The following is a 53,469-nucleotide window of genomic DNA, read 5'->3' on the forward strand; positions in this document are numbered from 1 at the left end:
ATTAAGATATTGAGACCTCTTAATTCTTTTACACTCTTTTCATTACAAAAGCTCAGACCACCACGATGTGTTCACATATATATGACTGGGATGTAATGGATTCAGCAAAGTGATTTTCCATCCTCTCCTTAGACCATTTGATTGTAGACAAGCATAGCGAGTAGAGTGGAACAAGAGTAAGCAAAATAATCATGCTGTGTCAAAAAGATTTCATTACTGGCAGACCAAAGTGCTATACAACAAAGTGGGCACTCAGTATGTATCTTTACAGTATGTATCAGTGTGTATCCAAACACTCTGGAGCCACTGAAGTCCTCAACCACTTCTGCAGCTGACAACAGCAGTGTGTCTTTGGATGGTGTACTCCAAATGGCTCTCTGCAAAACATACTAGATCATCCTTCCTGCATATATCTCCTGCGTTTTCAAGAAAAAAGTGAAAGCAAGTAAATTCAACTACCATTTGTCATAGTTCATTTTAAGCAGTAGTCTCTATTCACTTCAATAGACTCGCACTGCTTAGCTTTAACATACGAAAGGTGCTCTAAGGTATAGCCACTTACAAAAAGGAATGTACTGAGTGTACTGTTTCCTCTCTTTTCCATCAAAACTGAGGATATTTCTGTTACAAGAAACATTAAAAACATTTAATTAGAATTCCAGTGTTACAATTAAAGTGGTGCAGCAAAAACACTGTTGTGTAGCAGTCAGGAGCCTTCGTTCGTATCACATCATTTTGAACCAAATTAAGATCCAGGAGCCATATTCTGTCTCATGTTCTCATCCCGTCAGCGGAGGCTGGTTTGAGGACAGCAGAGCATTATGGGGAGGAGGTTCTGCTCCATTCAGGCCTGCCTCAGCTCTGACTGAGGTCAACAATAATACTATGGCAGAAAGCAGAAGGTCAACTCACAAGGCAGCAGAACAACCCTAACCCCAATATGCTAAGTTCCAAATACATTACACTCCAAAAACACAAAGGCTTTCTAAGAGAATGAAGACAGACTTGAAGAATAATGGAGAAGCCAAACACTGTGAGAAGAGCTAAAGAATGGAGAAGCTTTTTTAATAATCTTTGTTGTTCTCTATATTTTCTCTTTGAGAACAAGTGCTTTTAAACTTACAGCACATGGCTTCTTTGGTTGAGCGTTATGTATAAACCACGAGGCTGTATTCATGTTTTAAACCAGTACAGGTTATGATTTTTGCTTTGGAGAGTTAGCAGATGTGATACAGTCATGACAGAATGAGGTTACTGCAGAAATGACTCATTGTTAAATAATCAAGTGTTTACTCCACCAAAACTGCATGTAACCAGACTGCCACAGTTTTTCCGCTTTATTGTAAGATGTAGCTTTTAAATGTCAGTGCATCAGGAAGAAAGGTAAACTCCTTGGGTGGCTCAGATCTCTTTTCATGCATGTGTTTATAGGCAGACAGTCTTCTGGTTCTCAATGGAGAAAAAAAGCTACTGAGCCCATCAATGGAGACATACATTAATGGCAGAAGGAAGGGAAATTAGCTGAAGAGGAAAACAAAATCCTTTCTTGAAGTGGAATAGAGAAGTTTTTCTGAAGGAGACTAGATGAAGAAAGAACAATTGATGTGAGGTTCTGGTTTGATTGTTTCATACATCCCAATCTAGTATCCCTCCTGAATATAATGTCACCATCTGAGAAATCTTCAGCCAGTCATTGCTCTAGACACAAATCTTTTTTTTTTTTCAAACTATGTTATTTGGCTTTTTTGGTCTTGCTTTTAATGAAGGTAGTTTGAATGTGCTTTTGCTTTCCCTTGCATGAAGAAACACATGCTCAAATGTATCTCGTCTAGCAGGAGGGACCTAAATCAGGTGAGAAGAACTGGCTGGAAGAGCATCTCACTCTTCTGACTACACAGGAGGCCCAAAGGTTATGATCTGTTATGGGTCTAAAGTTCAGGTCAGGATATGAATCCAGAACAAAGAGACTTTGGTCTCTTCGAGGCCTTTCTCCAGTACTCGCTGTGTATATTGGGAGTGAGCCCAGTGCCTTATATGGCTACTGGTTTAGCCCTCTTCCTTGTTTAAAGAGCAGCAGAAGCAGGGTTGAGATCTACATCCTGGATCACACCCAAGTGATCTCTAGCTTCTTTGCAAAGGTCTAGGACCAACAGGTACGATCAAGGTGCTATCATAAAAAAAAAGATTATACATACTCCCACTGAGCGGATAACCTCTCATGGAATAGAGAAAAACCCACTCTGTAAAAGCATGAAAATAAGTTGAATAACATCTGAGCTTCAAAAAGTTCCTGAAGTTTGAGTCTCCTATGGTAGATGTACTTCTGAGAAGCAGACATCACCATTTTACAGATGTCAAGTCATGACTTTGCTCTTAAGAGCTAAAATCCATTGTATTCAGGCAAGAAGTAGCTCAGCTGTTCATGAAGTTAAAGTTATGTGAAGCTGTGTCAGAGGAGCAGTGACAGAAGTGAGACACAGAAACAGGAGAATTTCAAAAGGTCTTGCTACCCAGACAAAAACATAGCAGACTGTGGCTGTTCTAATTAATTCCTTGCACAGTTAATACTGTCCTGTTCTTCCATCATTATGAGTGTTTAAATCACTTATTGCAGATCACTATTTAAAATGAAAAAAAAGCCAAGTATTTTACTTGCCTGAACCATTCTGGGGGCTAACCTCATGCAGGTTCCAATAGAATTCAAGTGCCAGCTTCAAAAATCAAACTGACTAGATTTCTAAGTCACTTCTTGTCTTACAGACCCTAGGTTACATTCAGAATCTTTATCAGATTCTCCCCTCCTCCTTCTGATAATATTGGATTATGTTGGACTATGTTGGATTGGCTGTGCTGTTACATAATGTTGCCAAGTGAAAATCAGGTCAAGTGTCCATCTTTGGGCTTCCATGCTACTTGCTCCTGCAAGTTCTGTGTACCAATTTTTTAGGTTTAAATCCACGTTTATGTTATTGCAAGGTGAGCTAAATGAGAAGGAAGAAGGTGTAATGCCCAAGCAGGACCTTACTAGCCTAAGTAAGGATAGTGGATGCAAATAACACTTCTTCAACCTCAGAAGCTGATGTGCACTCATTGACAAGACAAACGGCAGCTGTGGTACAAGCGCAGACCAGCTCCTAACCATCCCGTTTCAGCTACGCTGTTTCTGAATAGCGTATCATACTAGCTTCCTAGCTGTACAGCTGTAGCCCAGAAATCAGGAGGAGTAAGCACTTATAAGGATAAAATATGCAAGTCTCAAGCACTGTCTAACTCTGGATAAAGCTATTAAAATCCTTGCTTCTAGCCCGAGAAGTCTTCAGTCCAGTCCCCAAGATGGCAGTCAGAAAGCAGTCAGCCTTGCAGTTCCCTGAGGGTTTGCTGGGGAGCGGGTAAAAAGGAGACCCTTTGTGCCTTTTTACCAGCACAAGCCTAGCGGTGGTTAGTGGTGAAGAGCAATAGTTGAAATTCTACCCAGTGACTGAAATTCTTATCAGTGCTGACTAAACAAGAATGAGTTAACCTTTTCATGGGAAATTTACTATTATGAGTAGGGAGTTGGAACTGCATGGACATTGTAAATGTAGAGGCAGTGAGTGGAAAGCAATCAATACTGGCTTCAATACAAATAAGATCTCCAACTGTGTTTATAGAGATTGTCCTCTGTAGCAGTCTACATACAGGTGATGGTGTTGCACAATCTATGATCCTGAACAGTCCTATGTTACCACATTTGAGGCTTTGAGCAACCTGATCTAGTGGAAGGTGTCCCTGCCCATGGCAGGGGGGTTGGAAAGAGATGATCTTTAAGGTCCCTTCCAACCCAAACCATTCTATGAATCTGTGACTCTCTTTGCAGAAGAATTAACCCTCTGCAGGAGCAGTTTGACTTTTGGTCTGTACATCAGGGAAGGATGTACTTGTTCATACTTCCTGGGCTGAATTAGAAATGTTACACGGCTTATCTTACTGATTGCAACCAACCAGCACAGCACAACTAGCAAACGTTGAGCATTCACTAGCACATTATATGCAAACAACTTAAAAGAGTTAAAAACATTAATTTAGCATATTTTGTTAGCACACAGGAGGAAATTGTCTCTTCACAAACATTTTACATCCCACTAGAGGCTAGGTTTCTTGACTAAACTGTTCCTTGTAAATTCTCACCAACATTTAGCAGTCATCTCTATCAGTTACTGCTTTCAGGGAGAATTAGTACACAATCCACAACTGGCAGTTTCTCTTCTCCACTGTCCCCTAAAGCTCCCACTTTGATAGTTAACTTGCTTGAGATACATTATCTAGGAGGATGTAAGTTTTGCATCCTTATAGCAGTTTCATTTGGAAGTTTTGCATCTTTGTAGCTAAAGAAATTGAACCCTTTGATGTCTATTTGCTGCGATATCAGCCAAGTAGTCAGTTCAGACTCTCGTAGGAGAAGGAGCTGTCTACATTAAGGATCTGTATCAGCGTATAATCCTACTGATTGTACCATCTCTGGTGAAAGCTGTCTTCATCTCATGAGTCCTTTCAACATTCCCACAGAGAAGCCTTGAGAGGACCAAGGCGTGCTCAACATGGGTATGGGTGGCAGGGTCTCACTCTTAGGAGGTAATTCTTTCATATGAGCTAGCCAAATATCTTAGTAGTTTAAAAAGGGTCCTGAAGTTGGACAGCTTATTCCTTTTCCAAAGAAGGCTCAATTATACATAGCATTCAGTTGTGGCATCTCATGGTGTCAGGCCCTTAATGACAGCAGAGTTTTCTCTGTTGAGAAAACTTTTTTTTTTTTTTTGCTAATTCTATGAGTTCTTAGAAATTCTAAAGGAGTTATCCTAAAAGACTCTTCCAGGATTTCATGGCTCAAAATTTGATAACTCATTTTTAGTTTGGTTAACTACAATTAAACTATTCAGTGTTTAAAAAAGAAAAAACAAGGTTTTCAGCATTTGGGAGAAACCCTACAACAGTAACATACAAGAACTTTCTCTCAAACTGCAATATATTATTTCTCTTAGTTACATCAAATGTTGATTTAAACTGAGTATGAAAAGTATCTCAGCTGAGTGCTTTACAAAGACAACACTATAGTTTATGAACTATAGACACACACACAAATTAAATGAAATTTTTTAAAAGCCTATTAACACTACCACTTTGTAACAGTGTTTCTCTGCCTTCCTCTTTTCTCTCTGCCTTCCCTTTCTCAGCCGCTCTCCACTTTTCCTCTATTTACCAGTACCACCTTCTTCCTGATTTTTGAGTGATCCTCACAGTGGGGACCATTTCTTCAAAATGGTGCAGAGGTAGCTTCCGACAGTTGTGCTGGGAAGCCACAGACATCACCAAAGTTGTTCATGTGCTTTAAGTTAGGGCTGTTAAGTACTGGGGATTGGCCTTGAAGAGTGTCCCATGAAGTCTGACAGACAGTGCCTTGAATTAGCTAGTCTGTATCGTGGTCATTTATGATGCTTGTATTACCATTTTGCATTTCACTTGGCTTTTTCAGGATTGTGCTAGCTAATGCTTTTTGGTCGTCATACTGTTTTCTTTCTGGCTTTCACATTGAGGCCATCCTGATTGTACAGAACACTACATAAGGAAGAATTTAAATCCATAAAAGATGATAATCCAGTCCTATTTATTTTCTGCAGGCAATGTTTTTAGACTTGGATACCACAACTAACTCAAAAAAATTATATTTCGTTGGCTAAGCTGCAATAAGATGTTTTACATGAATACCTATAGGTACCACTGTCTTCAATAGGAGTAACAGATACTCAGTACCTCAAAAGGTTACATCTGATAGTGGATTTTGCCATTCAACTTTAGGTGTTCAAATTGAGAATTTTGGCCCTGACATTTGCTGCAACCTTAGGTTTGGGTCCAATCCACTTTACAGTGTCCCTTTAAGCAGGAGCTTCCCCATAGCTGCATTCTCTGATCTGAGATGTTTAGGATACTTTCCATATACTACAGTTTCTGAAGGTCAGTGCATACACATTTTAAGACACATTGATGAGACAGTGTATGGAACTACTTGGCAGTATTTAGCTGGTACAGTTTCTTGTGGAAACAACAGAATTCCAAAACACACCACACTGAATGCTTATGGGTTATTACAAGCAAAAATCCCAAGACACTGGGAATTAAAAAGCGGAGTTCAACAAAGGAACACTGATTTCGTTGGTTGATATGAACAACGTTGTGCCAAATCTTTCTTCTTCGCTTTTTCAAGTGGAGAAATAAACTGGGAAAGGAAGCAGAAGGGAAAAAAAAAAAGACATAAACCAACAGTTATTACAGAGTTACTGTTGTGCTTTATCTCACAGAAGTGCGTGCTGTCAGAGGATGGCAAACACCTTCAGCATGTCTTTGCTGAAAGAGCATGACATGTCTTGCATACAGTATGCCTTCCTAGCTGGAATAGGCATGCTCCTCCTGTGTCAAAAGGAGTTCGGAGGGAGAGCTGGAGTGGAAAGCAGGGGAGACTGGGGCTCAAAAGACAGAAAGGGCAAGGACTGATGGTGATGTTGGCCGCCATCCCCAGCTCCAGCAACACCTGCAGTCCCGCATGTTGTAACTCTTCCTTCAGCAGGGAGAAAGGCTACTTTTCCACGGCCCCACTACCAGGATGGTAGGAAGCCTACCTTGGGTCATTTCACCACCCATGGTAGCTTGTTGCTGTGAGGAATTACCGAATTTATCTGCATCTATAGCCAGTCCTGCATGGAGGTATGATCTTGTTCTCATTCAAATCAGTGACTGGAGAAGCCATGCAGGCCTTGTCTGTGACAGCACTTGGATGCTTGATGTCAACAGGATTTAAGCATATACTTGAGAGCTACTGTAAATAAATACATCATTGAGTTCAATACACAGGGTACTTCCTGAAGCTGCAACCTTTAGGCACCATTACAGAAGGATCAAATAGACTGAAAAAAAAATCTAAAATCCAGAGCTTACATACATTTAAGTCTCACTAGCCTTGCCCTAGATCTCACTCTGGTGAGACTGGGTTCGATGATGTGACACTCAAGTTTGTGATTAAATACCCTAAATCCAACCTAAGCCTGTTATTTCTGTTTCTCAACTTACCAGGACAGACATTCGGCATTTAAAACCAAGAGGGAAACAATGTTATTACTTATATGTAATTGCAGCCTTAACTTCTAAGGAGAAATTATGAGCTATCTTTTCTGCTTTTTACTTTCTTCTTAAGATACACATCATGCGCAATGATGCATATATACACAGCACAGTCAGTTCAATGGCTGCACATCTGTCTTCCCAAGTTGCTGCACTAACTGCAGAACAAAGGCCCATCTTTCCCGTGAAGCCAGTTGCCTTGAGCACTCAGTTAATATAGTTAATTAATAGCCATTTCCCATTCTTACTGTATCAATGTTACGAAACCCTAGAATTATTCTGGGTCACTCTGGTGCCAGCATTCATAAGACTAATAAACTGCCACATGTATCTCAATCCATTTATTCATGTTTACAGGTGATTCTGTAGGCCTTCTTTACAGAAGCAAGAGAGGAAAAAGGAAACATGCTGAATACAAAGCATGTAATTTGAGAGCTGGGAATTAATTCACATCCACAGTCTGGCCTCCTGGTGAATCTCTTCTAGATTACTAGCTGGATTGTCTGACTCAAGAAATCTCCCTTTTAGGAGTTAATGCCATATTACAGTTATGTCACATAATGGCTGTTGCTAACACAGAGGTTACATAAATAAAATGTTCAGTTCCTGTCCTTACAAGATCCCTAGCTTCTCTAGCATGACTGCTATTATTCATTCATATGCTATCTTTCCTATAACAAATGTGTGGAATGAGATGATCTTTCAAGACAAAAAATCAGTAAGACTTTGGGCCATCTTTTAACAATATTTAGGTATTCAAGATGCAAAGGGATTTTCAGAAGCACTAACATCTCCAATTCCAGCTGATTTGGTGGGAACTAGGCACATACATGCTTTTAAAAATTCCTCAGATGCCTGTTTGCCAGTGGGCCTTCACCTCTTTTTATAGGCATGAGGTAATTCAAGCATTACTGTTCTCACTAGGAGACACTAGGACCGTGGCACTGGTTGTAATGAAAGGAAGATAACTGAGACTGCATAAAAATTGATATAAATATGAAAAGGGAGAGTCTTTAATCCTAGGGAAAGTTATGTAACATGCTAATGTAAAATACATTGTCAACAAATTCTATCTATATAAGTGTCCAGAGAGTTTGCTGTAATTCTCACTATAACAACATGACACTAGAAAGGGAATTTCACAAATGAATCAGTTCAAATATTTTATATCCATTTTTTGTTTTGTTTTGTTTTTTAATACATCAGCACTTCATACGTCACAGAGCTATTGAGATCATAAACAAAGGAAAAAATGAATTACTCACTTATAATTATAATAAGAATGACTGCACATACTACACCAAGGATGATCATCATCTATAAAAAAAAAATATGAGGAAAAAAAAAGAGAAAGTCAGGTTTTCACATGAAAGACATTAAACTCTCAGTTTTTTTACTTTTTGTACTTTAGTGGTTCATTCCTTGCACTTTTAATTCTTGTAAAGACTCACTGCAATAGACTTGTTAAGGCCTCAAATTGAGTGTCAATTTTAGGAACAGCTGGCCAGCAGCAATGAACATGGCCTCTTGTCAAAGCTAGCAAGTTCTTGCCCATAAGCTAAGATGCAGTGACCAACCTTGTCCATTTCCAGCAGTAAAGTAAAAATTCTGAAGTAAAAGAACTCCAGAGGTGATTTAAGTGGCTAGATTCACACATGGCCGTGTACTACTCTATACCAGAGTAAACTGATCACTTTTCACCACATTCCCATAGTCAGGGAAGAGACAGCTGTAGATGTCTAATGCCTAGCAGCTATTTGTGCGGGTTTTGTGTACTTGTGCTGTTGAGAGAGGTAGCCTATGCCAGCCAGCACGGTTTCCAGTGTGTTAGCCTGGAAACAGCTCATTGCAAAGGTGAAGTCTGTTCCCATGAGAACAGATACATCAGAGCTGTGCACAGACCATACCAGCACTGAGGTGTGTGTGGTAGAGGCCCCCCATGAGACTTGCTGAATGCTAATGAGGCAACCAGAGATGTTGAATTCCAGTTCTCATTGTTACCCCAGTGAGAATGGAAAGACTGACAAACAGCAAACATGGACATGTCAAATCAAGGCTTTCATAGATCCTCCCAACATCGATCTGGAGGACAGAGCCAGCCATTGGCTTGCAGGAGATTTATTTTTTTTTTCCCACTCCTTCCAGAGTTTGGGAGCCAGAGGAAGGACAGGGAGATTCTGTTTGTCAGGGTAAAGCTGGAAGGGACAATGAGGAAAGAAGAACGAGGGTAGGTTTGACGATCTAGTGTAGTGTAGATCATTGTGGTGACTGCAGTCAGTGTGGGTGAACCTAACTCAAAATCTGTGTACATAGCTCCCAAAAGCTCTGCTTCCTGCACTGTCAGGCAAAGCAACTGGGCAGCAGCTAGAAAAGGCCCATAGGAACTGCTCCGTTGAGTTTCTAACCTGGATCCACTAATTTCTGGAGTGTTTATGCATGTAGTTCACCCAGAATATTTTGCCTTACTTTACATTTCATAGCACTGTGGATTGAAGAGACAAAGGAGGCAACGAACTGATGAGAGATACATGTGGAATTGTCCTTTGAGAACAAGTGGTTTTATGTGGGTGGACATGAATGATCAGCAGCCAACATGGTATTGAAGAGAAATGGAAATGAAGCTGAACTTTTGGCATAGGGTTCATGTGTTGGTGGTGCATGAGTAGAGAGAAGCAAGGATATGGGGTCTTGTATGAATAAAGAGGAGCTGAAGCTTCTGGGTCCAAAAAAGACAAATTCTGGAGGAAGTCTAAAAAAGCAAAGGAGAGTGAGGCTCCCGCTGCTAACAGGAAAGGGTGAAACTTTGAAGAAAGCAGAGGAGAGAGCTAGTTGATCCTCTATCCTAATCTGACCTTCCTTAAAAGAGACTGTCACTTTCTCACTTCTCACAGTGGTTTATGAAACCAAGTATTTTTTTTGTAGTTTACCATCCTAAAGAAAGATCAAGAAGCTGATGGTCTCGCACAAGGAAAAAGCTTCTTTTCTCCCACTACTAGTATTCACTACACCTGTTTGGATATTGTGGTTCACATGGGAAACTGACATGAATTAACATGGAATGCTCTCCCATCCCTATCTGCAGGCACTGACTGAAGTACCAAAATCGGTACCTACAATTTATATACTGCAGAAATTATCTAAAGAACAGATTGTGATAAAGATCAAAGTTGCTTGACTTATTATCCTGGAGGCTAGAGGGTGAGGCATCTCGTTCTTCCCTTGACAAGAAGAGGCCACTTAGAGATTCCATCCTGCAAGCAAAGTCCTGTTAGATGCAAGTGAAAGTAATGTCTGTCATGAATTGATTCTTAACAAGAATTTGTGTTCCTTACCTTGCAATTTTTCCACCAGTATTTTCTCTTCAGTTTGGCTGCACTGGTTTCAAACTGTGAGGCACCTGCTTGCAATGCATCTGCCCGGTTGTCAAGCTCTGATAGCTTCTGGTCTCTTTCTAGCACCTTGTCCACGTTCATTCTCATAATGTCTACCACCTGCAGAGACACAGCCTCACATTAGGCTCCACATACAGTGAAGCCAAAGGTCACTTGCATGTTCACACTGTGGAATATCACATATCGTACTGAAAACAGCCATTTGCCATTATGGTATGTGATGGCAGTTACCTGGACAGTTCCTCAAAAATCATGCCTATGGAAACAGACTCAGTGAGAACAAGATTAACATAGCTATATTGTCCTCAGATGCCCTTAAAGGTAAAAAATAAAGAGACATTATGAAATACTGTAATTAGTTTCATTAAAGCTTTTAACGTCTTTAAGCCTACAACTAGCTACTTCACTGTAGATACAAACGACTGATGGAGACCAGTACTTCTCCAATTTGCTGACATTTGTCCAGTCATCACTAAGACCAAACCATTATTTTCCTTATACAATTAATATAATTTCCTTACCAGAACTAGAGAAATGGGCTAGATAAAGGCCACTCTAAAGGGAACTGTATGCATTTTCTGACCAAGGAATTTTCTCATTCTGCAGATCTTTCTCAGACAAGATTACTTCCCAGCCATAATTTGAAGTCCTGCTTGAATGTGAAGGAAAAGAAAATTATACCTGGGAAAATTCAGCCTGAAGCTCACATTGCCTCATTGTACAGCCTTAGAAAAAAAGCGGCACAGCCAGTACGCTACAGGTAAGGCCCATTCATGCATATATTTCATACGTTGAGTTAGATGAAAATCCTCTTCTAGCAAGCCGATACCTTTAAATAGAATACCTGTACAAATTCATCACTAATGTAAATGTTAAGACAGTATACCAATCTCAGTGAAGTTATGTCCACTTATTCTAGCAGTGAATATGTTTGCTGGTCTGTTACTTCTCACATTCTGTAATAAGGAAGTCCATATTGTTTGTATGTAATATAATTTAACTATTACCTGCAAAATCCCAGCGTTATTAAAAAAATACATAATTTAAATACAGCAAGATGAAACTGGTAGTGAAAAAATCTTTTAAAGGACTGGCATAGGTTTAAATGCTGTTCCAAAACTCAAATGATTAGTTTCATTTGTCCACCAAACCTAAACAAAATCAAATGTTTTGGTCAACCCAAATTTTCTTACTTGCTTTTCCAAACAAAAACCTTCCAAGCATTTAACTTCATATCACATAAAAAACCCTTTTGTTTTCATTTCTCAGCTACTATTTAGCTATATTTTGTCTTGGCACAACGTTTCACAGTGAAAATTTTAAACTATCTGAAAATGCTGAAACAAAATACAGTAATACTTCCTACCCGTTCTCTCCTTTTTCTTCGCTCAGAACTTTTTATTGAATTTAACCTGACTGCAGTGGACACTTGTCCAGACGACTGCATTTTTGTCAAATAATTAAATGTTTGTCTAGACTAAAGCCAAGATCCGAGCCTTAGAAAATAGGCTCTAGGATGCCTAGAGAAACCAGAGGGGAAACCCCAACATGGATATAGCTGAAATACCATATCAGCATTGATCTAGCATGAAAAATGTCAGTCGTTTTACTGAGACCAAAAATTTTCTCTTAAGCGAAGTCATGATCATGTTGCTGAGCTTTGGGTTAGAGTCTGAAGTGCTGTGCAGAGAAGCACTTGGCGCAGAGTAGCCAGAGGAGTGTAGTGCTGTGGTGTTTGGTGCCACCTATAGATGACTTTCCCACAAGACATGAAAAAAAAACAACCGGGAAAGATCTAGTAGGTCAAAACAATGCTTAACAGATCAGATCCTTAGGTGCTATAAACCAACTTCAACCTAGTGACTTCACAGTAGTGAAAGCCCAACAGTGTTTTTCTCCCTTGGCTATTCTTATACAAGGATTTGCTGACCATGTGCTATCCACTCAAAACCCAAACCAACCTCAGCCTCCCTCCAAACTGGAGGCAAAAAAACATGAGCCCTGATTATCAGCCACATGTGGTGGTGCAACTTTTCCCCCACCTTGGGCCGCTCTGTGCTCAGTGCAATTCCCCCCCTTTTTCTGAACCGCATGCCAACCTAGGATGAGTCGGGTGTGGATTGCAAAAGGCAGTGAACCAGAGTGTTAAGGCACTCCCTTAACGTGCCAGGCTTCTGCTTCTCCCACCTGGGCCACACATCAACCTAGGATGAGTTGGAGGTGAATTGCAAAAGGCACCGGACCACCTCTCAGGTACCAACTCCGTGGATCATCTGCTGACAAAGCTGGTGGAAGGATGAGGTGAAATATCCTCATTCGGTCTCAATTATTGCACACTGAGGAATGCCGATGCATTGCGAGTATTTACACAAAACTTGAGAGGGAAATTTTACCTATAGGCCAGCATCTTCCATCAATCTCTCTACTTGTCTGTGTGTTTGAACATACGCACTTGCCTTCACGAGTGTGGGCGTCTATATTTCACTGGATCCAAATATTTCTGTCTGCATGCTTTATCTTTGGTACGTACATATACATATTTTGATTTAGGATACCTTGTAGTAAGTTAGTGTGAATCTTGTCATTTTCAAATCTGTAATTAAGTTACTGTTTTAATTATAACATATCCTACTGAATCATCTTGTTAATCTTTAAATTAGTTAATAATTCAGGGCTGCTAAAATTTAACCTTTGATTTACCTCATACCATTAATAAATCTTGAATCGCTGCTAAATCATAACTGTGTTAAAACATTCCATCCGCGACATTGCATAATCCTCAAATTTAAGAGCTACTCACTGTCCCCTCATACTGGGTAAGAGTTCCTGCGCAAATTACTCCATCATGCTTCACAAGACAACAAACTTGCATGGGCTTGAGTGAAAAGTCTCGGAATACAGAGTATCTTAAACACAAAGCGAGAGTTCACTAGCCTCACTGGAGCCATCTCCATTGGTCTTTCTTGAAGAGCCCTATATATCTGACCTGCATCACTTGTTTGAGACAATAACTAGCAATTATTTTTTCATCTTCTAGGGATAATTACTTTTGCTGTAGCTCACGTAAACAATTACAGCACCATTATGACGTAATATGTTCAGGACAAGAAGTTTATTTCATTATTCTGACCTAAGACAAAAGCTGAAATGTAATATTCCCTTTTCCACCGAGACGTAGTCCACTAACATCAATGAAGTTAGTGTGATGTGAAAATCGGTGATAATGAGAGAACCAGACCTAGAAATTTCTGCAGACATTTCTGCAGCCAGAGAATGTTCTTGTGATCAGCTCTGAGCATCAGCAACGGGGCAGCCAGAAAGACCCTATTTCAGCTCTTCAGCAAAGGAGTTCCCCAAAAGACTAAGCTTAATTTGACAGGTGTATTTAATTCATCTTAAGAAATGCATTTAAGTTCGATGTTGTGAGGGCTTCTCTACCATTTTTAAAGCATACCTGGAGCTTTTGAAAATAGAGGCCTTTATGCATGTAATTTTCTAAAGTGTATTATTTTGAGTTGGCATTAAAGAATCACACAAGTCCTGGCCAATGCTCCATGGACAGTAAGCAATTAGTTACTGAAGTCTTTGTAGTGGTTTAGCAAAGCTCTATACTTAATACCCAGCACACAAATTTGCACAGCAGGTGTGCAAGGTGAAGGAAAATATTGGCCTGCCCTTAAACAGGAGAAGTGAATTAGTCACCAATAACGCTGAAAAGGCAGAGGTTCTCAACACTTTCTTCACCTCTGTCTTTACCAGCATTGTTGGGTCCCAGGCCTTGGGAACAAAAACCCAGGCTGATGCAAACACAGACCCACGATCAGTGAAGGAAGAGCTGGTATGTGAACTGTTACAGGAGCTTGACCTTTACGAATTAGTGTGCTCTGATATCCACCTGAGCTGGCTGACATCGTTGCAAGGCTGCTTTCCATAATCTCTGAGAAGTTGTGGATATCGGGAGACATCCCAGAAGACTGGAAGGCTAATGTCATCTCCATCTACAAGAAGGGCTTAAAGGAAGATCCAGGAAATTATAGGTCCATCAGTCTTACTTCAGTCCCTGGGAAAGTTATAGAACGACACTTTGGAAGGAAGAGCCACCCTGCAGGAAGATCTGGATAGGCTGGAAGCGTGGGCTAACAAGAACCTTATGAAGTTCAACAAGGACAAGTGTAAGGCCTTGCACCTTGGAAAACATAATCCAGGAGTGCAACACAGACTGGGATCTACGTGGCTGGGCAGCAGCTCTGTGGAAAGGTACCTGGGGTCCTGGTGGTCAACAAGCTCAGTATGAGCAAACTATGTGCTGCTGTGGCAAAGAAAGCCAACAGGATGCTGGGTTGCATCAACAAAGACCTCACCAGCAGAGATAAAGAAGTCATTATCCCACTCTACTCAGCACTTGTCAGGCCACACCTGGAATACTGTGTCCAGTTTTGGTCCTCGCTCTACAAAAAAGACATGGACAGGCCAGAGAGGGACCAGAGAAGGGCCACAAAGATGATTAAAGGATGGAGAACCTGTCATATGAGGAAAGGCTGAGAGAACTGGGTTTGTTCCATCTTGAGAAAAGAAGGCTTAGGGAGAGACCTTATCACCATGTTCCAGTATTTAAAGAGTGGCTACAAAGAAGATGGAGACTCCCTTCTTACAAGAAGTCACATGGAAAAGACAAGGAGCAATGGGTACAAGTTACCCCTGGGGAGATTCCAATTGCACACAAGAGGAAAATTTTTCACAATGTGAACAATCAGTCACTGGAATAATCTCCCCAGGGAAGTGGTGAATTCCCCAATATTGGACACTTTTAAGATTCAGCTAGACAGCATGCTGGGCCATCTTGTCTAGACCATGCTTTTGCCAAGAAAGATTAGACTAGATGAGGTCCCTTCCAACCTGGTATTCTATGAATTCCTCAATTGGCACCAGTGGCCACATTTATTCTGTGGAAGTGTTACTGGTACAAGGACACTCATACTCAGAATCTCTCTTGTACTATCTGCTTCCTCATAAATGCCATCTTTGGTAAACCTCATTTCGATAGATCCACTGCCTTCAGACAAGCAGGAGTTGCTGGATCACTAGGGAGGAAACCATCTTAAAGAAAAAAAAAATAGTCATATCAGCACCCTTGTGGTGAGCAACAAGTCACCTGCAGCCACTTACCTCATCCACCCGGGCTTGAGTCTGCTGCAGCCGTTTGTTGCTTGACACATTGGTAGCAGGAGGTGGCCCTGCAGCCCCAGCACTGGTGGGACCTTGGGTAGGAGCTGGAGCAGACCTAGATCAAAACCAGAGAACATAAAAAGTGACTGAAACCATCTTCACTTGTTCACTAGACCTTTTCTGGAACAAGTCAAAAGTACATGTCTCTTAAAAGGAGTTTTCCACTGTCTCGCAGCCCATGTTTTCCATTCCTGGATCACAGCCCTGGAGTCCCATTCCCTCCCATGCTGCAATTAGTTTTCACACTATTTCTTGATAGGACCATATCCCTTGCTGCCTTTTTAAACAGCAGGCAATTCAGATTATCTACCCTAACTGAGGCCAATGGCCAAATTGATCACAGGCCTGACTATCAGGGCAGAGCTTATGTCACACTAGGGAAACAGACTCTGTTCTAGGCATTTTGTGTTGATGCTATAGGAGCTAGGGCTGCGACACTGCCTTCCTCCTCAGTGTGCTGAACAGTGCACTCCCCGGCTCCTCCGTGTTTGGCTGGAAGCTAACCAAGTAAAGATAAACAAAAGGAGAGGAGAAAGAAATGGAGGAGGAAGTGGGGGTGAGAAGAGTACACAGCATGGGGTTAGTCATCTCAGGCCTTCAGCAATGCTTAACAACCCCACTGGTCACCAAATACCCCAGCAGAGCAGCTGGCCAGGCTTGAACATCTGCCATGCACCCTGGATGAATATTTGCAGCAATGCTGTGAGCAGAGCCCTGATCTCCTGCGTATCAGCTCTTCTCTTAAGCATTAACATTCGCTTTACCCAGCTTGCTTTAAAACAAAAGACAAAACAAAAGTCACTCAAAATCCAATAACAGATCCGGTCTGTCAGTGCACGAGCTCATGCAGGGAAGTTACCCTGCCAGCCTTAACAAGGTCCCTCAACCTTAGCCAGTCATTCTTCACAGCCATGCTTTAACCTGTGCAACCTTACCTTTCCTTTCAAGGGACCCCGCCACTTCTTTCTGCAGAGAAATAAAACCCTTCCTGAAGCTGCAGAGGAAATCCCTAAGCATGTGAACTGAAAAATATCACAAAACCCACTCATGCGTTACCAATGCCTTCCCACAGCGACAGACTGAGAGAACACAGAGTTTGTCTGAATCACTCCCTTTTACATCCTAGGGTCTGATTAATGCTACTGGAATTACAGCCCCATTAATACACTGTCAAAGTGCCTAGGGACACTGAAGTTAGTTCCCCAAAGGTACCTCAAGCTGCAAAATTCAGTTTGACAGTATTGCCTGTGGACAGAGATCGCTACAGATAACACTGACCCTCACAGACTCCCTGTGACAAGCAGCTGTTTGCAGACCCAGAGTATTGCTGTATCTTACATTTCTTTTTTTTTAACTTTGGATTAAAAACTTTAACTTTAGCTGAAAGAAGAGAACTCGAGCCATAGACAAATTGCTCATCCTTTGAGGACCTCACAGCCACTGTTAAAAACATAAAAGACCAGATGCTGCTGCCACCTGCAACGGAATTACTCCATTGAAGGACTATGGGCCAGGATCTCAAAAGGATTTATTCTGAATTTATGCTGTTGTCACCAAGGATCAAAATCTGACTATAATGTATATCAGACTCAAATAATGCAAAACAAGATCTCCCTGGAGCATTAACAACTTCAAAGGGAGTTCTTGGTACAACAATAGAGCTAAAATAGAAATTGTGAAATTTCTTTGCAGTTGAGGAATTAAATAGACTTTTTCCCAATCAATACAAGCAGATTTTTTTCTATGGAAACATCATGTCACTCTGTTCACTGCTACAAATGCTAACAGAGCTCCCCTCTTGAGCTATGTGCTGTTAGCATCCCAGAGACTACAAAAGGGAAGCACCTGAGAAGAAGTGTTTTTCCTGGCCACGTGTTTTATAATTGCAGTGGTGTTCTTGGTCAAAGCTGTGTGATAACTCAAAAGGTCAGTGCTCTGCCATATACTTTTTCTGCCCAGTAATTTTCATCTTTTTTTGCACGTCCCAAGCTGTCTGTAAAATGATTTGGCATAGAATAGACACTTCCCAGTTTGTTCTATTCCAGCATCCTTACTGCAATCTAATTTGGTTTCAACTGTATTTCCTGGACCTTCTCTGCTCCCTGTGTAAGGGAGGGACGAATGGGAGAAATGGATGTTTTTACAGCTGCCCTGGCTATCCAGCAGGAGTACTGTAACTACCAAAGAGAGATGGCAATCTTTATGCTAAGGTACAGCAAGCCTGTAATTAACATATTCATCTTAATTAATGACATAAAATCTAATACAATAGTAACCAGAGCTGGGTGCTGCCTGCGGTGCAGAGCTACTCTTTCCAAACCTTTTTTCTCTGGAGCTGTGCTCTCCTTACACAGTCCCAGCAGCTGCCTTGCTCACGGCCTCATGGGTCAGAGCAATGAGCTGCTGCAAGCAGAAGAGACGCAACACCCACTACAGAGGACACAGCACAGGTTCCCAGACAGGCTCTAGGAAACCATTCCTTAAGCATGTGGCTTTAATACCACCAGCAGCTCTTGCAGATTAACAAGACCTGAGCGCTCTCTCATCATTAGGCAGCATGTAATATCCAAAATAGACAAAACAAGCACAAAGATACCTGCATCACCTCCCCTCTTCCCAGCTTCCCAAGGCACTTCAGAACAGGACAGAGGGGTCTCCATGCTTCTGGCTAAGCCCTACCAGTGTTTGAGCTCTGTAGAAAGCATCCTGGCTGGGCAGCAGCAGAAGGCAGTATCTCTGTGAGCTGATGTGGCTCCAGCCCTACAAGGCATCTGTTAAGAGTTTGTCTTTGAACCAGTTTTCCAGCAAAGGGAACTGAAGGCCTATATCACTGGAAAACACCAATATTCTCTGGGATATCTTAGTGCAAAAATGCTAGAATGGAAGTCCAACCTCCATTTACATAATTCTATTATTGCCTACTGTGTCTTATCAGCTTATAACTTCTCAGAAGCATTATTCAAAGAAATTTATGCAAAACATTAGAAATATGTTAGAGAGGCTTTCTTCTGAAACACATGAAGCATCACAACTTTAAAGTCCAATTTCTTGTGGCCTGGCATGATATTTGAGAGCTACAAAAGAAGGCAAAATCCTTATAAAAACTCCATCATTGTGCCTCTAGCCATCAGACTTGTGTGTTTGGGGTTTTTTTTTAGGAAAAGGAAAATATTTACCATTGATGCTGAGAACCTTCACTCCCAAGAACAGGTCAAATTAATTTTGAAGGGAAAACAAAGCTCTATTATTGTGGGTGAAAAAGGGTATAAATCCCTAGCAAATATTCTTAAATGGCAACCGCTCTGCAATGTCTGAGCCCTGGGGTACACGCTAGGAGAGGGATGAGCGCACTGACTTCAGGACAACAGCACCACACACTTCGAGCCTTAGCAGTTAGGTCACTCTTTACATAACATTAGTTACATCCTCACTGCCCACCATGTTTCACCTGGCATGTGAGCAATCTGACTGATGGAAAGCAGGTGCTGGATCTGTGTATACGCAGCTACCTATGAAGAAACATTCAGGGACTGTCTGAGTGATTCAATAAAATGGTCTCAGCTGACTCAGACATCCTCAGTTCTTCTGGTTACTTGCTGGGCCTGAAACTGTTAGGTCAAACTCATGACTAAGAGATTTCTCATCTCAATTGGATATTTTGGAAGCAATTTACTACTTGGGTCTAACGGTTTAAGGGAGCTGCAACGCTAATTAAGAGAGAAATGGAGAAACACATGTTACTGTTTTCCATTTCAGCACTGGCTGAAAGAACATTAAGGATGACTGTGTATCTAATGTTTGGGGAAGCTGCCTAACACATAATTCCATTTTTGTTCGTATGTGTGAGCTATGGAGGAGAAATTTTTTGTGTTAGGCTAGGGAACAGAGATGCACAATGCGAATACCAGGAAGATGCCAGGCCACCACTGTGACTTCGGTACAGTTTACATTAGGACCTTGATAGTTGCTTTCAGCAACTTGTTTTATCCATCCAAAGTGCGTTTAAAGCCTCCAGTTATGGCACCTAATCCCTTCAAAGTCTTTATCCTAACAACACTGCAATAAGCTAAGGAAAAGCTGTTATCCCTGCATATGGCTTGGAAATAGGTACAGCAAGATTAAGGGACTTGCTCAGTGGCATAGGAAGCTTGTAACAAAGTAGCCCAGGCCTCTTCGTTGCCATCCTTCCGCTCCTCTCTTCTTCAGCTACTGACTCCCAATCAAAGCTCACAACCTATTTCTAATAGCAGGAATTAATTTTCTACCCCTCAGACTTAAATAGTGAGAAATACATGGGTAAAGGTTACAGCAGGAGGACAGTGAGAATTACATCAGACAGCTTTAACTGGTATCAGCTGGCGAAGCTCAGAGGAGGGGGCAGTGAAAGTGCATCAAGGCAGCAGCAGATTTGACTAATGATCCCTACAAAAAGTGGAATGAAGGAGGCAATTTTCTGTGAATCTCAGTTTGATTCCTCTTTCCTCAAACTCTTCCCCTGTTGTTCAAATAAAACGTAAAATTGCTCTGCCTCTCTTCCTCTTCATTTTTTTACTGACCAGGTACCATATTTCAGTTCTAAATATTTACAGTTGTAACCAAACTTTTGTATACTTAAGACACTGTTCGTCCAGTTGGACCCTTTCCAAAGGTATCTGCCCATTTGGGCTTGACTGCTTTAAAAAATGTCTGTGGTTCCAAAGACATTTAAAAAAAACCCCAAAAACCACAGCAGAACAAAACCAAAAAGACCCCTCTTTGTTGTAAAACAAATCAGAACACTTCCATAGCTTTGTACTCTTGAGATTTAACTCTTAAACAGTTATTAAAATTAGCTACAAATGCAAATTCATGCACTACTTTAATGACTTTGGATGTCAGTGAAGATCCTGGCCTAACAGTTACTGTAGAAACAAACCTATGTTGTCCCTGGTGCTGAGAATGTTCATCTGTGATTTTAGATGTATCTGAGAGCTTTGAGGCAGGGAGGATCTCTAAGAAAATAAAGGAGCTCTATAGCACTGGGGGTTGGCTGTTAGTTTTGAACTTGCTTTGTTTATTCCTATGCAGTAATAGCTAAAACAATTTTTCCACTGCTGATTTGCAAAGAGGGACTTTTACTGACAATACTTTCTGGAGGGATGTCTGAAACCTGTCCCAAAACCAGGACAGCTAGTTCCCAGTTTTGTGTTAATCCAGTTCTACCACATAGGATTTCATTTCTGCAGCAGGCCAGTTTAGCCAACACTGGCACAAAAGGTTTCTTAACAATCAGTTTGGCTATGTGCAGTTTGACACAGTCCTAACAAAATCCAATCTAACCAAATACAGCAGATCAAAATTCTGTGTGAGCTTATTTACATGCCATCTCTCAAAGAAATGGGTATCTTTGATATCTAAACTCTTTAAAGTTCTGGGCCGTCCAGACTTCTGTGCTTAGCCATATGAACTCAACAATAGCACAGGCCTAACAATTGTGTGTGGACAATCATATTTCTTTTGGGGAATATATAGATGTGTGTGTCTAGAAATCAAGAGATATTAGCTATCCATCCAAACACTTCCTACCCAAATTTTTTCTTTTCCCATAGTGATATGGGATAGCGTCAAATGGCAGATGCTGTTACTCTTTCAAAACCACTCACCAGTTCTGTCAGGAGAGGTTTAGAGAAAAGACGGCTTACTTCTAACACCCCCAATAAAATTAAGTATCCTTCAGAATTAGGTTCTCAGCCTTCTTACAAGTAGATAATGATGTTCTCTGCCTGTAAGGTGGGAGGACTCTTCAAAAGAAAGCCCTGGCTAGAGAGCATGACCTCCCCAATTTTCAGATAGATGCACTCAGTAAGGTAATTCGCTTTTCAGTTCAGTTGCCTATTAATTGTATGTATTTCAGATTTCTAGCTGATCTTCCCCTATCCAGTTTTTAATTAGCCTATTTTAATAGGCTAAATTTATTGTTATTTTCATTCTACTAATCTCACTTTCATAAGAAGAAAAAAACCTGCTCTATAGCAGTAAAGAAGGTTATGATATTATCAAACTGGTTAGGGTGAAAAGATAATTAGGTAATTGACAGAGGAATACCACTGCTGAGCTAGTGGACATTCGTATACCTGGAGGTGGAGGGATTTTCAAACTGTGGAAAGATGTTTTCAGTCCTCTGAGATTTGACAGAGGGAACAGAATTAACTCTCGACAAGAGCAAACAGACTTCCTGCACTACCAGGGAACCACCACTGCTTTAACAGAGATGTTCTTAACTGTGCTTTTCAGTGTTCCATCTGAGCTTTTCAGTATTCAGTAAAAATGTGACTATTGCCAATTAAATGCCTACAGGCTTTAACTTAGACTCATTCCTTTCTATGACTATCAATTTTTAAATGATTTGTCATGCTATTTGTAATAATTGGGTGGCAATGAGTAATAGTGAATTGGTTGTAAGAAAAAAAAAACACATATAAAAGGAATTAGCATTTGAGATGTCTTAATTTTGTGAAGAAACTTCTGCTTTGAACACATTTCTGCTCCCAAATGTGATTTTCGTGTATTACCAGCAATATTCTACAAGGACTCTCTCTTATTACAAAATATTTACTCTCATCATCAGCCAAAGAATAATACCCTACATGTAATGTCCTGGGAACACATTTAATTAAATATTACCACCAGTTTATTATGACTGCATTGACCATCTGGTGTGCTAAATATGCACGCAGAGGAAAAATAGAAGAACCTTAAGACATCATCTTTAATTTGATCATCACTTGTTATGCTAATAATGACACTGATTTATCTTCTCCAGTATCTTCTATTCAAGCCAAATGTGTATTACTTACAAGGCCCAAAGTACCTGAAATCTAAATCAAGTCAATTAGTTCAGCCGAGTGATTTTTGTGACAAACAAAAGAATTTGCCAGAAAGAGCTGCATTATTTCCATAATTTCTCTAAATTGTAGCCTTCACAACAACCAGTTGCGGTGACTCAGGCGGGGTTTCTGTTAGTCAGAAAAGTAATGCAAGGCAGGATTCCTTTTCTGAAATGTCAACACTACAATTTTTTTTTTAGATCCTTCTTTCCTCTTGCTGTCATCTTGTGTAAAGGCAGTGGCTTAAGATAAAGTCAACACAATGCAGGGATATTGATTCATGTGTTAAACACTGACCAAGCTTTGCAGAGAAATCTATGGATTTGCTTGAAGGATGATTAAGGGTTAGATGACTCAGGGTGTTACTGTGCACATTTAGGTTCACAAATTAAAAACTCAGTACTATGCTAGAGAAGCCAACTCTCTAACATATGCTAGTGTTAAGTGATCACCTCTCCAAAAAAGCACCTGCACATACAAACCAATTCTGTCGTGTCTTTAGCTCCCAGTTGACCAGTCTCAACTTCACATTTAACTGAACAAAAGAAACATTAAACAAAAATGCGTGGAATTGATGAAGCAGCAGATGGTCACCGTTATAACCTGTAACCTGATCCACTGAAAAGAGCTCAGTCTGCTACTTAAACTGCAGTTAGGAATTGTGTTGACCCAGATGAGACTAACCAAACCTGGGCTTTAACACACTGTGATACTCGTTTTCATTTTTACGCCGAAGCACTTGCCTCTCCAAAAGCAGTGGTAGTGATGAGGGTTCCCTTCTCTTCCCAGAGAGGCAGAGCAGCAAGTTAGGTCTCTCTGGGAACCACTGCAAGACGGAAGGAAGAGCCTCATATCACTGAGCACCCAACAGAGCTGGTTGGCTTGTGGGGCAGCCTCACTGCACCCCGCTGCGCGTTGGACCTCTGCTCACCTATGGCCAAGCAGGGCAGGGCGGAGTGGGGAACATCCGCTGCCCAGCTCAGATCATCAGGGCATTTTGCCCCTGACAAATCTCTGCATTAGATTAGCTACAGATTTGAGTAATCTCTGATCAAATTAGGTATTTTTTTCACAGCTACAAGGACTGCAAATCTATATACTTAAATATAGAGAACTGAAATAACTAAACAACTCTAAAGTAAATAATCTCCTTTTGAGGTAATTTCCTCAGACTGACCAGTCTTTAGCCAATTTTAGTCCTATATTGGGTTTTTTTTCTTAGAAGAGTTAATTCTCATTATTTGCTGATTTGAAACCAACTGTAATCTTTATAATAAATGAGGTTTATTTTAATTAGAGAATGAAAGCAAATACAGGTGTAAGCAATTATAAAAACTTTCTCTTCATATTTATATTGACATTAACATTATATTGCAAAAAAAGAGAGAAATGTAATGTATTGTTTTCTAAATTTTGTTTGTTTAAATTCTTTATCTGCATCAGGCTGCTTTTGGATAGAAATTACTCTTTAGTAAAAATATGTGGAAAATCCATCACGTGAAATATTCGTGATAGTTAATAACTAAAAAATATCTATGCAATGTCTATACAGAAGAAACACTAAAACATTGTATTGCACTAAAAGTCAATTTTGAAAATGAAGAATTATCTCTAGTTCCTACGTAATACTGACTGTACCTTCCAATAGTTCTTACAAGATTTCGGAATTAGCAGGTTTCAGGCTCCTATAGTAATTTCTCTTCATTAGCTGAAAGAATAGAAGCTTTTTCTTTTTTTTTTTTTTTAATTTTTCAGGTTTCTCAATCTGTTAACCTTAAGTGTCCAGACTATGATGTGGGCTAAGGGCAATATAACAGGCACAAAGATCAGTTCTGTGATAATAACAAAATGGTTACTATTTCAAGCTAGTTGAATATAGATTAAATCTAGCACTCAGCATGGGTTGCCAATTTCAAACAAATGCAAAATGTAGGTAAATGAACATACCATTACAAAAAGGTCCAGAATTTTAAAAAAGTTGCTTATGCTCCATCAGCCCTGCATGTTTTTATCTTAATCTAACCCGTTGGAGCTGATGTGGCCTTCAACTTCGACCCTGAGAGCTCTCGACTTTGCAAGGTGCATTGGTAGCAGCCTTTCGCCAGTTACTACAGCTCTGTCTTGCACACTGAGATTACCTTACACACCTGGAAAAATAACACCAAGACTGACCATCACAGGAAGAGCTGCATTTTTCTCCCTAGAAAATTTATTAGAGAAATTTTAGTTTATAAATAGGAGAGTGCTTTTACTGGGCATTAAAAAAAAAAAACCACCACCAACAAACCCAAACAAAACAAAAACACCAAGCTGAAAACAAAGATGAGATTCAACAGAGAAATTAAATCCTGGATAACACGAAGCCTTTATTTTTCTTATGCTAAGTTACTGATCTGAAATTAGGGAAGGAGAAAACTGATTGCAAACTGAAACAACACTGGATTAAAGCAGAAAATCACTAAAGCATACCAGGCAGGGATAGAGGAATCCTAGGCAGAACAAAGCTTCATTCAGTGCCTTAGTGAGCTGTCTGAAACAACTCAAGACTAAAGCAACAAATAACACTGAAAACACAGTATCATTGCTGTCATTTTCCTCTCCAAATTGGAAGAAAAAGAAGAAACACAATCTGTTTTGGACACTATAGGGGAAATACATAAATACCAAATACATTGCTAGAGAAATGTTTAAAAAATTCAAGACTTTAAAGCCAGAGTACATTTGAACAAGCTGATAATGTTAAACTTCCTGGCCTGTCAGGTATTCCAGATTCACAAACCTGTTTTCAACCTCTAGAGCCATCACTAAGGACACAGTTCAGTGGAAATGGTCAGCTTTAAGCAAAGTCTCAAGTCCTGTTTCTGAACACAAGCTGATGTACTTTAAGTTCATGCTGACGTGGTATGTTATTGTTAGACTTCACCAATGTTCTCATGCAGAGGAGAAAGTGCATCCATTATTTCTAAGTTTCTGTGTAGGCTTTCAGGATCATGGGCTATACCCAAAGGCATAAACAGTCAGCAGCTGGGCAGGGAGTGGGAGGGAAGGATCAGGGCAGAATTTGACTCAGCCATCCCCTACTCACTGACTCATGTACTGATGCAGAAGAAACTAATGTGATTTGTTGCTAGCTGCAGTCAGTTAAAAGTTAACTCTGATACAGAGGAGCAAGGAAGGCTCTCAAAGGAATGGTAAGATTTATATGTTTTCCCTGCTTTTAAGTAATGTTTTCTGGATCAAGAATGTTTCCTGTGCCTGTCTTTTGAGACCCAAATTAAAACCTAGGAGGCTTAGGGGCTTTCCATTTGCCTATAAATTACTTCCCATCATGCTTGTTGCACTTTAGAAGGAAATCAGCTATTAATATGCTCTTTTTTTTTTAATTAAAAAAGCCCCAGCAACAACACAACAGCTGAAAGAAAGTCACATTTCCATCAGCAGTGAAGTGTTTTTGTAGCCTTGCTATATACACCTATTCAGTGGCATTTTCATCGCAACTGAACTTTACAGGGTAATTACCATCCTATAGTAAAGCTTAATTATCAGGAGGCTTATTAAGCTTAAATCTTGTCTAACTACTTGGCCAAGACACCTACAGTGAACATTTTATCCCACCTATTCAGTACTTAAACAGCAATCACACAGTATGTGCAAGTGTTAAGAGAGAATAGCAGAAGTATCTGTACGTAAAGCTGAGCTTTCATCCTTATTTCTCACCGAACGTCATGTTCAGTTCTTGAAGAGCTGCCATGAAATGTAGCTACCACTTGCAAGTGACCATGTCCTTATCACAGGTGCTTCACCTTCCCACAGTGTTATGATTCATGTTTTTTCTCCCTACTTTCAACATCCAACAATTACTGAAACTAGATTCCATTTAACCAATCAAATATGTTAAAGCAATAAAAGGAAACTTCTCATTTCAATCATTTCAAACTCTCATTGAATGAAAAAACCCCAAACCCCAGAACATTTTGAATACAACAAAACCAGTTTTAAAGATCTTTTAAAGAAGATCTTTAAGACTACTTTGCCAAATAAATAATTTTGCAAACTAATGTGAATTCATTAAATACTGCCTAACAGAAAATGATGCAATTCATATTGAAACATGTTTTCAGCGCTTTAAAAGTGTAAAATAAGATTTGTCTGTTTGTCTAAGATGTCACAGCCATCTCTCCTAAACTTTTCAGACACCCATCCTTATGGGCTCACTGAGAGCCTTGTAATTTCCCTTTACATTATGCTCCCATCTTTATCTTACCAATTGTCTTTCTCTCAAAACTCTCATATTTATTAATTAGTATCTTTGCTTTACAAAAAGACCTATGTTTAAATCTTGTTTCCAAAACCCCTAGTGTGATTTCAAAAGCTTACAGACATACTATGTGGATCAATGCTGAGGCTGAGATTTGGCATCCAATTTTCTAATTTATTTGAGGTATTTAAATCAACGTTGTGCACATCTGTATATTTGCAAATTGCTACAGTTCAGAAACCGAACTTCAATTTTGCTTTTTTTCCCCCCAGATAAATCCATAAACTTCTACCAATTCAGTAAAGACCAGTTTACCTTGGTTCTATCTTTTAGTCTTGTTACACTCAAGAGACTGCCTTTTGCTGTTTGTTAAAATGCTTAGACATTTTGCTGAAAAACTGTTAAGTTGCATCATTATAAGCAGCCCTTGGGGTTCTCTAGATAAATGGAAACGCTCTCCTCCATGTCTGCTGAGTGGGTATTGCTATTTTGCTTAGCATTCACCTGCAACTTGGAAGTTAATTCTTTTTACAATATTTCAAAAGTAACCACTTGTTCTTCAGCTCCTTTTTTGAAAACAAAAAAGTCATTAAGATTGAGGAGAAACGTTTGAGATTTAAACCTGTTATACTTTAAAAGTCAAATACTTAATCAAAATTTGAACTGTCCATAAGTTATTCAAGTGAGAAGAAAAAATTAGTGAGAATCATATTTGGGACAAAGCAATCATTTTGCTATCAACCATAAAGTCCTGTTTTTATTAACAAAGAAAAAGTCAGATCACTGAAGCATTCCCATAGCTAACATTTGCTGCCGTCAAAGCTACTCTTCAAGCTCTCTGACTTTCCATCTGTTACATCCCTTGAAGGGCAAAGTATTACCTCCTGCTATTGTGATTGTGATATGGATACATACTTTAGTTTAGAAACAAATGTTATTCGAGCAGTTTGTTTCCATGGGAAAGCTAAGTAACTTTCTACAGTTATCCCAACTCAATATTAGGAATTAAATCCCGCTGTCTGTAAGAAATTCAGCCTACCTACAGCAAGATTCAATGCATTGATAGAGCTATTACTTTTTTTTTTTTTTTAATTCCTCTTTGGGTCCTGTATCGCTTTTGATTTGAGTCATCACGCTGGTGCTAGTGCTGTAACACAGGCCTGGCACAACAGGTTTCAGGTGTACAGTTCTTCAAACACTATTGGGAACCTCGGGTATGGCATACGGGAGCATCATGACGCACCAGAGACAGAAACGAGCAGGGCTGTCACCAGTTCCCTAGGTAACAAAGAGACACTATTAAAAGAGAAAGTGTTAATAAATCAATAAATGCATACAATAAAAGCCTACTAGTGTGACTGACTTTCCAGGATACTGCAGAGAATAAAGAGGGGCAGAGCACATAAATTCACCCACCTCATATCTGTGAGGAAACAGAAAAATTTCTCACCAATTTGAAGGTCGAATAATACCCTCATTCACAAGTTCTTTTTAGGCAGCCAGGAACACTGCCTCCCAGCCCTTTTCCTCTTACCTCACCACTACTTTTCCAACTCTCTTTCACATTACTAACAGCTACCAAGCAACAGGAGGTTTGCAGAGAATGAGTCATTCTCATGTGGCTGACAGGCTGAGTACAGTATGGAGATTAGTGACCTGACAACACACGGCCCCAGAAACATTGTGCTTCCAGATAACCAACGTGGTCACTGAATGCAACAAAACTTGATAAATGATAAGTGCTTTAAAAGGATACAATTTTAAGTCATGCCTTGTAATTCTCATAGGTAGATATGTTAGCTTAGAAGGATGACTGCTACATGTTAGCTGCACAGTTGACACACAGCATTAAGCATTCCACACTAGTAAGTTATTCCCTTAAAGTTAACTGGCCAATAATTAAATTAGATTTTATTTAGATGGAAATACTAAATTCTTAGTCTTTGGTCTGATAGTAAAAAATTTGGAAACTAAGAAAAAGGGAAGTGAGGCATAACCATGCAAAATCATTCAGTTCCCAATGCAAGCAACATATTTTGGCAAAACTGGGAGTGTTTCTAGCAGGAGACATCCTTTTGACTGAGATTTTGCTTCCCCAACAGAATAATGGAAAAGAGAAAAATGATCTGGAAAAGGCCTCAGGAGTTCATCTTGACCATTCCCTTATCTCCAGGCAGAACCGACTTCTACTTCAGATCTGAAACAGGTTTGTCTCCCTCAGCTTTGTCTGTTGCTTTTTTTTTCACCAACAATATTTGTAGCAGACATTTCGATGGTTCATTTAGCATTTTTAACTCAAGCAAATCCTCTATGGCACCAGAAAGAGCCGTTAATCCTTGCACAAATATTTTGCAATATTTAGTCTTAGAAGTGAGGACTAGCGAAAGTGTGTCTGTAGCATAGGTCCTTCAATTGTGAATCAGCTGAGGGACTACACTATCTAGAAAAGAAAGAGTTGTGAGTTGTGAATATGAAGAATCTTTGTGCCTGCATGAAAACCTTAACAGCAAGCTCTTTATTTTATCCATGAAGTCCTAGAGTAGCTGAACATCTATAGAGCAATTTAGTACAGGAAATGAATAGAAGTCATTTTCCTTGCTAAGTTTGGTAGAAATCACACTGACTCTGGGAGAAGTGTCTAAGAGATCTTTTGCAAAGTACATTTTAACCTATGAAGGAACCCGTTCAAATCAAAGCAGAGTTCTCTCATTGCCTGTTCTCTTTACTGGGTTGATTCGCTTTGACATTCTTTATTAGAAGTGGCTAACTTCTTAAAAAAAAATTTAATAATATACTCATAAAAACATTAAAATCTGCAGCACCTGCCATTTATGAGTATTTAAATGAGTAAGCTGAGACAAATATTATCAGAAAGATACAACTACAATGTTATTGGGAAAATAGATTTTGAAGACTGATTCTAGTGTTCAAAATGAGGAGGAAAATTACAGAATTAATCCAGCCTAAATGAACAGACCACATTTCAGTTTTTTGCATAAGATTTCAAGTAAAACAACTAACATCGTGTGAGTAATTCACTGAATAATAATTCTCAGAGACTACTTGCAAATGATTTCTTAAAAAAAATGTTAGATGCTTAGACTTCTCATAGGGAATTTCAAATTGAAAAGTCAAAGAAATAAACTGTGAAGTATTGATTCACTTCAACAACACAGAAGTTACTAGTGCAAGATTTTATGTAGGCTATTTAAATGGGACTGAAGTAATTCCACATCTATGTTTGCATGAATATGTGTGTGTGGATGGATGTTTCTCAAAAGCTCAAAAACAGTGACCATCAGAGCTCAAGGACAAGATGCTAGACATTAGATTATTATCTAGCCTAGCAAACAAAACCATAATAATGGTCTAAGATTAGTAAGTTATCAATTCAAATGGTTAAATGAAGGCTAGATTCTAAATAAAAAACCTGAACATCAACAAATCAATCCTTGCTGTAATTCAAACGGGCTTGTAATGGCTTACAAAGTAAACTGAATATAGCTACACGATACAAGAAGTCAGAATTTAATGGTGTTCCAGCCTTAGTCTGTGATTCAAGCTGCAGTTCATTTGAAAAAACAACCTCCATTTGAATTAATTAGATTTAATCGATAACTGCTAAATGAAATTTAGGATAAAGTATATGTTTGGTGATTATGCTAATCTTACCACATTGCTACATCGAAGTTATCCATGTAAATGAAAGGTAATCTGTAACTTGCAGAAAAAGCAATTTTGTTAACAATCTCATCTTTTGGGGTGTTGCTAATTTTAAAGATTTTCTTTCTATTTATTTTGCTCATATACTTTTTATATAAAGTCAGTAAACTCTAACAGAGATTCTTAAGTCTTCCATGAGCTAAAAGAACAGCATTCAGTTTCCAGTAATGAACCTGTAATTAGCACAATCTCACCAACACTCATCCAAGCAGGCGTAGTTAAAGCGGGTTTATTTTTTACTTTCTGTTCACACAGGAAAGTAAACACGATGAATAAAGGTGATCCAACTTCTTTTATCAAGGGAGCACCTGTCTAGTTTTTGACTCCACTCTCGTATTTTGCTGTAATCTTCTCTGCATAAAGCTGTACCAAATTCGTAGTTTCTCTCCAGTAAGTTTCTTGCTGAATCAGGACCTCAAAAACATCAAAACGTCTGAGTTATTGCATAGTACCACAGCTTTAAAAAAAAAAGCAACTTCTTACTACTTGCAACAATTGTGTTGCATTCACGGGATTACCAGCAGCCATCATATGTAGTGCACCATCTGTGCATATGTGGATTAGTACTTCTGCAAGGAGCTTGAAACTAGCATGAGAACAGTTAGTGGTTATTGTTATCTGGAGACCACATAACTATGTTTTATGGCAATGTGCCAGAGAACTTACTGCCTGCTTCTGTACACAATCTACCCGAATGATGCAGCAATGATAAAGAACCTTCTAACACTCTTTGCTAAGCATTTTTTTTATTAAGATTTTGACTAATATTTCATGAGATTCAATAGATTTGAAGGGCCTTATTTTCTGAAAAAGCCTCTTTATCAGAAGTTTGCAGTACCACTTTGTACTTTTTTTTTTTTTTTGAAAGAATGGAGTTCTTCAGCCTTTTATCTTGCACATACAGTTTTACATCTGGAATTAATTAGAGACATTATTTACCTACCTACCTGATGGCATGTGCAGGTAGTTCAGAGATTTTTCTTGAATTCAGTAAGATTACTCCCCTACCATCGCAAAGGAAAAGCGGCCAATCTGACATAGGTATTTTACTTGTGAAAAATGCCTTGATGAATTACATTTAATCTGAAGAGCTTTCTAATCATGTAAATTCAGAGCATTCTGTCAAGCGAATATGCCTGAATCACATGTATTTAGCTTAACTCATACTGAAAAAATGACAGCAATTGCAGCACTCTGTCATCATCTTAAGAAAGCAATTATAGTAACATATCACTGTCCCAATTCCACAATGTATCAGCCCATGTCCAAAGGGCTTTTAATAGTAGGGTACAGCTCCATCTTACCATTTCAGTTGTCCTGTGGTGCAATTGGAGGCAATTGTCAATCTCCAAAAGGAAAGCACATTTTTGCTTGATTCAGTTATAAAAAGCAGCAAATAAAGTAGGCATTAAACTATTGTCCTGTACCCATTAAACACGGGCACTTTCCAGACCATCTAACCTTGTATGAAGTCAAACAAAAGAAAGAAGAGACAGGTCTGAGTCTGCTAATTCTCACTTTCATTGACTTGTCCGTTATTACTTTGAAGATATGTATTGTAGTCACTCACAAATTTCTCTGTGATATTTGCAATAGAATTAAACATATATTTCAGTAAAGATGCCAAAAGAAGTGCATTAGTAATGGCTTGCTTTATTTTTATCATTTGTGTGTTAGCTTGCTTGGAAACGAAACACATCAAAGCAGGACAAATATTCCATCTACTGGCTTATTTATTTATAGAACAAACTGTCATAGTATATAATCATACTACTTCACTTTGTATACATTTTCTGCCTTTTCTGTGTTTAGGGTTCCCAATGAGTTTTCACTGATACCAAGACTGAGTCTTATTCCTTCTAATGGTCTAAAACATCAGCATTATTCAGAATTACTCCATTTATTCCTTGGTTTATGATGTCATTCATTAAAAAGCGATCTTTGCAGACTACGTTATGAACTGTTCCATGAGGAACCAAACCAATAAAGCCTGGCTTCATATCCAAAGTGGCTACATCACTCCTTCACCACCAAAACACCTCCAGCTTACCTCCCTTACAATCTTGCAAGACTTGCTGACTTGTAGTGCTTCCAATTCCTGGTACATCCACTAGCTTTCCTCCACCCTTTCCCCTTCTAGTGAGCATCAGAACATTTGCTGTTGTGGAGAGGTCCAGACCATCCCTGCGTATAGCCAACCACAGAAACCAATAACTCCTGAACTTCTCTTACTTTTCCTCAGCTGGCAACAATAATTTGGACCTCATCTCTACCTAGCCACTGATTTCCCCAACAGCTTATAGAAGTTTGTATCTGTGAGGTCTTTACCACTCTATCAAGTTTAGCAGAACAGAAAAGAGGCAATCACACAGGCTGCACACCCTTGGAAGGGCAGGCCAAAACCAGCACCATTTAAGCCTTGCATGTAGGCACCTCTGTTTAGCCCCTGCTTTTGCTACTGTTGTTCAAACGTGTTAAACCTCAGTCATGCCAGTGGCTCTTCAGCAGGGGAAGACATTGTTCACTTTATGTGGAAGTGGTACAAGGAACGAGCAGGCAATCATTCAGCTTTCCAAGGACCTTGCTGTTTTCATTCTGCATTGTCACTGAACTTCCTCGAATGAAATAAGAACATGAAAAATGTGAGATATTTTCAAAGTACAAATAAAAGCATTCACCACAAATGTTTGTAGTGATTTAATTTCAGAATAAAATTTAAAATATTTTTTGCCTAAAAATCCACATATATGGCCAGTGAAGAATAATATGTAGTCCAAACGTATTCCCATTAAGAAACATCCTACTGGAAGAGCGCAATGGAACAGTTCAATTCTAAATACTCAAAATGTTTTGAATCTTCTTACAAACATCAGTTCCAGTGGGCTTCTGTATCCATCACGGACTCATATAGCAAAACAGTAGCTGAAGAATGTTTTATTGTACTTGCCTACATAACTTATTAACCATTCTCACATGATCAGCTTGATGATAGATTTTAAGGGTCATTTGGGATTTATTTTCTAACACCTCTTTCAAAAGTGTGTGCATGGAGGTACACATAAAGACAAGTACATACACCAATTGATTAACGCGATCTATGTTTAGTTTCTGTAACAGCGTTTAACAGGCCACTGGTAACATTGTCTCCCAGCTTTATGCATATCATTCACTATTCAACTTTTTTCCTCTTGTTTTTAAGTCTTTCAAGCATTTTAAAAACCCTAGAAAAAAAGCAGATAGTTCATATATAAAAGATCTTTTAGCTGAAAAAAAAGTTGTGGCTTCAGAGTTACTTCACTTTGTAGCAGGTGAAGATCTGCCTCATAATTTATACAGCAAACATACCAATTTTCAAGCACTATTGTAATTTCTTAAGTCAGAGTAATTGGTGTGAGAAGAAGGAAGCTGACAGAATAGAAATAAACTGGGGAGAGAAAAAGAACTCTGAGTAATAAATTACTTGTGACATCATTTCTCCAGTTTCATCCTCCACAAACTCTCCAGTGGAAAACAAAGTGGGAAAACTAGTGATGCTTCATTTCGTTATCTACAGATAGCACCCAAAAATTGTAATTTCTTTAGGACAGTAGTTGAAAGTCACCCCAGCTGCATGTCCACACTGACCCAATTGCACAACAGACTTCTCAGCAAGGCAGAAACAGAATAGCCTCTGCAGGTAGACCTGTACAGAAAACCTGTAGCAGAAGAAAAACTATGTAGATTTTTAAGAGCTTCTGATTGGGTGAAAGACTCATAATAGGTAACACACACCTTTTGTGACAAGTTAAGAGGTTTATAGAAGAGTAAATTAGTTTAAAAAGTCAAGTCAAGATTTTCTTTAAATTTTATCAGTCACTGCCTGCCAGAGACTGTTCTCTAAACTGAACAAATCTTTCTGAATTATTTATTACAAAGAGTATTGGCTATGAAATCTACACCTTTTTTGGTGCTTGAGTATTTTTTACATACTGAATTTCTCCTGTTACATTCACGATACAGACTGTTAGGGGCAAACTCTGATCCTGAGGCTTGGCTGTTATTTTTTGTAGCTTATGAATGTCTAACCAAAACATCTTAAGATCAACAGGAGAGTATATATGCTTCTGCAATAGCTATTGCAGGATGAACCGTTCTTTATAGTGAGATTCCTAGTATTGGTTCTGTTTGTAATCTTTGCCAATCAGGCACAAATTCACAGTGAGACACCCTGACTCACAGCATCTATAATGCAGATAAGGCTCTAGCTTTCTTATTGGTTTAGCTTTATAGGGACAGGGAGCATCTCTTGCAGTATTTGTATGTGATCAAGTACAGCAGAGACTCTGAACTCTACTGTAATACCAAACACTAACAGTTTTCATGTAGGTCTGTTGTTCCTTTCAAGCGAATATGGAAATTAAAGGAACACTCAAAACTCAATCTCAGCCACACTAATCCTGTGAAAGCAGTGACTCACCTAGTAATGGCTTTCCATAAATTAGCCAGCTAAAAATGGGTAGGAAGCGTGAAACCATTAACACTTCCTGTAGTGTAAATTCTCTCACTGCATGTGAAGAAAATCCATGGCAGTAAAAATAAGAGATGAAGGTGTCAGCACCCATCATGTTTAGATATGTTGTTAATAATTCAAATCTTCCTCCTTTGGAGCGTATAGTTTTAGAATGAATCATTCTCTATTTCCTTTTAAAAAATGAAAACGGAGGTTTTGTTGCTCACTGATTCGATATGTTTTCTTCCCAGCTGTTAAGACATGAGAAAATAATATGGTTAATTGTGTGTGTTGCCAGCATCATCTCATAGTAGTACCCTACTGTAGCAATGTTTTGTGTGTTAACATCTTCCATAAGTCAGCACTGCAATAGAAATGATTGGTGGTAAAATCAACAAATATACAAAAGAAAAGCAATATATAGCTTTGAGAAACAGAAGGAGATGGAAGAGAAGGAGATGCTACGCTTTTGTACCTGCTAATGGTCTCTGGGACTAGCATTCCCTTTGACTCTACAGAGCAGGTCAGTTGCTCTGGGCCTGGCAGGAACAGCATGTGCCAAAACAGCACCACTGTGATTACCACTTTGTAGAGGTGGAATATGATCAAATAGAGGTTGAAAACTGAAATTTTAGAGGACTAGTATCTAAACTTGGCTGCTGAACTAAGATGGGTGGTTAAAAAGAAAAAAAAGTGCCTTAGTTCCACATCCTGGTTTATTGCTTTTGAAGGAATTAAGAAATTTGCCAATTATGAGGTACCAGGCTACTAGCCCTTATATACACGTCTATGGGCCCAGAATGTAACTGCCAAGCAGCAACTGCTGCAGAATTTGGTTAAGCTCCACAGCTCCAAATATCTGGTTTAGATACTAAAAGCAATGATACAACCATGGTGCCAGACACAGCATAAAGTGCACAATTGCCTCACGACACAGAAAGGACTATAACAGCCCCATGCTCCTAGAAAAGGTGGGAGAAGCATGGGCCTCATACCCAGAGCTGCCAAAGCCCTCAGTACTGCAACAGTTCTTGACATATTGCATAAGTCATCCAGTGGCAGCTGTCCTTCAATTACAGCTTCTAAATTTTGTTGGCATCTTATTATCAAGAATTCTGAATATCAAATATTCAGGTCAAGGTCTCTTATCTTCTCGTTTCTGGATGGGTACAGTAACAACATTTTGAATCAAAACCATTTCTTCTATCTAACCCAGTCTTACTGCATGTAGTTCTCATCACTTTTTGTTCCTCTGGTCTATACCACACCAAACTAAACAAAATCTTAAGAGAAGAGACAATAGAAGTGTTTTGCTATTCATAACTTAATTTTGTACTTATGTTGCCCTACTCGTTTTGGACTATGCACCCACTGGAATCTATTCCTGTACGTAATTCTTTCTCGTCATGGGGACAGACAAGAGAAACTACTGCTCTTGCAGCTGCTGTAAAACAAGGAAAAATAATTTCTAGTTTAAAGTGAAGCTGTCTAACAAAAAGAAAGTCTTACAATTTTTTTTTTAAACTAAGTTCAATATATATTTAATTTGAAGTTGCTTGTGAGCTGGAAGCCTCACAGTTCCTACATCAATTCAGCCATTTCTTGGAAGTCAAAAAAAACCCACCACATATCACATGGCAGAGGAGCGCACACAAAGCACAGGCAGTATTACTGAGGAGAGAGGTTTGGGAGACTAGGATTTATCAGGGCCTTAGTCCTTCCCTCGTAGCATACAGTAACAGGCAAGACACCACTTCTCAACACACTCCAGTATTGATCAGCGCTCCATCAGATGACCAATACAGATGTGTCTCACATATGCAAACTTTTCTAGCCTCCAGTCACTGTACGAATCTACTGCCTTTCTCAAAATAAGCTTCTGTAGACAGAAAGACAAGAGGGGCAGTTTGTTTCTTAAGTACTGTGAAATGGCAAATGAGAAACTGAACCAAGACAGAGGGCAAGTGGGTGCTGCTACAAAGAGTAGGCAACAAATGTTGGGTTGTCACTCAATGTACACATCACTGTCAATCCAGGAAACAACCAGCAGGTTTGTGGAGATGCGACTGCATAAACATATACAGAAATAAACCAGAGGGGCAAACAGCAACACATACAGATAGTTCTGGGTGTCTGAGTATCGCTCAGTAGATCCAACACTCACTTTATAATTAGTGCAGGTGAACCTCCTGGTGCATGTAGAGCACAGGCACACGTCCCTTGGGACTTCTGCTTTGTGGTGGGACTGGAGGAAGGATGGGTGACTAAACGTGAGACATGAGGTACTCTGCCACACAAACCCAGCATAGCTTTGGACAAAGTCACCTGATCCCAGCTTCCTGAGAGGCATTTCAAATGTCTGATTCCCACTGATGTGTATGCCACAGAGTGAGATCTTTGAGGATCTGTCTTTGTGCCTTAGCTGTAGTTTTCTGTTTCTGTATGATTGTGAGGCATCAAGCACTGCAGCAATGAGGGCGGCACAGACACCTGTAACAGTGCAGATGGTCTTTGATAACAATAACCCGAATAGAAGTTTTTCCAGAGTTCTTCACCCATGAACATTCCTAGCTCACTAGAAGGGTTTATGCCTTTTTTTTCTTTGATAAACTCCATATATTTTTGATCCTAGCAAGACCTAATCAGACTATTAAAGTGACTTTAAGAGTTATTACAATTACGTCAGTCTTGCGTCAGTCTGAGGGTCTGGTTGCACTACAGGATGCATTAGGCTGTACTCACCAGCACAAAGCACTGCCATAGAGCAGGAATTCAGGACTGCAACTCCAAGGCTACCTCAACACCACGTAAGTGGAGGCTGTGCCTGGCATGAGGAAAGAAATCCCTATTCCTGCTAATAGTGCTTTAGCTACAACATATAATCTCAAGTGCTTAGCTAGCCATCTAACTATCCTTTATCTCCAACAAAAAAAACCTACTCTTTCCTATTTTTCTCTTTTATGTTTGAAGCTACTATTTTCTCCAGGTATTTTTTTTCACCTTGTCATAATCCATTAACTTCATGTGCTTTGATCTTTCCATAGGGAATTTATTTTCTCTCTTCAAAGATCTTTTCTATTAAGAAGATATTTTCCTCAGTCCATAGCTTCTGTTTCCTTCACATGTCACAGCATGACCGCTTTTTAAAAATTTCTTCCTGATTTTTTTACTTTTTTTTTTTTAATTTACTAACATTTAAGAAATCAAATTTCAAATTAGAAGTGAGCCAGGCAAGTTTATTCCCGATGGCGCAAAACGTGGCCTCTGATGAAAAATCTAGAAGACAGACATTGTGCACGCACTGCTGGAGCAAACTTGTTCCACAAAAGGTTTTGCAAGGCAGAGCAGTTACAGAAGAGCAAAGATAGTCAAAAGCAGTCAGAGTTAGTCATAGATCAAAGGTGAAGAAAGAGGCAAAAAGAAAGAGCAAGGCAGAGATTGTTATATGCTACTCCAGTAATCCACTTTACGTGAGCCCCACTGGACCAGAATATATCTCCTTCTACCAGCATCCTGCTCTGACAATCTGTTGCTCCTCTATTTCGCTACCACTTACATATATCGTATATATCACCAACCACCAGGCACACTTTCAGGTGTTACAAAGAACCATGAATAGCAGAAGCCACCTCCCGGCTAAACAGCAAGTAAGGATTCTTGCAGGCTGTTTTATTTCCTAGTACTTTGAGAGAAGAAACATCCAGGAAGAGGACAGAAGTCTTAACTTCTTTTAAAATTTCAATTTCCGGAGCACTGTGATGGAGACACAATCCCACAGTAACTCAATTCCATAAGACAAATTTGGAGGACATCAGCAAAGGGAAGACATTCATTAAAGCTCTAGGACAATCATAAGCATGTACAAGAAATACATAAATCTTCTTTACTCACTTACACTACTCAAACCAGGATGTTCTATCTTCTCTCTTAATTCCCATTAACAGTTGCTAATTCTGAAGGAAAAAAAAAAATCCATAAAATATATACAATGGCTGTATTTGTCTTAGTTTCCTAACAAGATTTTAATTCTTCTTTGGTTCATTTGTCAATGTTTATATGGTGTAAATCTGTGCAGTGCTAAGGTTGCCAGTACCACTGCCTTTAAGACACAGAGGGGTATTTTGATTGTTTTTAGCCTATTAAAACCATTATCCTAATTAAAATTCATTGTTTGTTCCCCCACTTAAAAAAGCCATCTTGCAGATGGGTGCTTTTAGAAGGAAATCTCTCATCCCTCTCTTCAAGGAGTTTTCAACCTTACGCATTCGCTAAATTTTCAAATCACTCGCTGCTTGTCTGATCCAAGCCCTTTACACATTTTTCTTGATTTCAGACAATTGGATGTGACTGATACAGGGCTACTGCTATATTCCAAGGATCAGTTTCCTTTACTTACATGTATATTACAGACTGAAGACAAGAAGGAATGAGAAAGATGCTGGATGCATCCTCTTCTACCTAGTATGGCATTATCCAGTCCACAACCTTTGGCCTGTACGAACTAAGCTAATTCCTGTGCAGTCAATAGCGACACAACTGTCCTTCTATGAAATGTATTCTCTATTTCTCTTACGCTATAGACACAGCACTTAAAATAGTTGTTACTGTTTTGTTGTCATTAAACTTGCTATAAAGGATACCTCCACAGAGAGAAGATAAGCACCAACACCATATCCTGTGTAAAGCAAAGCACTACTGCAAAGAAATGAGTACTCTTCAAAGCCAGATTCCCTGAAGTGAGACAACAGCCACCTCAGTGGACTGGAAACGAAACCTCGAAAATGAGAGGCTGAACACCAACATTTTAACTTGTCAAACAACTTCTCCATTTAGATAGCCTGAAAAATAAACAAATCAAATTATCTATTCCAAAACAACCCATCTAATGCACACACATGCAAAAAATACCAGCCTCTTAGGATTTTATTTCTAAAAACAGAGGAAAACACTGAGTTGTCAAATAGAACATGCTTTGCATCATAACGCTCATATGCAGAATAGCTCTAGCACAGCATCATGGAAACATCTAAACTGAGCATTTTCTATACACATTTGCACAAAGCAGCTGTCATTAAAAACATTGGCAATTTGAAAAAAGATCTGCATGCTCCTAGGCAGAGGTGTTTGTTCCTGTGCTGAATATCTTCTCACCTAGAAATTTCACACTTCTTGTGGAGTATTAATGTCTTCTCTTACAATCTTTTTAAGGTCAACTTACTTGTCCTTTTGATCGCTGAGTTAAGCATCCTGAGCATTTATCTGAATATGCCCAAGAGCCAGTTCTATGTAAAATCTGTTATACTTGAAAACGCAAAATACACTACATTCTGGAAAACTAAAGACTTCTTGAGAAGAACTCTGTTTTGGTTATGGCAGGTTTTTTTTTAAGGGAGGGGAGAGCCAACTGCAATATCTTCCCTTTGTTCCACTTTGAAGACAGAAGGACAGAGACTGCACTAATTTCCTTCTCTGTGCAATAGTGAGGCAGTGTGATATCTAATGTAACAGCGGGTTGTACATCCCATTCTATCCTTGTGTCCTCTTCACTCACTCTCAGTAAAAAGGAAACAGAAGCAATCTATTGCATCCCAAAGACGTGATGCCTGATTCAGCCCTGCTCTAGGGCTCGCTGACAGACATGGGTTAGCAGTACAAACAATGGTATTGCCCAGGTAATAGTTCCTGCAGGAATACTGCATAGGGAGATTTGTTTCTTCATTCATGTTGCTTCAGTTTTAGCAGGGCAGAGATCCTGTTTCTCTTCACTGCACTCCCAGTGTACATGTTCAGCACAAAGCCAGTCTGCCTTTGTCCAGGAAACCTCTTTAACTGGAAACTGGGAAAGGATGGCTTAGCATAAGCACCTCTCTAACTCTGTATGTATGCAGGAAGAATACCTACAGTTCTACTAGCTAATTAAAAGAGTCTGGGACAGAGGAAACTTTATTTAAATTGTCAAGTCTCCATTAAGAGCCAGCATTAAGCTGTTTGATCTGTTTAGAGGTCACACCACTTCTCATGTGCCTAGTATTTTTGCAAATGCTGAGGCATCCATGACGCTGCCTTTTGAGATGTGAGATTACAGTAAAAGAAGTCTTCTCCACCCTGACAATACTTACTTTTCTGCACTGCTCCTGAAAGAAGGATTTACAAGGTTGGAGCTTGGCAGAATGGAAAATGCAAAGGCTTTTCTGAAATTCAAAAGTTCTGTTTGGTGTAAGAAAGAGTCAAGGCCCTCACCTTAATTCCTCACACATTCTAAATTAACTTTCTTCTGACCTCAGCGTACAACCAGTCTTTTCTGTTACGAAAGAATGAAGCCAAGTTTGCCTAGTTTATTCTCTCAAAGAGACAGCCAAGAAGAATAAAGGCAGATTACTCTAGTTTGACCAAATTAAAGGAAATTATAGCTCAGAGCAGGGGGATTCCCTTTGTTTATTTGACAACACAAGGGAATTACTGCGATCCTGTTTGATATGTTTCTGCTGTTAGAGCCCCAAAACGCATGCTACCATCTCGGTACAGATTAACATGAAGGCCGCTTCCATAGCAAGTTAAGCTAGGAGTCCTCTGTCACTTGGAACTGTAGTTGATGCTTGCTAGTTGGCACCTCTATAATCAATCTGTAATCTAAGCCAGCCCAGGAAGGGACGAGTCTCAAATAGAAGCAGACAAGTCACATTTGCCACTGGGAAGTTGCAGGGGAAGGCAGATTTCAAGATAGACCATCTGCAGGTTAACAAGGGACCACGGTGAAAACAACAGAAAACTGCATTCGGCATGTGAGTCACTGCCTAAGACACCTGGCTGCCGGAGACTGGAATGTGACTGTGCTGTCAAGAGACTGAATGCTGGCTCAGTGCAGCAAGCTGCAAGTGTAAACACCTATATTTGTCTCTTCTTCCCCATAAACTCACCAAGTTGCTATCCTCTGTCTGTTACTCACAATACTTCCTCACCACTCTTGAAATAAGAGAAGTTTCTCATTTTTTATCCTAAATCCCAGATGACAATTTTTTTAAAGATATGAAGAAATCTTTATCAAGTACCTTCCTATGCTATTTACATCCATAATCCCATAAGCAACCTACACAGTTTCAAAGCAAGACAAAGATTATAGAAATAAACATGAGCCTTTGAGAAAAATCAACTAGGAGTTTCGCAAATGGTGCAGGTATCCAAACACTGAAGCACAACTACTGTGGTCCAGATTGGGGGAACAGCTGCCTTTGCTGGAAACCAGATTCAGTCCTATAGACAAGCAATGCTAGAACAAATCTAGAGACAAGCACCATCACCAAACTAAAAAAAAAAAGTGTGGCTTTAAATTAAATGAACATTTGGCTAGTCACTGGTTAACATTTTACAATATCTGAGGATTTCTCAGGTTCGCTCAGCGAAGTATGTAATGCTTAACTCATTAGGAGTTATCTTCTGAACAACTTTTTTTTCTACTTTTTTTTAATGTTTTCCTTCAAGTTATGCAATGCTACTGCAGCATCTCAGAGTGAAAGTATCTTGTACAGAATGATTTAGCTCTGATCTGAGCCTGATCTGGAGCCAGTAGCCATGTTGCCTCTGAGGATTTTGGATTTAACTTCCTAAACAGACACAATCTCTTGGACTCCTTTTACCTTTGCTGAATAGCACTTAACCTTCTAAGGGACTTCAATACTAGCAGCCATTCAAACTTAACATTTCTGGAGTTCTTTTACTTGCTACGAGAACTACGGATTTCTCCAAGACTATAGCAAGTTACTCGGAAATCTTGGTACCTCTTGTTCACTGACAGTGCCCAGGAACAAGGGTATTTCTGAGAGCAGAAGTTCTCTTCTCTCTGGGTACGGTGCCTTCTTCCCCAAGGTGCAGGTCCCCTCTAGATTCATGCACACACACTATCTGACTTGTTAAGCTCTTTCCTCCGCCCAGATGTAGAGAGTGTTTGATTCTGTAATTGTTATGCTTTAGTTTAAGTCAAAGTGCCTTCTTACTGCGTGACAAGTTTCACCGTCCAGATTGCTCATGAAATAGGAAGGCTGGGGCAGGGGGCTCAGGGCTGAAAACAGGCTTTGTTTCTACTACTGCGGTATTGAAGGAGATGCTCAGCAAATGGCGCTCTGGGAGTCAGTAATAAGAAAAACATCAACTTCCATAGTTTGTAACTGGCTTTGCCAGGTGTGGGTTGAATGAGAAAAGCACTTGTCAGCTGTGATTTCTGTAAAAAGGTTATTCTACTGCTAAAACATTTCAGTCTCTGTATAGAACTTAAAATCAAACGTGCTCATTTGCCCCTAGAGTTAACCGCATAAAATTGTCACAACAAGAGCAATGAACGTGCTAATATAAGGGTCTTCACTTTAATGTTGCTGCTGTAGCTGTGCATCAGTTATGAAGATGACATACAAGAGAACATGTTGTTTCATGTACATGAAGCAATTGAGAGCTGACATGAAAAATGTGCAGGTCGATGTCAACTTGCCAAGACACATAGGCATATTCTGCTTTTCCATTCCCTTCTCTGTGTCTCCCCAAAACATTCAATGAGAAGAGAAAAGCATCAAAATATTAAGTGACTTGAAATATTTATGTATTTATGTAATCTAGTAAACAAAGTTGCTGAAAAATGTCACTGTGGGATCTTCATACATGTGTGGGAGACAATATCACAGCTGTCAGGGAATGACTGTACAGTTCCTTGCTGGAAAGAGCAAGTCAAACATTTCAGACGCAGACTTTTATAGCCTGGTAAGATCTCTACTGAACACTTGGGATACCTAGACTGTCAGTTCCTTCCAGGAAGATATCTGCTGATTCATCCTGGCAGTACCCACCCTCGAGCTGAGCTGTCTCTGGATCCCAATCCAGAAAGATAACAGAAAGGCTATCAACCGCAGCACCGATCCCAGCTCAGAGAATTCTGCTTTGAAATTCTCAGGTAAGTTGATGGGCTATAAGTCATTATCAAATCTCAGTCAGCTTTTGAAGTGCAGGAAACAACCAGATACCCAAAGCCTCTGGAAGGACTGTTTTGTCACTCAGTGCACTTGTGACAGAAAACAGAGCTCTATTTGTACGTAACTGTCCTCTGAAAGTACGAGTACTTGGCCAAAACCAGTCCTAGCAAATCAGGCCTGCAGCATCCACCACAAGGGATGCAGGGTCATTCTGCCAGAGTTTTTGCTTACTGATGCTCAATCTGATGCCTATTTAGGAATCTTTGCATTGTTACCAATAGACAAGTCCAATTATCTTGTGGGAACTGTTTTGTAAGATTTGATCGCACTCAGGATGCTCAGCAGCACGAAGCGCCATGCCAATCAGTTTAGCTGCTCAGCAGTAGCACAAAGTGCTCTATGCCTTCCAGGTTAGAAGACAACTTTGGTTTTACTGCTCTTGATTAAAGCTCTTTGTTTCTTTGCTTCCCTTCTCCTTTCCCCTTCTGAATTGTCACCATGGGTGACAGCTGTTGGGTGCAGCTATTCTCTCAGTGTCCACACTGGAAATGGACACTACTGGTGACACATGAAGGAAAGAGCTATCAGCAAACCTAGCTGGAATTCAGGAAGCTTTCCCACAGATCAACCTAAAAGCGTGTGTGTGTGCGCGAGACAGAAGGAGAGAGATTTTTGCCTCTTTTTTCAGTATTGTTCGGGATCACCAAGAACAATAAGAAATGCCTGGTCTTAGAATTCCCCTCTAAACTCCAGAACAACGCACAAAACACTATCCCACATGATAGTCTGTGCCAACAGCTGGGGGATAGCAGCAAATCGTGTTTACTGCACCAACTGTAATTACGGCCCTGAGTAGGGCCAGATTCACTAGGAGCTATTTTGTATGCGAATTCAAACGAAAAAAAGTAATTTCTAACCATTAACCTCCTGAAGTAGGTAACAAGTGAGTTTAGGGATAATTAATGATTTTTGTAGTTTCTAGGAAAGCTTTGCCAGGACCCATATATTTCTAAAATGCTGGCACATTGCCTGACTCAGGGTCTCAGTGTCTAAAAGTGCAAATAGTGCATTACAACACCCCGCACCTCCCAGAGCCGGCACCCTGGCCTTTCTGTGGGTGCAGAGGAGATGCTGAGAAGCCTATGGAGCCAATTCCCAAGTCCCTTCCTTCACAGATCCACATTTGCTCTTAAATACGCAACTATGTTTCAGTAGAGCTGAGTACTTTGAGTGCATTGTTCACTTTTAAGGTTCAGAGATTAATTCCAGCAAGAACTGCAGTTCACAAGGCTCACTGGGAAAACACTCCTCACTTCTTCTCCAAAGGTACATGAAATCTAGACTGAGGAAGGAGATCTAGAGAGGCAGAGAAGATGCTAGGCTAAAGATCTGTTCCAATAGGCCAAAACCAAGAGATACCTGCTACCAGCATGGATATAAGGTGCACTCTCTGACGAGTATGCCCATGGAGCTCCTGTACGGCTCCACAGACAAAGGATCCACCTCTGCAGCTGTGCCCTGAAACAACACAGTCCTTTGTGCTAATTAACAGCCACCATCTTCCTATATAAACCAGGGATTAAACCTACCATTTTCCACAAGTTACAAACCAAGCTGCAAAAGCCACAGCTCTGTAGCAGTGGGTCACAACTCCGGTCTCAGTCAGCACACCGCTCCTTGGTAACCTTGCCTAATTCCCCTCTCTTCCAGTCTGCTGCATGTGACAGTGAGATTTGCTTCTTCTCTGTTATGGATCTGGACACCCTAACTCAAAATAAGCACACACAGTTTTATTAAAATGTGCAGTCTACACTACTGAGACACTATTTACAGGAGAAAAGAATAATAGCTTTTTCCAAACTACCAAACTATCACAAGACATGGTGTAGAGAGACGGGAGCAGACAACAAGCTAGAGAAGATTGCATTGAATATGAAGATGAGACAGCTCGCTTGCAGGGAACCTGGGCTTTGTTCTCTATGGGAGGAATATGAACTTTTGCATTCAAGCCAAATTTAAATGCATTCCAGTGATCTGCCTCTATTTTTTTTAAACTCTCATATTTCCTCCCTTCCCGAATATTGTATGTTTTCCCCTTCTGTTACGGGTATTTCTGTGGCATTCACTGCCAACAGGTTGAAGATGAAAGTGCTACCAAGTTATCATGGATGAAAAGTCAAAATCTTCAATGTCTGGGAAACAGCCAAATGTTAGTTTAATTAACTTCAACATATTCAATTTTGACTGACCTTTTCAAACAGAATCACAGAAGTGCTGAGGTTAGAAGGGACCTATGGAGCTAGGGACCTATCTAATCCAACCTCCTGCTCAAAGCAAGGCCCACTAGATCAGATTGCTCAGGACACTGTCCAGTCAGATTTTTTAGTATCTCCAAAAACACTTTGCAAAATATCTCTTCTGAACATGTGCACTACAATCCTTTAAGAAGTTATTTAAAACCAAATTTTGCAACTTCATTTCAAAGAGAGCAAAGAAGTCTTTTGATAATTTTGTAAGATAACACATTTTCCCACCTCCAAAATGGGAAATAAGAAAAACCTTTTCCCTACAATAACTGCATTTTTAACACTGTTCAATTTTTCAACTCAATCTTCCAATTAAAATTTTTGAAGTTCAATACATATCCCATCTCAATCTGGTGTGAGCATCTTAAAAGAAAATCAGCATCTATCCAGTATCAGGCACTAACAACAGTTTAGTACAACATATATCCCTGCGTATTTCCTCTCCAACTCTTTTGTAGATCATGTAAGGAGTTTTGTAAACTCTGTGGATACTTCCTTTCCTACCTAGCCTTCATCATAAGGACACCATTTGATAAAAGAGGATACATCACAGCCTCTGATGTATTCCCATCGCCCTTCAGTTCTGTTTTTGTCTCCAGCTTCTTGCAAAGGCTGTCTCAATTCTGCAAGGTACACATATTCCATAATAATAAAAACTCCAGTGAAGTTCGCAGCACCAGTTCCTCACAAGCACAAACTGTCAGCTATTTGGTGCTTCCAAAACACAAGCAAACTACAGCTCCAATGTATAAATATGTGACAGCACTTGATTCCAATAAATTTACCAGTTTATGTTTAGGGAACACTGCAATAGATGAGAATATACTTAAAAGAAAGAAAGAAAAAAAAAAAAGAAAAGAAAAACAAGTCCTGAAACAATGAGGTTTTAATCTTCTAAAAAGGTCATCATAGGAGAATCTCTGTTTTCGAGAAGAGTTCTATTTTGACCCTGTGATACTGTGTCCGGCAGGTGCAAGTTATCACCTGACATTTATTTCTCATTTACTCTGAAATAGAAATACTTTCATTTTTCTGCATATTTCTTATTAAATATTGCACCTGAAGTGATCAAGAAACTTCATGATATAATTCAGACCATTTGGTCAAGAACTTCCATTCTAATTATTTCACCCAGTAGGGAAGCTACAATAGAGTTGCAACTGACAAAACACTTGCCAATGTACAGACAGATCTATTCAAGGATTTACTAGTTGACACAGAAAAACACGAGGCTGTCATAACTGAGCAGTTAAAATAAAACCACCACACCTTGCAATCATTTGGTGGTTGGTCAGTGGATAAGGGAAAAGAGTTTAGAGCGCTCAAGTACAGAGGGCTGCAGTACAGACATCAGGGAAAAAGGAATTTGTCGTGGTTTTTGGACTGAGGGTCGAGACAAGAACCGAGCGGGAGCACCCACCAAACATGGTCTCGGGCAAAACATGACTCAGGCTTTCTTAATAAAACAAAACAATTTATTAACAGTTACTAAACAAAAGACAAAAGGGAACGAAACCGGTTACTTGAGAGGAGAAAGAGAAAACAAGGCCCGATCTTAAAACAACACCTCCCCACCCCCTATTTTCCTTTCGTTCCTGGCTCTGTCTTCCCCCCAGCGGCGCAGGGAGACAGGGAATGGGGGAGTACAGGTCAGTTCATCCATGTTGTTCACTGCCGCTCCTTTCTTAAAGGAGGAGGAGTCTTTACACCATTTTTCCCTTGCTTCGGTGGATCCCCTACTCACAAAGGCAATTCGCAGAGGCGCCGATTTGGCTCAACCTCCCCCGGGGGGGATGGGACTCAGATCTGGTGGCACAGGGAGCAAATCCCCTCCCCTGCCACCAGAACACCCCCCCACACATCAAACTATCACAGAATTGTATCATTAAAAAACACCAGCCTAGTTAATTGCTGGTAATGGCTACAAATAACGAGAGTAGAGAGTGCTGGATGACGCAGGTGAGAGGCTATTCTGGCTCTAAGTCGTAATTGCCTAAAATGAGCAGTTCAGTCAGTCTGAACTTATTCGGGACAGTCTGTACTGCCCCTTCCAGGGCAACACAAACATTTGGCTAAAGCTGTCAGCCAGAACTTTCCACTCCTTCTGCATTCTGCACACGGTGGCAGAAGGGCAGTCGAAGGGAGGAACAGGTTTAATACATTTCTTCGACCATAGCCTGTTCACCACAGGAGCATTCCATACCTACACGTGCACACAAATATGGGTTTGCCTAGTGCTCTATAGCCTAATTATTCATTTTCAGAAAGACCTTAATTATGTAAATAGCATCTAAAAAGAGGAAACGCTCCTTTTGCAGACTGATTCAGCTTTCACTGCAGCCACTTTACGTGTCCTGTAAGTCACTCTGCAGCCAGAACCATCTACACAAATGCCTAGAATTCAACAGGAACAAGTTATGGCCAATGCATAGCAGAATGAATGAGTGCCAAGTCACAACGAAAGCAACCACCAAAGTAAATGTATTTGGGTTTCATCTACTCCATATTAGCCTGTTTGAAAAATGTTTATTGTGACATATATTCACTTTATCTGCACTTACCATGTATAATTCCCAGTTGCTCCCATTCTGGGATTATTTTTTTCACTGAGGGCCTCAAGACACCTTGCAGTTTAATGTCTACACTTTCAAACACTCATCACCCAGATATCTAAAAGATTTATGACCTACTTGGGCCACTCTTATTTCAAATGGCAAGTGAGTGTATCAGGAATAACACTTAATGTGAGCTGGAAGCATTAATTTCTAATGCAATACATGAAGATCTCTGTCTGCATGACGCCACAAAAAAGAAAGTCAAGGGAAGCAAGCAATGAACAAAACACATGCATCCCTCTGTTGATGTCTCAAAGCAGCAGATTAAAGAACAGCTCCTATTGCTAATGCCCTTATTTCAAGGCTCTTATTCAGAGCTGTGAGCCTTAGAACCAGCAAACAAGGGTCAGAATAGAACCATGCTGAAAATGGGGTCCTTTCCCCTTCTCATCCTCTTCATCCCTCCCCCTCTGGCTGATGGTAGAAGGCCGGCAAAAATGAGAGAAAACATCGAGACTGAACCTAGCTTCTCTGGGTCTGAGGCAGCTGGCCACGAAATGTAAAACCCTAAGACCTCCAGTGGGCTCAAATCTTCCTGCTACCATGGATTTCCAGAGCTCTTTTGGAACATATTTCTAAGGGAACACTCCACCACTTAGAAAATTTACCCCTCTATTGCTGGTGATACTTTCCTAGGACATGCACTGGCTGTACACACTTTCGTAAGCCACTAAACTCCCTCATCAGTGGATCAGGATTGCATACAGAACACCACTAAATCAGTTTGTCTCTGCTGTTTAGTACAAGGGGTGGGTAGGGCAGGGTGGGGAGTTTTTGCTGAGTTTCACATAATTATGACCACCAAAGAAGGAGTAAGTACTGTGCTACTAACAGCAGGAGGCCACAGTCACGCCATTCTTTTCAGAGAAACAGAACATTCAACCAGAACAGATTCATTACAATTGGTGGAACCATTTTAATCCCATCCATCCCCTCCAGGATGTACTCCTTGCTGCTCTAAAACAGGCAGAAGGATTTTTTTTTTAGAAAGCTCCAACTGCTACCCGAGGAATGAGATAGAGCGAGGCAATTCTGCCCCAGGGAGAGCCAGGTGCTTTGCTTTGCTGTGTGTCTCACAAAAGTTGTACCCTGTGCTAGAGCACATTTGTATTGCATTAATGTAATCAAAGGCACCCTGCTGTCTGGTCACTGACCTGTCTGTAAACAACAGATGACATGATGCCATGAGCTTCTATTATATATAATTACCTATTGAGATGTGACCGTTGTAAAAGAAACAGAACCATATACTTCACCTGCTGCTGTTAGTCTATTTTCTAGAAAGGAACAAAGCATAGAAGCACCTCAGCTTTGAGCGCCATTTTCTTGTCCTCATCTCCCTTCACTGCTCCTCATACCTCCTCCAAGCAAGTTTGTGTGCTCTCCCTTACATCCAGAACAGTCTTCTCAGCTGCACTGGCATGGTCCAACCCTTCTCTGTTCTTGCTTTAGATCCTTCTCCTATCCCTCTCCTTTCATTCAACCTTTTTATCCCACAGATTCCTCTCCTCTCCTGCACCAAGGTGAAGGATGTCTGTTAGCTGAACGTATCTTACCTGCCTGGGTTGTACTCACTGCGACAGAGACCATAGGGACAGATTCCCACCTGATGTAAAGCAGTGCAGATCAGCTGGGGTGATACAGAGTCATGAATCACAGAGAAGGTTGTGAATAAGGAACGCTGTTCACTCATTTCCAGTACAAGAGTAAGATCTGACAGAAGCTGCTATCTGCTTGGTCAAAACCAATAGGAAGCAGCTTTCACACCCTGCATGGTCCAGCTGTGGAGCTCCTTGCTGCAGGACACTGCAAATGGAACAACTGGACACCTTCCTGAAACAACAACAAAATCCACTGGGAGTCATGAAACACAGAGAACTCTGCTCAGGTTCAGACGCTCCCTGAGCCTTAAATCAGTGGAAACTGGGAAAGTATTCTGGGAATACCACTGCATACCCACTGTTTTCTTGTACTCTTCCCTGAGAACTCCCTGCAAGCTGCTTTAGGAGTCGGCACACCAGAATTAAGATGGAGCTGTCATTTGACCAAGTGAAGGAGTCCTTTATTGACTCCAGCTGGAGACACAGCATCGTGCCTCCCATTCATGTCTGTATACGCACCTAGGAGTCCATGTTTGCAATGCTCTACAGGTGTAACAGCAGCAGTAACATCTACAGAGTGTTTGGTGCTTGCTAGCAATTAGCTTTTATGGGCCAGTGAACTACAACTGTAGCTGCTGCTACAGGTCAGTAGCTAATACACATTTATCTTTGTTGTTCATCAGTAACTCAGAAGCTACTGGGACATGATATTCACGCAGATGTTCAAAAAAAAAGTTTTCATTACAGTATCTGGCAACGAAATGGACACCGACTGACACTGCCAATGACAACCTGCTTATTTGCCTTGGCTTTGTTTTCATTATCAAACTGAAAGTCTATATTGCCAAAATAGACAAAAAACACTTTCTCTTCTAGTTTTTCAGAAGTCTGATGCAAGTCCCCTAGAGAAGAAGTATGACTGAGTTACATTAGCATCACTCTTTCTGCTTTATTTACAAATGCTCTCGTGAACACCTATATACACCAAGACTTAAATATACACAGGTTAAGTTAAACGTTATCTGAGTTACTGCTTTGTTTCTGAACAGCTTGGAATGTATAACACTGCTGCAGCAAACTCCTGTATTAATCATTGAAGAACAGCTCACATACAAATAAAAGTATTTGATGTCATCATCTGACTCTTGATACAAACACAGCTAGGCAACAGAAGCTTAGAATGAACCGGCTTTTGCTAGATAGAGTTCAGTGTTTACATAAGGAATCTTCTTTTAGATAGCATTTTTTTTTACTTCTAAAGAGTTCCCTGCTTTGGAAACATTTTAGACAACACGGACAAAAGCTTATTGTCTGAGATACTATATAGGAAATAGCATTAAAGAAAAAAAAAGCCAACGTTTCAGAATGTGTATCTGTAGACTCTATTTTAAAAACCCCTTATGAAGAACAGTTGGTTATTGAAAATATTTTCAAAGTAATTTAATCACGAATTGCCAGGACTGTTTCCACTCCTCATCTTGTCTGAATCAACCAAGACCACCCAATACCAGCAGATATTTGGTCCCATGCACGTTTTGTAGCACTGCCTGTTAGCCACTGCTTGTTTTAGACATCTTCTCCGGCTGTCCCTTAGGAGTCACTGGGAATGTGCAATGAATTGAGACGATAGTAAAATGATGCATTTAGCTACCTGGACTCTTTTGTGAATGAACAGGGGTTCGATCAATTCCTACTTACCTCAGCACGTTTCTGGTTTAAGAATTGACTTTGGGGGTTTCGTCACTGCCTAGCAGAGAACGTTAATGCTTTCACTAATGCTAGATGTGAGGACTAGGAAGAGATATTTGAAGAGATGCAAACAAGAGGGAACGGATTATTATGAAGCGCTGCTGCCAGGAAGCCATTGGCACTGGAGATGGTGAGGCTGAATTGATCAGACAGCGAGTATCTGAGAGAGAACGTTTCATTAAACAGAGAAAACAAACAGGACCCATCAGCTGTGGATCAGCAGCACCGAGTGACTCAGGCTATGGAACAATCCTGACTTGAACCTGTTGAGGATCCTGGCCCAGCGTTTCCTTTTGAGTATTATTCCGAGTTAGAAACGTGTGGATAATCCCCTCCACTGCTGCCTGGCAGCTGGATAAACAGAAGTGAGAGCCCCATCGAAGTGCTCGCAGGTTAACAGCAGCAGCAGATGATCAGACTTCGATGCTGCTCGCTACAGCCGGCTGGCGGAACGGCACACGCCGAGCCCCACGCCCTGGCAGCCCTTCTCCGAGCCGGCAGCTGCGCGGCTGCCATCGGCCAGGGCTACGGCCGCTCCAGACATTTTATTCCCGTTTCCACCCCGTCACCTCGCCGCGCATCCCGCGGACACCCAGCCGACGCCGGGCGGCTAAAGTTAATCCCCGCTCCGCTGCGGAAGCAACAGGGCAACACCCAGCTGTTTCTCCCAAGTCTGCGGAGCAACTCCCGGGCCCCGGCCGCTGGGAACTTGCCGCGCGGGGAACCGGGAGGGCAGCCGGGCGTGGGACAGGGGCGTGGGCCGCGCCCCGGGCATGGGACGGCGTCCCCGGCTGCGCGGGGCTGCGGGGCCGGGCTGGGCCGCCCCGGTACTCACATGGTGTCCAGCCGAGCGGGCGCCGAGCGGATCAGGGTCTGCTGCCTCCCTCTCCAGCAAAGATGGCTTTCCGGCTCTGCCCCTGCTGCAAGCAGTCTCCTAGTGTTGTAGGCACTGTTGCTGAGGTAGGAGGGGTAGGCACCGGCTACTGAGCATGCCTGTGCCTCACATCACAGAGTAGGAAGCAGAGCCAAGGCACAGAGGTACCCCCTCCCCACCCTCATGCCAGGCAGGAGAAAGTCCTAGAGCGACTAACGCAAACGGAGCCCCTCGCTCCTGCCGGCATCCCGCCTCCTCCCCGTGCGA

At 40.4% G+C, this 53,469-nt stretch overlaps 1 protein-coding gene across 1 annotated transcript; it reads right to left on the reverse strand.

Moving 5' to 3' along the window:
• Positions 1 to 8,406: 8,406 nt before the first annotated feature.
• LOC104378457 (vesicle-associated membrane protein 3) lies at positions 8,407 to 44,415 on the reverse strand. The gene is made up of 4 exons (XM_009985477.2): positions 44,333 to 44,415; positions 15,708 to 15,822; positions 10,482 to 10,640; positions 8,407 to 8,466 (listed from the first exon to the last, which is right to left on the reverse strand). Exons 1-4 carry the CDS (start codon positions 44,413 to 44,415, stop codon positions 8,407 to 8,409), a joined length of 417 nt encoding a protein of 138 aa, XP_009983779.2.
• Between the last annotated feature and the right edge of the window lie 9,054 nt (positions 44,416 to 53,469).

Source organism: Tauraco erythrolophus, chromosome 11 (genome assembly GCF_009769465.1).
Source record: "Tauraco erythrolophus isolate bTauEry1 chromosome 11, bTauEry1.pri, whole genome shotgun sequence".
Classification (NCBI taxonomy): Eukaryota; Metazoa; Chordata; class Aves; order Musophagiformes; family Musophagidae; genus Tauraco; species Tauraco erythrolophus.

Excerpts from the sequence above, each read along its gene's own strand:
- LOC104378457 (XM_009985477.2), bottom strand. The coding sequence starts at position 44,415 with ATGGCGCTTCGTGCTGCTGAGCATCCTGAGTGCGATCAAATCTTACAA. Across the intron at positions 15,823-44,332 it reads ATAATTGGACTTGTCTATTG|GTCTGCTCCAGCTCCTACCC; the intron begins GTAACAATGCAA and ends GTTTTGATCTAG. Across the intron at positions 8,467-10,481 it reads ACTGGTGGAAAAATTGCAAG|ATGATGATCATCCTTGGTGT; the intron begins GTAAGGAACACA and ends TTTTTTTTATAG.